Genomic DNA, 60,948 nt, shown 5'->3' on the forward strand with positions numbered 1-60,948 from the left:
ACTGGGTGTGGACTCTTTCAGCCCCAGCTCTTTCCAAATCCTTGGTCTTGGTTAGGGTAAATTTACACTTCTCCGAAGTAGAATCCTTTACAAAACCACTCCAAATCTCAGCAGTGTTAGTGAGGCTTACCAAAACATGCCCAGCTTTTCTTTAATTTGGTGGCACAGTTCCAGGCAAGGGACTGGATACAGGGCTGGATCACAATCTTCATTAGTGACCAGAGTTGGAGTTTCTATTCAAAAATAGCTATTTTTCTGCAGCTATTAGATTTCCAAAACTGATTTGATTCGATATACATTTTTAGCACCTACAAAGGATAATTTCAACAAAACTCCACTTCTATTTCCTCAACATCTGCATCATGAAGGGCAGCATCTCCGATACAATAAGATTAGCTAGGAAAGAACTTCTGTAGGGCCTGGGTTACAAAGGCTTTGGAACCAAATACATGGGCATTGTGCCTAGTTCAAAAATCACTTAGCATGGAATTTTCTCCCCAGAACATCTGGGACAATATTGACTTAAACAATTGAACTACACTGTGATCATATGCACTTCCTTCAGTTAGTTGGGGTTCTGCTGTTGTTCACCATTTCTGAGTAGAGATTTTAAATCACTGCTGTTTCTTTGTTAGCCTGTCCAGTAAATTGGAGAGTTCTCTAATGCTGACAGAACTGCACTTCAACCTTTCTCCATGACATTGTGCAGGGATGGGGAAAAGCAAAGCTGAAGTGAGAAATGATGACTTTAGCAAATAGTCATTTGTCTTAAATTCTCCAATAAATCTGCGCTACATCCTATCAAACTGAACTACTATCCAATTGAGTGACCAAACAGCCTTCAGGAAAGATAGAAACCCACATCGCAGAGAGCTAGAATACATGGCAATGAAAGTGTGAAGTGAAATTCCAGAGCAGGTTACATCTGATTATTCAGAATCAGGACAAGAGATTCTCCCATCACATTCTCCTCTGATCCATTCAAACATACTTCACTCAGCACTGTCTCAATAGCCAGTTATGTTATTTACAAAATTTTTAGTATCCAAGCATTGCTATAATTTGGGACAAAACCACTCACACCTTGCCAGAAGTGGCTTTACCAATAGATGGAACCTGCGATTTAAACTCCCAATGATCACACTGTGTTTGGGATCCATTTGAATTCCCTTCCAGGTCTTTAACACTTTCATCTCCAGTCATAGCAACTCTGATATAGGATTAAAGAAGTCAAAGCATCATCTCCAAGCACAGACAACTGAGAACTCTTCCTCACAGGACACTTTGAGAAGTGGATGGATAGAATGTGATGATGATAACCTCTGCATGGCTCAGACAAAAGGTAACAGTTCTGCAGTGATTGGGAAGGAGGGAATCTCTGAGTCTCCACATCTTCTTCCAGTGTCAGAGGCTGAAATTACGCCTTTTTTCCTGCCCCTGCTCCTCTTCATTTAAATATAATTTGAAAAATTCCCATTATATCTGCTCTTCAGCACAACCCAGAGCAACCTGAGAACAAGTGGCAATGATACAATCTGTATCACTGGTGACTAACAATAACTTTGAAATAGGAAGAATAGTATGAATGTGATGCTCCCTGGTTCCTGATAGGAAGGGCACACTAGAATTACTCATGGGATAATGGAGGTGATAGAAAGGACAAATGGGTCCACCTCAAAACAGGGCAAACTGCAAAAGGCAAAAATGGGCCCCTCATCTGGTCAAACTGAGGGATAACCATGCTGCAAACAGTTCAAACAGCTTTAAAAGTTACTATGTGGGAATCAGGAAAACTATTAGAGAAAAAAAAGTATTGATAGCCCTAGAGATGTTTATATTGTTGATCTTCCTTGCAGATTCTCTGATGACTAACATGGGCTAAGTGCCCACAGAAGGTTTTCCCGCACTCACTGCATTCATAGGGCCTCTCCCCTGTGTGGATTCTCTGATGTCTAATAAGGTCTGAGCTGCGATTGAATTTTCCCCCACATTCACTGCATTCATAGGGCCTCTTCCCTGTGTGGATTCTCTGATGCCTAATAAGGTGTGAACTGTGACTGAAGGTTTTCCCACACTCACTGCATTCATAGGGCCTCTCCCCTGTGTGGATTCTCTGATGGGCAAGAAGGTTTGAGCTGCGATTGAATTTTCCCCCACACTCACTGCATTCATAGGGCCTCTCCCCTGTGTGGATTCTCTGATGTTGAGAAAGGGCTGAGCTGTCAGTGAAGCATTTTCTACACTCACTGCATTCATAGGGCCTCTTCCCTGTGTGGATTCTCTGATGTTGATAAAGGCCTGAGCTGCTAGTGAAGCATTTTCCACACTCACTGCATTCATAGGGCCTCTCCCCTGTGTGGATTCTCTGATGTTGATAAAGGCCTGAGCTGCTAGTGAAGCATTTTCCACACTCACTGCATTCATAGGGCCTCTTCCCTGTGTGGATTCTCTGATGGGCAAGAAGGTTTGAGCTGTTAGTGAAGTTTTTGCCACATTCACTGCATTCATAGGGCCTCTCCCCTGTGTGGATTCTCTGATGTCTAATAAGGTCTGATCTGCTAGTGAAGCATTTTCCACACTCACTGCATTCATAGGGCCGCTTCCCTGTGTGGATTCTCTGATGTTGAGAAAGGGCTGAGCTGCTAGTGAAGCATTTTCCACATTCACTGCATTCATAGGGCCTCTCCCCTGTGTGGATTCTCTGATGTTTAGAAAGGGCTGAGCTGCTAGTGAAGCAATTTCCACACTCACTGCATTCATAGGGCCTCTCCCCTGTGTGGATTCTCTGATGAGTAAGAAGGTTTGAGCTGCAATTGAAGGTTTTCCCACACTCACTGCATTCATAGGGCCTCTCCTGTGTGGATTCTCTGATGTTTAGAAAGGGCTGAGCTGCTAGTGAAGCATTTTCCACACTCACTGCATTCATAGGGCCTCCCCTATGTGGATTCTCTGATGTTTAGAAAGGGCTGAGCTGCTAGTGAAGCATTTTCCACACTCACTGCATTCATAGGGCCTCTCCCCTGTGTGGATTCTCTGATGAGTAAGAAGGTTTGAGCTGCAATTGAAGGTTTTCCCACACTCACTGCATTCATAGGGCCTCTCCCCTGTGTGGATTCTCTGATGGGTAAGAAGGTCTGAGCTGCGATTGAATTTTCCCCCACACTCACTGCATTCATAGGGCCTCTTCCCTGTGTGGATTCTCTGATGCCTAATAAGGTGTGAACTGTGACTGAAGGTTTTCCCACACTCACTGCATTCATAGGGCCTCTCCCCTGTGTGGATTCTCTGATGTTGAGAAAGGGCTGAGCTGCTAGGGAAGCATTTTCCACACTCACTGCATTCATAGGGCCTCTTCCCTGTGTGGATTCTGTGATGCTTTATAAGGATGGAGTAATCACATACGTTTTCCCCAAACTCACTGCATGTATTTTTTCTCTTTCTGCTGAGGATTTCCTGTTGTGTTGTGGTTTCCTTGAGGTCCTTCTGAGTTTCCTGACAGGAAATACATTTACCCACTTTCTCCCCTGGCTGCTTTCCCTGCTCTCCTTCTGGTCTGTGCTGAATGTCATGGGATTTTTCCTGCTTATGACTCCAGGACACATTCCTTTTCGATCTTTGTGATAATGCTCTGTGTTTATCCACTTGCTCAACATTTTCCTGCTGAGAATTCTGCTCCTCTTTCTCACAAACCCTTGCGTCACCTGCTGTGATAGAGACAGAAACCTCAAACAGGGATGGAAAGGGGAAGGCCAAACCAATACAAGTACTGGAGAGAAGTCAAATAAAATCAGGAACTGATCTCCCCCAAGTTCTTCCCCAAACAGGAGAGAGAAGGGGATCAATTCAGGCTTCACATCCCATCCAAATTCACAGGGGGAAGGGAGGAAACTACTGCCTGGTGTCTGCTAGGGTCTACAGGAAGCCATGGTAACCCCTTGGGGCAGCCCTGGGCTCTGTTAATACAAATTCTACCAGACTCCAGGTAACAGACAGACCTCAGGGAAAGTGCTGGGGACTGGCAAGAAAGTGACTCTGCACAAACAGCCCCTCGTCATTTCTCCTCCCATTAGCAATTGCCAGAAGCAAATCCAGCCATGGGAGAGCAAAGTCCCCAGGAATGGGACTGTCCCAGCCAGAGGAGCAGGGAGAGAGGACAGGGGAAGGAGAGACTGAAAGGGGCAGTGGGAGAAATGAGTGGGCGGGGGAAGAGATTTCCAGCTCTCTAGTCCACCCAGACACATGTATTGCAGCATCCCTGGGCAGAACCACTTTCCAGTGAACAAGCAAAGGATTAGTCAGAGGAAAAGCCAGTTCCTGACTCTATATTCCCCCTGCTGGGGTGTGACTGCACGGGGGTCAGTGTCTGAGGGAATCCCCCACAGTGACTCCTTTGGTTCTGCTCTTTTCTAGCCTTGTGTTCAGAGACTTTGTTATGGGATGGAGGGAGGGAGGGAGAAGGAAGGTTAAAAATCTCTCTGTGGGTTTAGCCCGGCAGGAGGGGCCAGCTCCACGCTGTAATAAAGAGATTGAGCATTTTCCCAGGATGGCAGAATCTAGGATGTCTGCCTGCAGGGAAAGGGCCTGGGGGAATTGTCCTGTGAAATTAACTAAAGCCTGTTCTGTAACCCCCACAACTGCCCTTCTCACCCTCCCAGGCTGCAGAATGACGTCCAAGTTTCATTCCAGCTCATCCCATCCTGCCATGGGACAGGGGAGAGAAATGGCTGCAGAGGAGCCTGTTCAGGTAGGGATTGTCGGGGGGTTGCTGGTGGGTTCCTGCAGGAGGGAGAGGGACAGCGACAGCAAATACACTGGAGATGGGAAGATTTGCACAGTCTGGTTTGGAGCGGGGCAGGAAATGCACAAGGTGGGGAAGGGAGGAGGACAGCTTGTGACAAACCTGCTGGGGGGAGTTTAATGAATGGCCCAGATTCTAGTAACAGACCCATGAGATTAGGAGGTGGAAATACCCTAATTTGTGAAACAGAAAATAACCCTCCTACATGGGGCTAGGAAAACTGACCAGACTCCCAGTGCTGGAGCCTGACCTGACTAACCAGCGGCTGCTGTGAGATATGAAGGGGGCACCCACTAGTGAGGTTTAGGGGAGATTCCCCTCCCTTCATATCCAGCTCCTCACAATGAGGAGGGTGTTGGGCTTCCTACGAGGGAGCTCTCCCTGGTCCCTGCTAGGGGCTCCATCTCCTGTATCGGTCTGTGGCTAGTAGGCATGTGATGGATCTGCTGGGAGAGACAAGGGGCTCTGTATTCATCCCCTTAACCTGGTGTTTCCAGGATGCTCTGAGTGGGGTGGAGGTGGGATTCTGACTGTGATCCGCCCAGAGCTTGCATTTGATTGGCTCCTCTCCCCCACAAATAGTGGGAGTGGGGCATCAGGTACTGAGTGTTAGACCCTTGCTCCTTCAGGGGCCAGTGACCTTTGAGGAGGTGGTTGTGTATTTCTCCAGGGAAGAGTGGGCTCTGCTGGACCCTGCTCAGAGAGCCCTCTACAGAGACGTCATGCAGGAGAACTATGAGAATGTGACCTCGCTGGGTAAGGATTCCTGTCCTCAGTTCTTGGAAGGGGAAATGAAGAGATACGGTTCATGCCAGCCCCACAATGCTACCTCTGCTCTGCCCTGTCTCTGCATCACCCCAATATGCCAGTGACCCACACCATACATTGCTGTATCAGTTTGTGATCGGTTACTTCTTAACTGGTGTAAACATTCCAGTGCACCTTCGAGAGGGTCAGCCTGTCCTTTTGTTCTGATTTAATCAATTGTCCTCAGGGGTGCCAGCCTTGACCTCAGGGTCATCAATCTGCCCTTCATTATGGATGCGCGTTGTTGATTCTTTGATGTCCTTTAAGTCTCTTGACTCCTTCTTCCTTGACTCTGGCTATAACAATGGCCTTTACACCTTCTCTTTTCCTGATGCATACATCCTCATTCACACAAACCCACTGAGAATACAAACAGTAGTGTTTTATATCGAGCAAAAAAGCATTGCAAATGAAACCTTGCCTTCAATGTTTCTCTAATCTACTTAACATAGACACAATAGAGAATCCTGTCTCTTATTTACTAAACCTTAAAACAAAGACATGTAGATTTAACTAGAGTGCCTAATTTGTAATACATAGAGGAAACCATAGTAGACAGTGTAACTTATCCTAAAACAAAAGGTGACCATAATCAGTCAGAAGGATTGTTCTGGTCTGTCATTCCTTTCTGCTATTCAAACAGGGTGGCTGACAGGATGAAATCAAATCATACATTAAATTCTCCCAGTACATTATAAAATCCAGCTCCTACAGCCGTATTCGAGATGTGGGCGTACCATAGATTTGTATACAGGCAATATGATATTTTCTGTCTTTTCTATCCCTTGCTTAATGATTCCCAGCATTCCGTTCGCTTTTTGACTGCCGCTGCACATTGCGTGGATGTTTTCAGAGAACTATCCATGACTCCAAGATCTCTCTCTTGAGTGGAAACAGCTAATTTACACCTCATCATTTTATATGTCTAGTTGGGATTATGTTTTCCAATGGGCTGCACTATGTGCTATCCTGACATCCAGTACTGCTGAGATCCTGCATTCAGTACTATCCCTGCCCTTCCTGTTCCCTTTCTCTGCTGAACCCCACCAGCCCATGGTTACTGTCCCCAGCTTCCCCAGGACTCTCTCATTGTCTCTGGACCTCTCCGTCAGCAAGAAGCAGTGGCAGGGAGACTTGCCCTCTCTCTGGAGTCTTGGATTTCTGGGACATGGATTTACTTTCTCTGTGTTTTAGGAGCCTCTTTGAAATTGAGTGTCTGTGACATTAACCACAGTGCAATCTGGAGTGTTGAACAGCTGTGTCCCCTCAGTTCCCCAGGCTGGGGTGACTTTTACTCCGTTTTACTGTGAGAGCAGCCACTCCTGGGCAGTTAACACACAGTCTCCAGCATGTAACTCGCTCCCAGCTACACAGTATTTAGTGCTGCTAGTCAGCGACTCAGGAGTTACAGTGCAGCACAGGAAAACCCCAGAAAAGTCTCTGTTCCCAGACTTCCTCCAGAAATGTGCATCTTTCCCTGTCCAGCACACTACTGAGCAAGGCAAGCTCATATGACGTCTGTCATTTCATCAGTGGAAACTGACATGCACCAGCCTTGTTATCCCATGTAGATGAGTGGACTCATCCCTGCGGCACCCCCTGCTGCTGACTTCTGGGAATTAGCTCATTCCAGCTCCCGTGCACCCTCTGCAGGCTGGTGATCCGCCTGTCCTCTGGCCCCCCATGTCCCTCCCTGGACCTGGTGCCCCTTTTACCTGGGGTGCTGCCCTCTGGCAGTAACCCCTCAGTCTTAGGGTCTCCCCTCCCCAGGAAATTCCCATCCTCTATGTTTATGTATTGGACTGTAATATAAAATCCAATCAAACAGTCCCCCTTTTCCCTCTAGTTATTCAATAGCTGCCCAGCCCAGGTGATGACTTTCTGCAGCTGGTACTAGCCCCTTGGGGCAGCCCTGGGCCCCGTTAATACAAATTCTACCAGAGTCCAGGTAACTGAAAGACCTCTGAGAAAGTGCTGGGGACTGGCAAGAAAGTGACTCTACACAAACAGCCTCTCCTCCCATTAGCAATTGCTAGGAGCAAATCCAGCCGTGGGAGAGCAAAGCCCCCAGAAATGGGACTGTCCCAGCCAGAGGGGCAGGGAGAGTGGACAGGGGAAGGAGAGACTGAAAGGGGCAGTGGGAGAAATGAGTGGGGGGAGAGATTTCCAGCTCTCTAGTCCACCCAGACACATGTATTGCAGCATCCCTGGGCAGAACCACTTTCCAGTGAACAAGAAAAGGATCAGACAGAGGAAAAGCTGGTTCTTGACTCCATATTCCCCCTGCTGGGGTGTGACTGCCGAGGGGTCAGTGTCCGAGGGAATCCCCCACAGTGACTCCTTTGGTTCTGCTCTTTTCCAGCCTTGTGTTCAGAGACTTTGTTATCCAATTGGGGGAGGGAGAAGGAAGGTTAAAAATCTCTCTCTGGGCTTAGCCTGGCAGGAGGGGCCAGCTCCACACTGTAATAAAGAGATTGAGCATTTTCCCAGGATGGCAGAATCTAGGATGTCTGTCTGCAGGGAAAGGGCCTTGGAGAATCGTCCTGTGAAATTAACTAAAGCCTGTTCTGTAACCCCCACAACTGCCCTTCTCACCCTCCCAGGCTGCAGAATGACGTCCATGTTTCACTCCAGCTCATCCCATCCTGCCAAGGGACAGGGAAGAGAAATGGCTGCAGAGGAGCCTGTTCAGGTAGGGATTGTCGGGGGGTTGCTGGTGGGTTCCTGCAGGAGGGAGAGGGACAGCAAATACATCGGAGATGGGAAGATTTGCACAGTCTGGTTTGGAGCCGGGCAGGAAATGCACAAGGTGGGGAAGGGAGGAGGACAGCTTGTGACATTCCTGCTGGGGGGAGTTTAATGAATGCCCCAGATTCTAGGAACAGACCCATGAGATTAGGAGGTGGAAATACCCTAATTTGTGAAACAGAAAATAACCCTCCTACATGGGGCTAGGAAAACTGACCAGACTCCCAGTGCTGGAGCCTGACCTGACTAACTAGTGGCTGCTGTGAGATATGAAGGGGGCACCCACTAGTGAGGTTTAGGGGAGATTCCCCTCCTTTCGTATCCAGCTCTGCACAATGAGGAGGGTGTTGGGCTTCCTACCGGAGATCTCTCCCTGGTCCCTGCTAGGGGCTCCATCTCCTGTATCGGTCTGTGGCTAGTAGGAGTGTGATGGATCTGCTGGGAGAGAAAAGGGACTCTCTATTCGTCCCCTTAATCTGGTGTTTCCAGGATGCTCTGAGTGGGGTGGAGGTGGGACTCTGACTGTGATCCACCCAAAGCTTGCATTTGATTGGCTTCTCTCCCCCACAAATAGTGGGGCTGTGAGTGGGGCAGCAGGTACTGAGTGTTGGATTCTTGCTCTTTCAGATGCCAGTGACCTTTGAGGAGGTGGCTGTGTATTTCACCAGGGAAGAGTGGGCTCTGCTGGATTCTGCTCAGAGAGCCCTCTACAGAGACGTCATGCAGGAGAACTATGAGACTGTGACCTCGCTGGGTAAGGATTCCTGTCCCCTCAGTTCTTGGAAGGGGAAATGAAGAGATATGGTTCACGCCAGCCCCACAATGCCACCTCTGCTCTGTCCTGTCTCTGCATCACCCCAATATGCCAGTGACCCACACACTGCCACAGACACTCCCCTGCTGCAGAACACAGGAACAGTATTGCACAGTGTCAAATATCTCCTGTTTGCATAAGTAAACTTCTTTGAGATGGGGCAACCACATCTGCATGCAGTGTTATGCTCCTACAAAGCACACGGGATCTTTATAGAGGAAGGTAAATACACAGCATTTATTGAGAATATAACAGTTACCATATGCTTTTTACACACACACACACACACACACACACACACACACACACACACACACACACACTCTCTCTCTCTCTCTCTCTCTTCATAGTTACTGGTCTGTTGTAGATGAAGTCAATCTAATGGCCAATTACACTGAGCACGAGTGTGGGGCTGGGCTCTTGTCGGTCGCAATCCAATGCTCCGGGAGTGTGGCAAGATGAACCCAAAGTCCCATGGCCAAGCACCCTGGTTCTTATAGGGTTTTTTCCTTTGTTGAAGTCTATGGATTTTGCTGTATCAGTTTGTGATCGGTTACTTCTTAACTGGTGTAAACATTCCAGTGCACCTCCGAGAGGGTCAGCCTGTCCTTTGTTCTGATTTAATCAATTGTCCTCAGGGGTGCCAGCCTTGACCTCAGGGTCATCAATCTGCCCTTCGTTATGGATGCGCGTTGTTGATTCTTTGATGTCCTTTAAGTCTCTTGACTCCTTCTTCCTTGACTCTGGCTATAACAATGGCCTTTACACCTTCTTTTCCTGATGCATACATCCTCATTCACACAAACCCACTGAGAATACAAACAGTAGTGTTTTATATCGAGCAAAAAGGCATTGCAAATGAAACCGTGCCTTCAATGTTTCTCTAATCTACTTAACATAGACACAATAGTGAATCCTGTCTCTTACTTACTAAACCTTAAAACAAAGACATGTATATTTAACTAGAGTGCCTAATTTGTAATACATAGAGGAAACCATAGTAGACAGTGTAACTTATCCTAAAACAAAAGGTGACCATAATCAGTCAGAAGGATTGTTCTGGTCTGTCATTCCTTTCTGCTATTCAAACAGGGTGGCTGACAGGATGAAATCAAATCGTACATTAAATTCTCCCAGTACATTATAAAATCCAGCTCCTACAGCCGTATTCGAGATGTGGGTGCACCATAGATTTATATACAGGCAATATGATATTTTCTGTCTTTTCTATCCCTTGCTTAATGATTCCCAACATTCCGTTCGCTTTTTGACTGCCGCTGCACATTGAGTGGATGTTTTAAGAGAACTATCCATGACTCCAAGATCTCTCTCTTGAGTGGAAACAGCTAATTTACACCTCATCATTTTGTATGTCTAGTTGGGATTATGTTTTCCAATGAGCTGCACTATGTGCTATCCTGACATCTAGTACTGCTGACATCCTGCATTCAGTAATATCCCTGCCCTTCCTGTTCCCTTTCTTCACTGAACCCCACCAGCCCATGCTTCCTGTTCCCAGCTTCTCCAGGACTCTCTCATTGTCTCTGGACCTCTCCGTCAGCAAGAAGCAGTGGCAGGGAGACTTGCCCTCTCTCTGGAGTCTTGGATTTCTGGGACATGGATTTACTTTCTCTGTGTTTTGGGAGCCTCTTTGAAATGAGTGTCTGTGACATTAACTAAAGTGCAATCTGGAGTGTTGAACAGCTGTGTCCCCTCAGTTTCCCAAGCTGGGGTGACTTTTACTCCGTTTTACTGTGAGAGCAGCCGCTCCTGGGCAGTTATCACACAGTCTCCAGCATGTAACTCGCTCCCAGCTACAGTATTGAGTGCTGCTAGTCAGCGACTCATGAGTTACAGTGCAGCACAGGAAAACCCCAGAAAAGTCTCTGTTCCAAGACTTCCCCCAGAAATGTGCATCTTTCCCTGTCCAGCACACTACTGAACAAGGCAAGCTCATATGACGTCTGTCATTTCATCAGTGGAAAATGTCATGCACCAGCCTTGTTATCCCATGTAGATGAGTGGACTCACCCCTGCGGCACCCCCTGCTGCTGACTTCTGGGAATTAGCTCATTCCAGCTCCGGCGCACCCTCTGCAGGCCAGTGATCCGCCTGTCTTCTGGCCCCCCATGTCCCTCCCTGGACCTGGTGCCCCTTTTACCTGGGGTGCTGCCCTCTGGCAGTAACCCCTCAGTCTTGGGGTCTCCCCTCCCCAGGGAACTCCCACCCACTATTCCCGCCTCGGCTCAGTATAAGGCCAGTCATCGTCTAGCCCCACACCCTGGGGCAGGCTGCAGTATCAGCCACTCATCACTGGCAAGGAGGGTTTGGACCTGCTGCCTTTGCCTACCGCTGGGCTGCCCTCTGCAACCCCCCAGTACCTATTGCCTTCTGCTAGGCCTCGGCCTGGGGCTTTCCAGGCTGGAGCTCCCCAGCTCCTCTGCCTTTCCCCAGCCCTGCTTCACTCAGGTACCCTGTGTCCCGCTCCCTGCAGCTGGGCCCATCTCCCTCTACAAACAGAGAGAGACTCTATCTGCCCCTGGCTTCTGTGCCTTTATAGGGCAGCTGAGTCTGTTTGGGGCGTGGCCCCAGCTGCAACCACTTCCCCCAATCAGCCCAGCCTAAAAGCTGCTTTCTCCAGCCACAGCCCCCTCCCAGGGCTGTTTTTAACCCTTCAGAGCAGGAGCGGACGTCCACCCCGCTACATCCCAAATGCAGTTTCCAACACACTTTAATCCAAACACGCTAGTTGGATAAAACAATAAAACAAGATTGTTAATTACCAAAAAAAAAAGATTTTAAGTGACTACAGGTAACAAGTCATAAAAGTCAGAATTGTTTACAAAAGAAATGCAAGATAAACCACAAATAAATTTGTTAGTCTCTAAGGTGCCACAAGTACTCCTGTTCTTTTTACAAACTAACGTGTAAGTCAGGGGTGGGTAAACTACGGCCCGCAGGCCACATCCGGCCCCTGAGCTCCCGGCCGGGGAGGCTCCCCCGTCCCCTCCTCTCCCCTGCTGTCCCCTCGCCCCCGCTGTCCCCCTGCAGCCTCAACATGCCGCACCCTCAGCGCTCTGGCCCACCGCTCCCGGGCAGTGCTGCAGCGGTGGGACTGCAAGCTCCTACTGTTCTGAGCGGCATGGTAAGGGGGCTGGTCTGCGCGCTCCTGAGGGACCCCGTGTCTAGCTGCAGCAGGCCGCGTGGCTGTGGTAAGGGGGCCAGAGCCAGGGGGTTGGATAAGGGGCAGAGAGCCCTGGGGGGCAGTCAGGGGACAGGGAGCAGGGGACAGTTGGGCGGGCGGTCAGGGGATGGAGAACTGGGGGGTTGGATAGGCGTAGGAGTCCCGGGGTCTGTCAGGGGGCGGGGGTGTGGATATGGGTTCATATCCAGGACCCCACCCCCTACCCAACCCCGCTGCTACCTGTCCCTTGACTGCCCTGACCTCTATCCACCCCCCTGCCCACTGACAGACCCTTGGGACTCCCACACCTATCCAGCCCCCGTCCTCCCAGAACCTCCGCCCCATCCAACTGTCCCCTGACTGCCCCCTGGGACTCCCTGCCCCTTATCCAACGCCCCCACCTCCTTACCATGCCGCTCAGAGCAGCGTGTCTGGCAGCCACGTGGACCACGCAGAGCCAGACACATTGCCCTGCAGGAGCGCACAGCCCCGCCCCACCCCGCAGGAGCGCTGCCCGCACGGTGGTGTGGCTGCGGGGGAGGGGCTAGCCTCCCCAGCCAGGAGCTCAGGGACCAGGCAGGACGGTCCTGTGGGCTGGATGTGGCCCGTGGGCCGTAATTTGCCCATCCCTGATCAAGGGCATAAACCTATTGAGTCAGCAAGACATGCAGGGGTATGTCTGTGTGCTGAGACTTCCGAGGCTTTTCCATGCCCTGTGCTGTGAAGCTTGTGTTTGGGACACAGGAAGTACAAGCCACATGGCAAAGGGAATATAAAGGGCAGCTGCATCATCTCCATTTTGTCTTCAATCCCTCTTCCTACCTCTGGAGCAACTTCTCTACAAATTGAAGCCTGGAACCAAGGACTGAAAGACCCATCGAACTTGTGGATGTGTTCCAGACGGACTTTCAAGCCAGCAGCTCAACAATACTGCTAATAACCTGATATATAGATTTTGGAATGCATCTCACTGCTTTCCCATTTAACAACTTTTTTTGTGTCGTGTCCTGTCTTGTCTTTCCATGCTAAAGGATTGGCTGGCAGTGTGGTCTTTTGGGTAAGATCCAAACCTATAGTGATCTTGTAATGTGGTTGACCTTTTGGGGTCAGAAAAACATTTTGTATATGAGCAGAGTTTTAAAATAACCTCTCACTGTACTGGACCTAGGTGCTGATTGGAAGTCGGAGAACTGGAATGCAATAAAGGGGCCGTGTGATTTCTTTTTTCAGCTTCTCGATAACCCGTGTGTGGGATCAGAAGCACAGTTTGTGACTGGTCGGTGAGTTTAACTTCAGTGTTAACCACCAGTTTTGGGAGCATCTGCTCTCCCTTTTTCATCCTGCCCTGACCCTGGCATTTTCAGTGTGGACTGCCCCAGGCACACCCGTCACACTAAGCACTGAAGTTAAATTAATAGAATGTTTTTTATGACAAAGTTATGAAATCAAGTGACCTCCTTTGTTTTCTTTCATCTGAGCAGGGTTTCCAATTTCCCAACCTGATGTGATCTCCCAGCTGGAACAAGGGGAAGAGCCATGGGTCTCAGACCTCCAGGGTTCAGAGGAAAGAGAGACCCTGAGAGCTCCCCGCACAGGTGAGGAAATATTAAACCAACTCAGAATCTGTAAGTGCCTGAAGGAAACATCTGGGATGCCCTACAATGCCCTTGGAAGGTCTCTCAGTTCAGTATTGTCCCTAGCAGGGGTCGTATCCTGAGGGTAAATTAGATATGAAGGGGGCACCCACCAGTGAGGGTTAGGGGAGATTCCCCTCCCTTCATATCCAGCTCCTCACAATGAGGAGAGTGTTGGGCTTCCTACCACCGAACTCTCCCTGGTCCCTGCTAGAAGCTCCATCTGTATCAGTCTTTGGCTAGTAGGTGTGTGATGGATCTGCTGGGAGAGACAAGGGGCTCTTGCTTCATCCCCTCACCCTGGTGTTTCCAGGATTCTCTGAGTGGGGTGGGGGTGGGACTCTGTTGACTATCATCCACAGAGCTTCCATTTGATTGAAAGTGTGAGTGGTGCAGCAGGTACTGAGTGCTGGACCCTTGCTCTTTCAGGGGCCATTGACCTTCGAGGAGGTGGCTGTGTATTTCACCAGGGAAGAGGGGGCTCTGCTGGACCCCACTCAGAGAGCCCTCTACAGAGACGTCATGCAGGAGAACTCTGAGAATGTGACCTCATTGGGTAAGGATTCCCATCCCCTCGGTTCTTGGAAGGGGAAATGAAGAGAGATGGTTCATGCCACCCCCCAATGACATCCCTACTCTGCCCTGTTTCTGCATCACTGCAATATGCCAGTGACACACACACTGCCACAGACCGTCCCCTGCTGCAGAACACTTTGGGAACAGCACACAGGAGCCGTATCGCACAGTGTCAAATATCTCCTGTTTGCTCAAGTAAAACTGGGGTTTAGGTCCAGCATAACGTAAGAACATAAGAATGTCCGTACTGGGTCAGAGCAAAGGTCCATCTAGCCCAGTATCCTGTCCACTGACACTGGCCAACTCGAGGTGCCCTGGAGTGAGTGAACCCAACAGGCAATCACCAAGTGATCTCTCCCCTGCCATCCATCACCCTCCTCTGACAGACGGAGGCTAGGGACACCATTCCTTACCCGTCCTGGCTAATAGCTATTAATGGAGTTAACCTCCATGAATTTATCCAGTTCTCTTTTAAACCCTGTTATAGTCCTAGCCTTCACAACCTCCTCAGGCAAGGAGTTCCACAGGTTGACTGTGTGTTGTGTGAAGAAATACTTCCTTTTGTTTGTTCTAAACCTGCTGCCTATTAATTTCATTTGGTGATTCCTAGTCCTTGTGTTATGAGGCATAAATAACACTTATTCACTTTCTCCACACCAGTCATGACATATAGACCTCTCTCATATCCCCCCTTTGTCTCTTTTCCAAGCTGAAAAGTCCCAGTCTTTTAATCTCGCCTCATACAGAAGTTGTTCCATATCCCTAATCATGTTTTTGTCCTTTTCTGAACATTTTCTAATTCCAATATATCTTCTTTGAGATGGGGAGACCACAGCTGCATGCAGAATTCAAGATGTGGGCATACCATGGGTACATAGAGAAGTGATATGATATTTTCTGTCTTATTATCTATCCCTGTCTTAATGATTCCCAACTTTTTGTTTGCTTTTTGACAGCCGCTGCACGTTGAGTGGATGTGTTCAGAGAACTATCCACAGTGACTCCGAAATCTCTCTTGAGTGGAAACAGATAATTTAGACCACACCATTTTATATGTCTGGTTGGGATTATGTTTTCCAATGGGCTGCACTATGTGCTATCCTGACATCCAGTAGTCCTGAGATCCTGCATTCAGTGATCTCCCTGCCCTTCCTGTTCCCTTTCTCCACTGAACCCCACCAGCCCATGGTTACTGTCCCCAGCCTCCCCAGGACTCTCTCATTGTCTCTGGACCTCTCCGTCAGCAAGAAGCAGTGGCAGGGAGACTTGCCCTCTCTCTGGAGTCTTGGATTTCTGGGACATGGATTTACTTTCTCTGTGTTTTGGGAGCCTCTTTGAAATTGAGTGTCTGTGACATTAACCACAGTGCAATCTGGAGTGTTGAACAGCTGTGTCCCCTCAGTTCCCCAGGCTGGGGTGCCTTTTACACTGCTCTACTGTGAGAGCAGCCACTCCTGGGCAGGTAACACGCAGTCTCCAGTATGTAACTCGCTCCCAGCTACACAGTATTCAGTGCTGCTAGTCAGTGACTCACGAATTAGAGTACCCCATTGGAGAACCCCAGAACATTCTCTGTTCCCAGACTTCCCCCAGAAATGTGCATCTTGTCCTGTCCAGCACACTACAGAACAACGCAAGCTCATATGAAGTCTGTTATTTCATCAGTGGAAAATGACACGTGCCAACCTTGTCATTCCAAATGGAGTTTCCAACACACTTGAATCCAAACACACTGGTTAGGTAAAACAATAAAACAAAATTGTTAACTGCCGGAAAAAAATCTTTTCAGTGACTATGGGTAATGAGGCATAAAAGTCAGAATTGTTTACAAAAGAAATGCAAAGATAAAACACAAACTAACACCTAAGTTAACAAGCTAAAATGGATTCAAAGCAAATGTTCTCTCACCACGTGCTGAGACAGGCTGGTTTTCCTTTCAGCCAGGACTCCCCCTAACCTGCCCCTGCTGCCCAAGTTCAGTTCTTCAGGATTTGTCATGGGCAGAGGGAAAGGGGAGAGAGAGAGAGAGAGAGAGAGAGATATTTTCCTCACTTCTTTTTATAATTCAGTCCTTTCTATTAGAAACAACTTCAGTTCTCAGCTGAATCATGGTGCCAGGCTGTCTTCTCGTAGATATGAGTTTCAAGTGTCCCTGTGATGGAATGTAAATGTCTTCTTCACACCTTCCCCCTGCCAGCGAATGGCTGTTTGACCAGCGGTTTGCCTTGCTGTCTCTGAGGAACTGGTCTGTGGGTGTTCCCCAGAATTGTAACTTTTTGTAATATCATACAGTAAAATCTCATAACTTTACATACAGTGTTACACATTTTAACAGGAGGATAATATTCAGTAGATTATGCAATTTCAAGTGATAGTTCACAAACCATACTGTGTACAAAATTGATCATAATTTTCCAGAAGAGTGAACATAGGATTACAGACTGACACAGGGCCTGTCTGTGTGTGTTCCCAGCAGATATGTGGCTATTTCAATCCCTCCTAAGCAGAGTGTTCTGCATCTTCAAGGACCTGGGCAGCTGGTTCTGGGAATTCACTGGTTTACTAAGTGTGACACTGTCTGGAACTGTGCGACACTTTATATTATTATTACTTTATTATTCCAATCTGATAAAATTGCAATGAATTGTGCTAGATATGCCATGTTAGGTGTCAGGGAAAATGTTATAATTTTCCAAGTATGATCATTTTGTTTGTATCACCTTTGTAGTATGAGCTATAGATACGTAGGGTATATCTGTATTCCAGACTGTGGACTGTGATTCTGGGTGACACACCCAGATCTATTGGCATCAGCACTGCCTACCCTGTTTGATGGTCCATCCAGGGTCATCAGCTGTACAATGAACCCACTGAAAGGATCAAGGGGATACACCTATTGACTCAGCAAGACATGCAGGGATATGCCTGTGTACTGAGACCACCAAGGCTTTTCCATGCCATGTGCTGTGAAGCTTGTGTTTGGGACACAGGAAGTACAAGCCACATGGCAAAGGGAATATAAAGGGCAGCTGCATCATCTCCATTTTGTCTTCAATCCCTCTTCCTGCCTCTGGAGCAACTTCTCTACAAACCGACATAGACCCCGACTCTGGGGGTGCTCTGCACCCACCAGGGAGCTCAGCTGTTGGCAACTGCCAATCCCCTATTTAGCATGCTCAGCAGCCCTCAGCAGCTCTTTGGCTGGCTGTGGCCAATCAGCTGTTTGGCGCCAACGCCCGCCTATCAGCTGTTTTCCCTGCAGCTGCTGTAGCTCCCAGCTCCACTGCAGCCGTGTGTGTGAGTCCTTTTAATTTTCAGGGCTTGGCAGCTTCTGGGCTAGGGGTGGGGTGGGCAGCCTCACGGCAGAGGGCTGGGGGGAGACGGCTGGGCAGCTTCTCGGCTTGCCCCAGGGGGCTGATGGGAGCAGTACGGACTGGGGGGGAGTTTCTCAAGGAGTGAGCCAGCCATTCTCAGCCCACCCTGGTGTCTCCCCCAGGACCTGTGCTTCCCCCTCCAGCCAGGAGAAACCAGCGGTGGGCCCCCTTAGTGCTGGGCAGGGGGACAAACCAAAAGACATTGCTCCTTTAAGAAAAGCTTGCCCTGGTGTCTGATGAGTGAACTTGGCCTGAGGCCAGCTGCTCGCCCCCTCCCCGTGCTCCAGCCAGCCGGGTGCACCCAGCCATGGCCAAAGGGGAGAGGGGCTTCACTGCAGCCCTAGCCCCAGGTGCAGATGAGCAGCCCCCCTTCCCCGCCCGGACCCTGCCTGTGCCCAGACTCCTCCCATGGGGGCTCTGGGAGCTCCCAGCCCCTACGGCTCTGACCCAGGTCCCAGGGCTCTGCATCCATTCCCCCATGTGTGGGGGGACAAGAGGGGCCAACACACCACCAGTGCTTCTAGCCGCATCCTCCCCGTGGGCTCTTCTCCATGGCCGGCTCTCATGCCTGGGAAAGTAACGCTTGCTCCCGTCAAAGCCGTCTCCCCCTCCCCTGCCCAGAGCAAGCTTGGCTGAGGGGCTTTTCCTCCCCGAGAGGAAGTTTATCCCTTCCCGCACTGACCAGCATCTGCATCAGGAAAGATTGATTTCCTTCCCCTGGATCCATCCACCCCCCATCTCCTCTTCCCTGGGAGCTGCATTCACCCCCCTGTATGAGCTTCAAGGCAGGAGACACGGCCCTGCTTCACCTTGGGATGCCTGAGCTTGTCTTCCTTCGGGGTGCTGGGCTGCTGCAGCCCGGGGGAGGAAGCAACCCCTCCCCCTGCCTTTGGCCATGATCCCACCAGGGCTCCCCGCCCACAACGTTGCAGAGCGGGTGAGGGAGTCAGCGAGCGAGCTTCAAAGTGGGGGTGGGCTGCAGCCTGGGGCACTGGGAGGAGCTGGAGTGACACAGCAGCCCATACAGCCGGATGAATAAATGGGCCATTTCTATGCTGGGCTGTTGAATTAAATTTCTCTCTCTGGCTCAGGGTGGGCAGTTCCTGGGCTGGCCACAGTGGGTGGGGCTTGGGGAAGACAGAGCTGCTTTGAGTGCGTGGGTGGGAGCGGGCACTAAACAGGCACCAGGAGGTGGGGAGCAGAAAGAGAGAGATGGGAAAAGGGTCCCAGGTAGAGAACAAGAACTGAGAAACATCAGGAAGGGGAGATACCAGTTATAGACACACTTTCAATGAGTACACTGGAAGTGTATAAATATGCTGAAAATAGCCTCCCCTCAAAACTGGCAGAGCCCCCCTCCAGCACAAGAACCCTCGCCCTTACGGCAGGAAGGGGTGCAAAGGAGGGAGCGGTAGGTGGGAGGCATTTAGGGCAGGGGGTCGGTAAGGAGGCGGCATTCAGGAGAGTCTAGGGAGATGGGGCAGGAAGAAGTACAGTGGGGGCGGGACTTTGGAGAAGGGGGCGAAGCCAGGATGGGGCACCCACCGGCAAAACCAAAAGTCAGCACCTGTGCAAACTGAAGCCTTGAACAAAGGACTGGATGACCCATCCAAGCTGTGGCTGTGTTCCAAACAGACTTTCAAGCCGGCAACTTACCAATACTGCTAAGAACCTGATATATAGATTTCTGAATGTATCTGACTCCTTTCCCATTTAACAACTTTCTTTCTGTTTCTGGTTCCTTTCTCTTTCTTATCTAAACTTTTAGTTTAGATGCTAAAGTATTGTCTGGCATCATGGTATTTTTGGTAAGATCCAAACCCATACTGACTTGGTAACGTGGCTGACCCTTTGGGGTCAAAAGAACATTTTGTTTATGTGCGCAGAGTTTTTAAATAACCTCTCACTGTACCGGACCTAGGTGCTGATTGGGAGTCAGAGAAGTGCAATGCAATAAAGGGGGCCGTGTGATTTCTTTTTTCAGCTTCTCAATAACCCGTGTGGGGGATCAGAAGCACAGTTTGTGTCTGGTCAGTGAGTTTAACTTCAGTGTTAACCACCAGTTTGGGGAGCATCTGCTCCCCTTTTGCAACCTGCCCTGACCCAGGCACACCAGGTCACACTAAGCACTGAAGATAAATTAATAGAATGTTTTTTATGACCAAGTCTTCAGAAATCCACTGAACTCCTTTTGTTTTCTTTTATCTGAGCAGGGTTTCCAGTTTCCCAACCTGATGTGATCTCCCAGCTGGAACAAGGGGAAGAGCCATGGGTCCCAGACCTCCAGGGTTCAGAGGAAATAGAGATCCTGAGAGCTCCCTGCACAGGTGAGGAAACATTAAAGCAACTCAGAATCTGTAAGTGCCTGAAGGAAACATCTGGGATGTCCTACAATGCCCTTGGAAGGTCTCTCAGTTCATTATTGTCCCTAGCAGGGGTCGTATCCTCAGGGTAAATATAGCTCATGGCTTCCTGTAGATCCTAGCAGACACCAGACAGTAGCTTCCTCCCTTCCCCCGTGAATTTGGATGGGATGTGGAGGCTGAATTGATCCCCTCCTCTCTCCTGTTTGGGGGAAGAGTTTGGGGGAGTTCAGTTCTTGATTTTTATTTGACTTCCCTTCCGCACTTGTTTTGGTTTGGCCTTCCCCTTTCCATCCCTGTCTGAGGTTTCTGTCTCTATCGCAGCAGGTGACGCAATGGTATGTGAGAAAGAGGAGCAGAATTCTCAGCAGGAAAATGTTGAGCAAGTGGATAAACACAGAGAATTATCGCAAAGATCGAAAAGAAATCTGTCGAAGAGTCATGAGCAGGGAAGATCCTGTGAGATTCAGCACACACCAGAAAGAGAGCAGGGAAACCAGCCAGGAGAGAAAATGGGTAAATTTATTTCCTGTCGGGGAACTCAGAAGAGCATCAAGGAAACCACAACACAGCAGGAAATCCTCATGGGAAAGAGGGAAAATACATGCACTGAGTGTGGGAAAAACTTCACTCGAAGATCAACCCTTTCTGCTCATCAGAGAATCCACACAGGGGAGCGGCCCTATAAATGCCATGAGTGTGGAAAATGCTTCACTGTAAGATCAGCACTTTCTGATCATCAGAGAATTCACACAGGAGAGAGACCCTATGAATGCAGTGAGTGTGGGAAGAACTTCACTCGCAGCTCAAACCTTATTGCCCATCAAAGAATCCACACTGGGGAGCGGCCCTATAAATGCTGTGAGTGTGGGAAAACCTTCTATTGCCACTCAAAGCTTATTGCCCATCAGAGAATCCACACAGAGGAGTGGCCCTATAAATGCAGTGAGTGTGGGAAATACTTCACTGAGAGCTCAGCCCTTTCTGCACATCAGAGAATCCACATGGGGAAGACGCCCTTTGAATGCCATGAGTGTGGGAAAATCTTCAGTCGCAGCTCACACCTCATTAGACATCAGACAGTCCACACAGGGCAGAGGCCCTATGAATGCAGTGAGTGTGGGAAAACCTTCAGTCGCAGTTCACACCTTATTAGACATCAGACAGTCCACACAGGGGAGAGGCCCTATGAATGCAGTGAGTGTGGGAAAACTTTCAGTTTCAGCTCACATCTTATTAGGCATCAGATAGTCCACACAGCGGAGAGCCCCTATGAATGCAGTGAGTGTGGGAAAACCTTCAATCGCAGCTTGCACCTTATTAGGCATCAGAGATTCCACACGGGAGAGCCCCTTTGAATGCAGTGAGTGTGGGAAAACCTTCAGTTGCAGCTGGAACCTTATTAGGCATCAGAAAATCCACACAAGTGAGAGAACCTATGAAAGTGAGTGTGGGAAAACCTTAGGGCCCAAAGAAATTTTGTCCAACTCCACTTCCTAGTTCAGTGTGTCTCATTACCGTTCCAGAGGATACCAGGGTTAGATTGAGAACAATCATCCTTCACCGTGTGGATGCAATGAGAGTGCTTCATAGGACAGTCCTTCCTGTGGATCCCAAACTGGCTGCCTGAGTGGGTAACAAGGACTTTCAGGCTGTAGAAATGATGGTAACCAATGAGGCAACAAATGTGTCAAGCTCCAATTTCAGACTTCTGGATACTCACATGCTGAGTCCTGATTCTAAGGTTTTGTGTCTGACGCTCTGGCTACACAATAAAGCTGATGTTGGTGCAGCTGTAGCACTGCTATTACAGAGGCTCTCCACCAATGGGAGAAATCTCTTCCCTAGGACTTTATTAGTCCAGCCCCCACAAGTGGCGGTGGCTATGTTGGCAGGCAAAGCTCTCCTGCTGATGTAGTGTTATTTCACAGGGGAGGAGGGTTTTGTAACTACATTTCTCACCTGTGTGTATTTTTCACACCCCTGAGAAATATAGTTACACCAATAAATGTCTTTAGTGTAGACTAGACCTTAGTTTTCTCTTGTTTTATGTATTTACATCACTTCTCTTTGAAAGATTAAAAAGTGTGACAAGAGAGTTATTTTTCCCCATGATGCAAACATTCCTATATAAGAAACCCCTTCCACCAACACACATGGCAAAAGAGCCAGGGATATATGAACTCACATGTAGTGTAAGGAGTTCTGGTAGAAAACCTCCCTCCAAAGGCTGAGATGGGAGAATGTGTGTGAGAAAGAGTGTATGAGAATATTGGCCCAGTATAGATTTAAATTTTTTGTATTTCAGATAAACTTTGAAGCTAAGCAAAATACGTTCTATTTCTATTAAAAGGAAAACTACTCGAGGAGACAAGTTGTATAACTTTTACCCACTTAGCCTGTAAGGGTCACTGAGTTCCCCACGTCTCTAATTTGCAAAGGAAAGGCCTGACATCTGTCATAGGATGTGTCTAACAGGTAGGAAAGCTGCAATTGTCAACCATCAATATCAAGGAAAAGGCTGGACTCCACTGCCTTTCATGTCTAAAAGCCGGCTAGAGGCTGATCTACAATGAAAAGCTATGTTGACATAGCCACATCTCTCAGGGGTGTGAAAAATCTACTCCACAGAGAAGTAGTTAATGTGAGCCCCAGTGTAGACAGGCTTGGGTTGGGTTGTCAGAAGAATACTTCCAGTGTTTGAAATGTAGACATAACCTTAGGGCTGGTCTACAGTATGTGGTTATTTTGGAATTAGCCGAGTTAATTCAAAATAAAACTGATTCCGTCTATATGCCCAAATCTTTTTTTTTTTTTAATTTAAAGGGCTCTTTAATCCGGTTTCTGTACTCCACCTCAGCAAGTGGAGTAGTGCTAAAATCGAGATTGCAGTTCCGAATTAGAGGTACTGTGGACACAATTTGACATTATTGGCATCCGGGAGCTATCCCAGAATGCTTCCTTGTGACCACTCTGGACAACACTCTCAACTCCGATGTACTTGCCAGGTAGGCAGTAAAAGCCCCGGGAACTTTTGAATTTCATTTCTTGTTTGGCCACTGTGGTGAGCTCATCAGCACAGGTGACCATCAGGACAATCCACCATCACAGGCGACCATGCATCATGAGAGCCCACGCAGTCCTGGATTCACAGATGAGCTCCAGCATGGTCTGAATGGGAGGTACTGGATCTCATCGCATGTTGGGGAGACTCATCTCTTATGGGAAACACAAAAAAAGAAACACAAATACACCTCTACCCTGATATAACGCTGACCTCGGAGCCAAAAATCTTACTGTGTTATTGGTGAAACTGCGTTATATTGAACGTGCTTTGATCCACGGTCGCAGCCCCGCACCCCACCCACCCCCGTTATATCTGAATTCATGTTATATTGGGTTGCATTATATTGGGTAGAGGTATATGTACGCTAAATTCTCCAGGGTCATGAGGGAAAGAGGCTACTCCAGGGACACAGAGCAGTGTCATGTAAAAATCAAGGAGCTCAAGCAAGCGTATCAAAAAGCTAGGGAGGCGAATGGGCTCTCTGGGTCACAGCCCCATACATGCTGCTTCTACCGTGAACTGCATGCAATTATGGGGGGTGATGCCACCACTACCCCACCACTGTCCATGGACACATGCAAGTTGGGAGTGTTGTACTCAAAGTACTATACAGGATCTTTTCAGGGGGATTAAGGCAAAACGCCACATTTATTAGTAATACAGGTATCAATTAATACTCTGATATGCATATGAGATATCTCACAGTCATGCATTCACACACACACACAGACACAAACACACTCCGTCTTGCTGCTGTTACCAACTAGTTGCTCCTTAACTGCACTGGCGAGGTGAGTTAGATGGGGAGGATGGAGCCGGGCTTCTGCCGATCCGGATCGATGCTCCGATGGTGACAAGACGAGACCCGGGGTCCTTCTGCAAGACACCTCACATTTATAGCAGCTTCCCTCTTATGCAAATCTAGACCAGATTCAAAATCTGGATCTGTGTCCGTTGGTCTGTGTCCGTTGGTCTTTGTGCTGCTTTTCTCTGGGTGTTGTCCCAATGCTGCTCAAAGAGGGTGTTTTCTAAAGAAGGTGCTGGCTTCTAATCCCTGAAGCCGTCAATATGTCTGCTCTTCTTTGTTGGGCCCACTTGACAAGCTGTATTGTCCTTTGCTCCGGCTCCCATTCCCTCTGCAACTGTTGTAGCTGTCTGGAGGTGGGGGTCTTCCAAGCCTCACTCATTCACACCTCATTCAGTCAATAGGGCAATTGATTACAGAGTGGGGGGAAGATCTTATTCTACTTCTAGCAAAAAGGCACATGTTTCTTTTACTGTAACTATACTATGCTTAGGGGCTATAACATTTGATACAAAGTTTTCTACCAATTTTCTATATAGGGATCTAATACAAAGTTGTATGAAAACAGAGAGGCACAATGCCAAGTCATATGATATACAAAATAACATCATGCAAGATGCAATGTCATAAAGATACTTAATACAAAATAACACAATGCAACGTCATAAAGATTTATAGAGATTGTTAATACAGAGATTTCTCTACAGGAGTTGCAGGGAGAATGACTTTTTGGAGGATGAAGAGGAGAAGGAGGAGGACAGTGCACAAGCGACAAGTGGGGAATCCGTTTTCCCCTATCAAGGTTCCCTCCCCACTCTGAACTTTAGGGTACAGATGTGGGGACCTGAATGAAAGACCCCCTAAGTTTATTTACCAGCTTAGGTTAACAGTAAGGTGCCACCACCAAGTGTATTCCAAATCTTAGGAGAGCCACTTGGAACTCTGCCTTTCCCAAATATCTCCCAAGTCCCTCACCTGTCCTTCCCTGGACAGCCTTGAGACTAATCCCCCCCCCCCAAGTCCCTACACCCCTTTTCCTGGGTAGGCTTGAGAGTATACCCTCACCAATTAGTCCTGGCAAACCTGGTGGCTGAACTTGGTGACTTTGTCCTCACCCATAACTATTTCACAGTTGGGGACAATATATACCTTCATGTCAGCGGCACTGCTATGGGTACTCGCATGGCCCCACAGTATGCCAACATTTTTATGGGTGACTTAGAACAACGCGTCCTCAGCTCTTGTCCCGTAATGCCCCATCTCTACTTGCTCTGCACTGATGACATCTTCATCATCTGGACCCATGGAAGAGAAGCCCTTGAGGAATTCCACCAGGATTTCAACAATTTCCATCCCACCATCAACCTCAGCCTGGACCAATCCACACAAGAGCAGTATCAACAGGAAAGGGAAGCTGAGAGACTCTATGCACTGCAGCTTGCTGTGAATGGAGAGCTGGCTGCTAGAAGGGGGTGGCAGCGTGAATGGGGAACAAGTGTGCCCAAGGAGTAGAAAGCTTTGGCTCAGATAGCACCCTCAGAAGACTTCCCCAGACTGGTTTAGGGATGCCGGTGTGACCTCTCTTGGCAGCCCCCAAAGAAGGAACTGGGTGGACTAAATGGACAGTGCCCCTCTCTATCTGAAGCCTAGCAAGGGAGGTACGTGAATCCCACCAGAAGTTAAAATGGTAAGTAAGGGAGGGGAGGCTCTACTAGAGGGCCTGGGCAGCTTCAGATACAGCACAGGAGGATTTCCACTTCTGAGCCATGAAAATAGAAATTGACTTTTCCTTTCCAGATTTATCTAATATTCAGAAAGAGAATCTAGCACCTGCCTTCCAGATTTGAACACCCTCACAATTCAGGAGTGCTCAAGCTCAATTTGGGCAACTGTTATTTCATTTCTCCCAAATCAAATATGCTGATCCACTGTCATTTGCTGTAGAAAAAGTAGGATACAATTGAGCAACAAATGCTGGGGTCTTCCCAGTGCTAACTAGGGCTGGAATTGCTATTTTCAACAGCCATTACCATTTTTTTTGTTTTGTTTGTTTAAAAGGAAGACAGTGATATTGCACTGGCAAATTCCCCATAGAAACAAAGAATGGAACAAAAGAATAATAAAGGCACCTCAACTTTTCCTCATTTAGGTAGGACAGTCTTATAAGCTGGATCCAAACATCTTCCAAACACACAAGCTGAAAATTGTTCCACTTTACTGCAGTTCTGTAACCATGCGGGAACCAGTCCTGTCTGTGTTCTGTGCACATCCAAAATCCCTACTGAATGCAGAAGTGCCCTGCTTTTGTGAACATCCCACCTGATATGTTCAGCCCTTGTGAGCGAAGCAGGTTCTCATTTAGTAATTGGATGGGAAGTCTCTCAGAAAGCGTTAAGTGCTGTAGGAGGTGTTGCTTATTCACTAGGTGAAGTGAGACCTTCCTGTTACACTAGTAAACCAGTGCTGCACAGAATGCACTTTGCTCCTAGAGTCTAGAATGGGCCCTTTGCTTCTATACACAGCCCATTAAAGACAATGAAAAGACTCCCACTCACTTCAACAGGCTTTGGCCAGAACTGGTTATACACAGGGTAACTCCACTGTCTGCACAGGGTCCTGGTCCCACAGCGGAGGGGCTTGTGAGCTTGTTGCAGAGCTGCTGCTCAGGGATGGGAACCTCCTGGCACCCCAGCCTCCAAAATCACTCAGGCTGCACTTTCTGCATGACTAGGTGCTGGCTGAGGGGGGCGTGGGAATTGGTGGCCTCTGCTGCAGTGATGGGCAGCTCAGGTACTTAAAGCCATGGCCTAGAGGAGGGAAGTGCCTAACTCCAGAGTCTGCAGCTGCCTAGGGCCAGGGCTGAGGATTTAGAGTCCCTAGTGCTGCCGTTGCAAGGTTCAAGCATGCTCAGCCCTGGCATTGCCATCCCTCCTGCGGCTGGTAGCTGCAGCTGGCTAAGGCTGGCCTCTAGTAATTGGCCCCATGGCTGTAGCCAGAGAAGCTACAAGTGGCTCTGTGACTACTGGGGCCATTAAGCTAGAGCAGCTAAAGACACTGGAGTTAACCTCAAGGAACAGAGGTCACCAGTAGGACAGGAATGTCAGGGGGAGCAGGGAAAGAGGGAGCAGGTCAGGCTTGCAGAGGGAGCTTCCAGCTGGGTGGGAGCATGTCCAAAGTAGAAAGGAAACAAGCCTGGGGAGAGGTGGTGGTGACCAGGTAGCAGACTAGTATGTAGACGGGAGCAGAGGGAGAGAGGCTGGTGACTTCAGATTCCCAAGGGCTGTCCTGACTTTGGGGAGATGGTGTTTGCAGGTGGCTGGCTCACATGGCAGGATGGGGGCTGAGGGAGGGATCTGTCAGAACTGATCAGGTATCTGCTGGCTTTAGAACTCTGAGCTGAGACTAGGACCACATGCCGTGGCTGGTGACATAGGGGGTACTGGAGACATGGCTAGAGAGGGTCTAAATGAGGAAGGAGATACATCTGGGAAGTTTCCTTGGTCACTGTGAAAGTTCTACTCACTGTGGACACTGGTAAACCCATGTGGGTGTACAGCTCAATGAGAAAACCCGGGGGCTGAGGGAGCTGTGTATTGCAATGCATATAGTCATGTAGGGGTGTGATCAAAATGAAAAATGTCTCTGAGGTTCAGTACTGGCTATACTATGGCACCAATGGCACTGCCCCACCAGGTCCACACTCGGAGCCCACAGTGACTACATAGGGGCCCATAAATATGTTTAGCGCCAGGGCTCAAAAAAGGTTAATCCAGCCCTGACTGCCCGAGCACTATTTCAGCCCCACATTTTTGGGTGGACCTGCCACAGTGGGAGCTGCAGAGCACTCCCCCCACCACCACACACACACATACACACCACCCCCCTCCTGGTGTTGGGAGGGGAACAGGAGAAAGGACAAAAGAAGCAAGAGAAGAAGAGAAAGGAGGAAGGGAGGGATGGATGGAGGAAAAGGTGAAACGAAAAGGACAAACCCTAATGTCCCCAGTGATTCTAGGGGACAAAATTCCAGGTGCAGAATAAAATTCAGCCTCCTTAAGCTCATGTTTTCCATGCCTAGAATTCAACTGTCACCTGATGGATCAGACTGAACAGGTTTCAAACCTTGAGGAGGCTCTTACCTTCTAAACAGGGACATCTGTTTTCCAGTAAAATCAGGAAAAGGGAAGGAGAAAACTCGAAAGAGGTTCCTCCTGGCGCTCACGTCCGTGAACCCGAATACTCTCTCAGTCCTCAAAGAGAGACCTGGAGAAGGAGACTTGCTGAAGCAAAGCCACAGGGTCTCTGAGGTTTCCCTGACCCCTCGCCCCTGTCCTGCCTGGTTGATGTCAGCATCTCTCTGTGAGGTCACCACCTCCCCACCATCTTTGACCAATAGTCTGAGGTCCTGCAAAAGGCCTTTGTGATGTCACTGCCACACCCCCTCCCTTGCTGGGCCAATGTCCTGCCCCAGGCCAGGCACTTTGGAGGTTTGAGCTACTCCCTGTGGATCACCCCACTCAAGGAGCGTTCGTTCTAGGAAGCAAGCCGGCTAGACAGGAAAACATCAGATGCTGCTCCCAATGCTACACTCAGTTTTTCAGAAATTAGTCGACTTTATGGCCAGAAGAGACCATTAGAGCATCTAATCTGACCCCCTGCATATCACAGGCCTCCTGTATGACACAATAGCTACTTTTGGGACAAACACATTCCAGAAAGGCAGCAAGTCTTCATTAAATGACATCAAGAGCTGGAGAATCCACCACTTTCCTTGGTAGCTTGTTCCTGTGGTGAATCATCCTCGCTGTTGAATATTTGTGCCTTAGTTGTAATATGAATTTGTCTCTTTTCACGTTCCAGCCATTGGGTCTTGTTATGCCTTTCTCTGCTCGATTAAAGAGCCCTTTCATACCCAATCTTTTCTCTCCATTAAGGCACTTCAGCACTTCAATGAAATCACCTTTCAATCTTCTTTTGATAAGCTAAACAGGTTGAGCTCGTTCAATAGCTCACTAGAAGGCATTTTTCTCCAGCCCTCAGAACATTTGGTGGCTCTTTGCTGCCCCAGCTCCAATTTCACAACATCTTTTTCAAATGAGGACACCAAAACTGGAGGCAGTATTCCAGTATCAATCTCACTGATGCCGTGTCACCTCCTGTGACGTTATTGACATAATCTGTAACTATAGCTCACTGTTGCAACCACTCATATATTTGCAGCCAATATTGTAGAAAGATTGTCGTGTAAGGGGTCTATGGAGAGGTTCTGATTGGCTGATTATAATGATACTATCTCTAGATGTGCATCTTTTTTGTAGTTGATGTTATGAATTTTGGCTCTATGCTGCCCGTATTTCAAACTTGTGCAATGCTTCTGGGGAACACCCCAGCCAGACAAGTTGGTGTCAGTTCTGCCTAGCCTGCTTGATGGCTCATTAAGGACCATGAGTTATACAACTGACCCACTGAGAGAAGGCAGATACTCCTTGTCACTCAGCAAGGTATGCAGGAACCTGCCTATGGACAGAACTTTAAGGTTTTTTTCTATGTCATGTGCTGGATAGAGTGTCCTTAGGACAAAGAAAGCAAAGACCACATGGCAAGAGACTATAAAAGGCTTATGCCTCGTCTCCATCTTGTCTTCAATCCTGCTTCATTCCTCTGGAGGGACTTTGCTACAAACTGAAGCTCTCTACAAAGGACTGAATGACCCATCCCAGGTGTGGATGTACTCCAGAGACTTCATTTCAACCTGCAGTTTATTCCATCACTGCTACAAGCCTGACCCAAGAACTTTGCCATTACTGGATGTGAAGGGTTAAAATCCATGTGCATTTTATATAACAACCCGGTTTATTTTGCCAGCTCTTTTCCAGAGCCAAAGTCCAGAGTATGGTCAAGGGACCAGAGGCCTAGCAAATCGTGATCAGCTAAGAGAAAGCTGGGTAAACAGAAAGCCTTGCTTGCTAAGATAGGCCTGGTCAGCAAATTGCCAGGTGTTGGAGCTAAGAACTAAAGAATTGTGTTTTATTCAGAGTTGCAGATTGAACAAAGAATCCCTGTTCCTATTGTGTTAGTCTCTTCTGTAGGGAGACGTTCTTCCCACAGATACAACCTTGAGTTTACGAGAAGTTGGCACATGTCAGTATAAGATATGGCATCCTTCCACCTCCCTTCCCAGGGACCAATGCCTGCCTTAAAACACACAAAAAACAATCTTTATTGCCATATACTTTCATTGTTTCTTTGCTTTAACCCCTAGGAATGTACCTGTTGGACAATCAAAGGAGTTGCTCCATTCCTATGGACCCCAAATCAGAATTCAAGATTCATATTTTATGCTAATAATATTTTATCAAAGTATTGTTAACTTGCTAACTTGAGACCATGGGCGGAGACATTATGTAACCTGTTAACAATTGGCTACTGTGCTATCTTGTCTTGCTGCAAAACCTGTCCCGGGGTGTGGAACTGCCTTCCCCATCACTTTCCCCCACCCATGGAAAACCTATATATTCTATTGTAATCAATTGACTGACAGTGCCTCTGAGCCTAATAAGCCAGGTGACACTCCGCCAGCGCTGTGTGTAATAAACTCCTCTGCTTGACCTCTACACGTTGTGGATTTACGTCCTTCAGAGAACAAAGAGAGAGGTGGAGGCCAGGTGACCAATTTGCCTGGGAAACAGAACAAAGGCCAGAAGAGGGACAAATGTATCCACCTCAAAACAGGGCAAACTGCAAAAGGCAAAAATGGGCCACTCATCTGGTCAGACTGAGGGATAACGGTGCTGCAAACAATTCAAACAGCTTCAAAAGTTACTGTCTGGGAATCAGGAAAAAATATTAAAGAAAAAAAGTCTGGCGAGCCCTAGAGGTGTTTATGGTGTTGGTCTCCCTGGCAGATTCTCTGATGGCTCACAGGGGCTGAGTGACAAGAGAAGCTTTTCACACAGGGCATTCACAGGGCCACTCCCTCTATGGATTCTCTGATGTTTAGTAAGCGCTGAGGTGTTAGTGAAGCATTTTCCACACTCACTCATCCCTTTCTGAACATCAGAGAATCCGCACATGGCAGAGGCCCTTTGAATGAGGTGTGTGGGGTCATGTCCCCACCTGGGTTAGGTATCGCCTGCTACATCATGTGGTGCTGCCAGCACAGCAAGGAGGTGCCTGGGGCAGCCAACGGAGAGGGGAGGCACGTCCAGCTATTCAGCGGCAATTTGGCCCACTCAGTCCCTCTCGGAGGGAAAGACTTGCTGCCGAAAAAAGTAGAGCTGCCATCGATTGTGGACTCTTCTTTTTTTTTTTTTTTTGATGCTTGGGGCAGGAAAAACGCTGGATCTGGCCCTGTTCCGTGGAAAACAAGTTGTTAAATCCCAGATGAGTGGAGTTATATCAGTTCTCAGCCTGAGTCCTTAGGTCTTAATCCTGAGGTTATGTCGGGTTCCTCCGGTGGGGGTGTGGAGCAGCTGTTCGTTTTCCTGTTCGCACTCCTCTGCGGTGTGAAAATCGGGGAGGGGAGGCAGAAGCCCCACTTCCCTCCCGAAATGACACCCAGTGGGGGAAGCCAGGACAACAGGGTGGGGCGGCAAGTGGTGGCCAGACTCTCACCGCCAGGGTCTAGTCTAGCTCAGGGTGCAGCTCAACTTCCTCCCCGCGCCTCTGCCCCCCAGTTCCCTTCCACCACCAGGTCAACCCGGGCACTAGGGCAGGAACGGGGTGAGGCAGCAAGTCAAGCTGAGCAAGGCAGGCCAAAGTGAGTCTTGTCTTCATGGGCCGCTCCCAATGACGTCCTTTTTGTGTGCAACTGCTGCAAAAACATCCCAGGCAGAGAAGCAAGAGGCCAAAAGACTACTACAAAGTAGCTCAGTTGGGAGAGTGTTAGACTGATGATTTGAAGGTCCCTAGTTCAATCCCAGGCTTTGGCAGGCCCTTTCATCCCTCTTTATGCAGGGGTGGCTTGTTTTCTGGGAGCCCAGTGGTGCCTGCACCAAGGGTGAGTTCCTGAGCTTGGGCTCTGCAGTAGGAAAAGATACTGTGGGCTTCTGCTCCTAGTTGGCTGCCTGACCTTTAACAATGAGGGACAGGAACTGTCTCTCCTACATGAGTTATTGGTGGACCCAATATGGCAGGAAATGAGTGACGGAGGCTGGCCCTCATGGGGCCCCTGCAGGGCCTGGGACAAATTGCCCCACTTGCCCCCCCTCTGGGTGGCACTGAAGGTGAGTCTCTGATCTTTGCTCTGCAGTAGGAAAACACAGAAGGGGCTTCTGCCCCTAGTTGGCCCATCTGACCTTTAACAAGGAGAGATGGGAGCTGTCTTTCCCAACATGGCAGGAAGAGAGCAAGGCAGGGTGACCCTCAGGAATGGTGCCAGAGGGCTGCTAGGCAGTGACAGGCAGGGACTGGGGGATGGAAACTCCTCTGTGCGGCTGAGCGAGGGCAGTGCCAGGGAAGAGTCATCTGTGAAAATGGCCATGTGGAAGGTGGAACGGATTTGGGGGCCCAGGAGGCAGCACTTGATGTTCATTGCCTTGGAGTAGCTGGACTTAGACAGGGTGGGTGTTCATAAAATGCACATTAACAACTCTAGGGTAGCTTGATGGTGATTGGTGGAAGGGCCCATCTCTCTGGTCCTCCAGGCCAGTGAAGAATGATGGGGTTGGAGTCTTGTTCTTCACATTCATGGTGCGAGTACAGAAAGGGCTGGAGCTCCAACCAGGGGGGGCATTACTGGTGGGCGATGTGCTCTGTAGCACTGGTTATGGCTATATTAGTGTGTATGGTCCCCAGTTAAGGCGTGAAAGGAAAGTTCTATGGAAGGAAATGGCTCCCTTCCTCTGGACCGCACGGTGTTTGGTGTCAGGGGGGATTTCAATTGTTGCACCGGACTGAGGACTGCTGGTCCTGTTTTCCCAACTGTCAGAGGAAACTCTTCTATGATGAGCACTACCTGGCGCAGGTCTGTAGTGAGGTCGGCTTAGAGGACGTGTTTCTGCACAGTGGAATCAGTGGAGGGCGGGCGGTAGCCTCCTATTCCTCTGACCCGAGCTCACACCAGCCGCAGAGGGGATACACCTTTCTGCAGGGACAGACCAGGAGTTGCATTGACTGGATTTACGTGAAGGAGAGCACGTCGACAGCCCAGTGCAGAGTGGTGCCAATGGACTGTTCGGATCACACACCTCTCACTGTGTGCTCAATGTGGGCAATTCCCTGACCCAGGGCAGAGGATATTGGAAGCTGAACATCCAGACCTTGCAAGATAAAGGAGCAGGGGGGTGAGGCCTGTCAGTGTTGGCAGAACAGGAAAGCATCAGAGGGTTCTATGGCAACCAGGGGGATTGATGGGAGTCGGTGAGAGAGGAGTTGGGGGCTTTGTTCCGGTGGCCGGGGAAACACCACAACATTAAAGAAACCAACAGAGCCAAGTCCTGCAGTGTCACCTGTGGGATTTCCACAAGAGCATCCAGGCAGGGGAGCCAGTCAGCGTGTGACTGTACAATCGGATCAAGCGACAGCTGCCCGAGTTCCATGAGATGAGGCTGCAGCTGGCCGATATGAGCGGGAGCACCGAGTGAAGGGAATGGAGACAAAGCAGGGGGATGCAGGGACTCAGGGCAGGACCCGTGGATCCGGTAGTGCAGGACCACAGTCACTGGAGGAGGAGAGAGAGTCCCACGAGAGGAAGCTGCTGGTGGGAAGCAATAAGTGCAGAGTGCAAACCAGCCAGCTGAGAGTCACAGGGGTCTAGAAAATGAAACAGCAGCAGGTCCCATGGTGTAATGGGCAACACTCAGGACTCTGAATCCTCAAATCTGAGTTCAAATCTCAGTGGGACCTCCTGGAAATATGCAATTTTGCTGCAAAGCCCTGGAGCTCAATGTGCTTGGCTACCCTCTCTCAGGGTGAACTAGAGTGAGTTTTTTCCCTCCCACTGGAGATAGGTCTTTGGTCTGGCTGGTTCAATGGGCTGGCGGCTATAGGTTGGGGTCCTAGAACTTAACAGTCTGGCTAGAGAGTCCTGTGGGTTCACCATATGGTTGTTTCTCGCTGCTTCACCTGATGCCCACAACTTTGGTCCCTGCAGCTGCCACACTCTTCCTCTTGCCCACATGGCATTTAAAGGAAGGAGGGCCAGGGCCAGGCTTCACAGTCAGGGCTAGGCAGGAGGGAGGCAGAGTCCCAGGCTGGAGCCCAGCACCTCTCCTCCTCTGGGCACCTAGAGCAGAGGCGGCTGGTGCTGACAGCTCCAAGGGAAGGCTTAAAAGCCACAGAGCAACCAAGGGCAGGGCAAGAGGAGGGGAGAACCATGCCTATGTGTGGCCAGCAGATAGCCACAAAGACACCTGGCCAGCCTGCTCCCTGCTCCCTGGCATGCCGAACCCCCATTGAAGGCCACCCACAGACCAGCATTCATTCTGCAGCAGCATCACAAGGTGGTTGGAAAGCAGGACCAGCCCCCGAGTGGAGCCTCTGTCCGTTCCCACTCCAGGGGCTCCTTTTGGCAGTGGGGCAGGAGACATTTCCCCCAAGAGGCTTTTTTCCAGCTGCTGAGAAGCACAGAAGTACCCGGTCTTTGCTCTTGTGGTAAAAGGGGTTAATACATTTAGGCGGCCTGGCTAGCTCAGCTGGCAGCACCTCTGGCTCTTACTCTGAAGGTTGAAGTTACAATTCCCTGTTTGGGTGCTTGGGGCTCCTCCTCAACAATGCAACACACAATCTGCCTAAGCCCCCCACCCAGTAACCTGGGGAAACTAACCCTGGCCACTGGGTGCCTCCAAGAGGCGATACTTTCCCCACTCACAACCACTGAGTGCAGAAAAGAAACTTTAATAAAAAGGAGGAAAATCACCTTGTATTAACTTGGGAAAACACCACAATGAGGATTCATAAAACAACACTATGAGCAAAACACCCCCCCACAGTGCGCTGGGCAGTGGCCTTTTGCCTCGGGCTCCTAAATCCAGACACCAGAAGCTCTTTGGATGTGCCCCTCCCTTCACTGCACCTCACCCATAGCTGCTGGCCTGGGTCAGTGAAAACCCAGAGTTCACCTCTCACCTCCCGGGGGGAAAGCCCCTTTCTCCCTCCGCTGTCTGGCCACACTGCCAGTCACTTGCTGTTCCACCCTGTCACCGCTCTGCTGGCCACCCTCTCTGCTCTGGGACGTCTTGTGGTCCCACCAGAAGCAGGGCAGGCTCCCTAAAAGCAGGGCTGCCCAGAGGATTCGGGGGCCTGGGGCAAAGCAGGAGAGCGGACATAAAAAGGTGCCACCCGCTGCGATGCTTCTACTCACTGGGCAGCGGCCGAGTCTTCAGTGGCAGCGGGTCCTTCACTCGCTCCGCGTCTTTGGCAGCACTGAAGGACCCTCTGCGGAAGTGCATCCAAAGACCCGGACCGCTGCCGGGTGAGTAAAAATTAAAAAGGCGCCTCTAGCCAGGGAAGGGATTCTCGGCCAGGGCTTGTGGGGCCCCTGTGGGGTCAGGGCCTGGGGAAAATTGTCCCATCTGCCTCACCAGGATGGCCCTGCCTAAAAGTGGTGGCCACCAGAGCCCAAACAGTAGCCCCATCCCTTCCATTTAAGCCCACACCCCTGCACCACCCCACTTCCCAAGGCCCCACTCCTACACTGCCTCTTCCCCAATGATCCCACCTCCCTCTCACCGCTCTCCATCCCTTCCCCCCATCATAATTAACAGGTGCTCCAGTGGCACAATTGGTTAGCGCACAGTACTTATAGGGCAGTGCTGAGAGGAGCTATGCTGAGGTTGTGAGTTCAAGCCTCACCTGGAGCACTGGTTTTCATTGACCACAGGGCATCACCCCCTCATTTGGCCTGTGGAATGTAGAATTCCAGCCAGGGGGACACTGAGGAGGATTCAAAAATGCCCCCTTCACTTATTACCTCCTCTTCAGAGCACAGGTCAGACTCTACAATCCTTTCTACTCCCAGCCCCTGTGCCAGGATCCCTCAAGCAGAGCCTGGAGTCCTGCCCCTGGCGTCTGTACTATTGACAAACACTAAGTGACAGGGACAAAACACTCAAATCCCGCCTGGTGTGGGGAGCCAGGTTTGCTCTTCAAATTCTGTCGTTGGTACATTTCCAGGTCTGGGAATGTCCCACAACAGCATTTAATGGGAAGCTGCCTGCAGAACAGTTACACTGCACAGAGCTCCTGTGGAGGAGGGGTGGGAATTAGTAACATTTTGAGGATCATTTGGGAAATGAGCCTTTGCTGACAAGGTTTGTCTCTGTTCATATTTTGCCTTCAGGTGTTATGCTGAGGGATCTTTAGTATATTTTTGGGAAGTTAATAACTATCTCCTCAACTTTATTTACTCAACTTAAAAATTGGTGTCACTTGATTTTAGCATCTCCCTGTGAAACTACAACTGACACGTGCAGCTTTCTACAGGGGGTCATGATGTTATAGTTGGGAAACTCAGTCTCTGTACTTCTGGGGGGGGTGTTGCTTTTTTACAGCTGCCTCACGGCCAGGCACACCGGGCTGTTAGCTGCACGCACGGTCCTTGCCAGGGGCCCCTGCTGAACCCTGGGTGGCTGCACTGCAGGGCTGGGGTGACTCTGCAAGTGGAGAAGCTGCTGTGGAGCAATGTAGAGCAGATGCAGGAAGGAGACGAGGTCACTATTCACATTCTGAACTGCACAATTTTCAAAATTTGGGTAAAGATTAATAGATTCATAGACTTAAGGTCAGAAGGGACCATTATGATCATCTAGTCTGACCTCCTGCACAATGCAGGCCACAGAATCTCACCCACCCACTCCTGTAACAAACCCCTGCCCTATGTCTAAGTTATTGAAGTCCTCAAATCGTGGCTTAAAGACCTCAAGGTGCAGGGAATCCTCCAGCAAGTGACCCGAGCCCCATGCTGCAGAGGAAGGCAAATGTCCAAGAACAAGTCTAAGGGGAAGGTTAATGCAGAGCAATGACACTGGAGATGCCCAGACCTCCAATGGGGGCAGCGTGGAAATTAATAATGGGAAGATCATTTGCAAAATTAGTCGTCACTGACAAGCTTTGTCTCTGTTCCTATTTCACGCTGTAGTGTTAGTTAGAGGAATCAGGACATATTTTTACTATATTAATTAAACACTTAATTTTATTTAACCAAGCCGAAAACTTAATGTCACTTACTTTTTCGCTGTCCTAGCAAGAATGAATAGAATTTTGTGACTTTCTGGAAAGTGCAGCGAGATTAAATGTGGGGAATTCAGTCTCTGTGTTTGTGAGCTGATGTTTTCCTCTCACAGGTCAGTGCCTGCATTGAAATACCAAGAGGGATCTAAGGGCTGGTGTACGCTGGGCACTGAACTGGCAGCGCAACGTCTCTTAGAGTGTGAAACCCACCCCAAACACATAGAGTTAAGGTGACCTAAGCCCTGGTTAGATAGTGCTAAAGAAAAGGAAGAATTGTTCTGTTCATGTAGCTATTACAGGGATGGGAAAACCCTTCCAGTCATCTGCCTGCTCACTCCAGTGGCTGCCGGGCCCTCCCGCATGGCAGGGCAGGGTGGATCTGTGCCTCCACGCGCTGCCCGTCCCGAGCCCCTGCAGCCAATGGGACGCTGTGGGGGTGATGCCTGGGGGCAGCAGCATGCAGAGGACCCCCAGCCCACCCTGCCTTGGAGCCCCAGGTAAGTGCCACACCCTGACCCCTTCCTGAGCCTGCACCCCCACCCCTTCCCACACCCCTCCCGCCTACCCCCAATCTTCCTCCCACAGCCCTCAACCCCACCCTTACTCCTGTTCCCCCTTCCTCCTGCCCCAGCCCAGAGCCTGCACCAGCACCCAAACTCCATCCCAGAGCCTGCAGCCCAGACCCCCTCCCCAACCCAAACTCCCTCCCAGATCCCAGCCTCTCACCCCTTCTGCACCCAAACTCCCTCCAGAGCCTGCACCCCAATCCCCAGCCCCAGCCCAGGGCCTGCACCCTAGACTTACTCCCCCCCCCCAAACACCCTCCCAGAGCCCAACCTCTGACCCCCTCCCCAACCCAAACTCCCTCCCAGATCCCAGCCTCTCACCCCTTCTGCACCCAAACTCCCTCCAGAGCCTGCACCCCAATCCCCAGCCCCAGCCCAGGGCCTGCACCCTAGACCTCCTCCCCCCACCCAAACTCCCTCCCAGAGCCTTAGACAGGTGAGGGGCAGAGTTTTGGGGGGCGGGTTCTGGGCAGTATGAGTGACATTATTGGCCACTGGGAGGACTGGAGGACTGGCACCGGCCCTAAGGTAACTTGTGGTTGAGACCCTGCTTTAAGGGATTGGAGCAACGCTGGAGAGACTGACGGGCAGGGAGCTGGGGAGCTGTGTGTGCCCCAAGGAGAGTTGTTGTTGTGCTCTGGTGACACAGAGCGGGGGTGGGGAGTTTGTAAGCTGTGGTGTTTGTATAAAGTTTACTAACCCCCAGGTTAAATAATGTTCTTGCTCTGGGCTATACATGACACTCTTTGTTGAGAGTAGAGCTCAGTGGGTGAATGTTTCCCTGCAGGGTAATGGGTTCCTAGTTCCAATCCAAGTGATTCCCTTTAAAAACTTTTTTGAATGAAAATCGATTTCCAGACCCATCTCCAGTATGTTCAGGAGTTCGCTGAATGGGGGCGGGGGCTTGAAATGAATTTAAACACTCAGCATTTTCCTGTACAAATGAATAAAGACCTGGCAGAGTTGTCCAGCAGCTGAAATCAGTTCCAGTCCTCCGCGTCTCTAAGAGGGACACTCCGTAGCTGAGGCATGTGGGACACCTCTGTGGTGAGGACAGGTGAAAAAATGCTGGATTCAATGAAAGCTGAGCCCATAGGAGGGGAAGGTGAACGGCAGCACCACACAGGGTCATAACACTCAGACACGGGGCTCCACTGTCACTGCCCCTGTGTTTTCCATTATTTCTATCCTAAGGAATGCACCCTCCCCCTCCCCCACACACTGTCACACACAACCTTCTCCCCTTGAGCCCCATCCCACCCCTACCCCTCTCCCCCACACACGCCATGGGACACAGCCTCTCGGTGACTCACCCAGATGGGGGCTTGTCTCTGCATCTCCCCAACAGGGGAGCAGAGAGCCGAAAGGGCCACAGGAGACCAATGGAGCTAGGCAGGCATAGAAAATACTTCCCCTCCCTTCCCAAGAGTCCCATTAATCTCACCCATGGGACGTTCCAGCACCGGGTGGGCTCAAAGCACCAACCTTCCCCTGAGCAACGGAAGGGGCAATCAGCTCTATCACATGGAAGGAGGCTCCCCACCTCTGCTGCTGCCATCCTGCAGCCTTTAATATGGATTTGTTTTAGCTAATGCAATCCCTCCACTTTGCTAATCCATCCATGAAACATGGAGATAAGCTCCTGAAAACAGGGCCCAGTGGTGCAATGGGTTAGTGCCCAATAATTATAGAACAGTGCTGAGTAGAATCATGCTGAGGTTGAGAGTTCAAACCTCACCTACAGCACTAGTTTCTTTTAAGCAAATGGCTTCTGCCAATCATTTTGCCCTGCAGAAAATACAATTGCAGCTCAGAAGACACCGAGGTCCCCTTGCTTTACAGAGAGCAGGGCAGATTCCACAGATCTACCAGGCTCTGCTCTCCACCAGCCGCCTGTGTCAGGAGGGGTCGAGTAGAGCCCAGAGCACTGCCCCCAACTCCCCCTCAGTCTTTGCTCCCCAAACCACCTGTGTGCTCACCCTCTTCGCTGTGAGACTCAAACCCTACCTGGCTTTCTGTATGTTGGTGTAGTTTTCATCTGTTGTGTTGATGTGCATGTGGGTCCTGTGTGATTTTGGTGGATGCCTTGCATAGTTTTGTGTGCATGGGTGTGTGTATGATTTTTGCATGAATATTGTTTTTTGCTAAGTATTCTTTTGGTATGTGGGTTTTGTGCTTTCTTGTTGTGGGCTTTTGCTGTATTTTTTGGTGTGGATTTGTTCTTTCTATATTTTGTGTGGCTTTCCCTTATGGGTATATGGCTCTATGTGCTGTGTGGGTTTGGTTTTTGTTTATGTCTGTGTGGGCCTGTGCAGTCTGTGATGTTCTCTTTCTCTCTGTTTGTATCTTCATGTGTAAATTCACTGGAACTTTTGAAACTCTCCACAGCTTTGCCAATTTTCACCAGGAATTTTACTCATTAACGAATTTTCACTTGTTCCCTACCAGTTGGTGGTCATTGCCCCAGGGGCCTGTCAGTCTCAGGGTCCTGCTTTCCCATTGGCCCTTCCCCCTTCTATTGGGACTGGGAACTAGCCAACCAAAAAAACCCCACTTAGTTTTAGTAAAGGGCCAACAGTCCCTTACACAAGCTGGGCCTGTGAGGGAGGGAGAGCTCAGTGGTTTGAGTATTGGCCGGCTAAATCCAGGTGTGTGAGCTCAGTCCTTGAGAGGGCCATTTAGGGATCTGGGATAAAAATCTGTCTGTGGATAGGCCCTGCTTTGAGCAGGGGGTTGGACTAGATGACCTGCTGAGGTCCCTTCCAACCCTGGTATTCTATGATAGGGTCACCAATGTTTAGAAAAACTAGCACAAGCTGGTCCCATGGTGTAATGGTTGGCATGCTGAAATCTGAGTTCAAATCTCAGTGGGACCTTGTGGTAAATCCCTGGAGATCCAAGTGCTTTCCTGTCTCCAGCTGTATAAGAATGAGTTGTTTACCTTTTGCTGAGTGACTCATACCCACTGGAGCCAGGTCTTTGGTTGGAATGGGGTCTAGAAGTGGCTATGGTTGGACTGGGTGTTTGGGATTTCTGATGCCCACAAGTTTGGCCCTTGTGCTTTCTACCACACTTTTCCTCTTGCCCACATGGCGCTTGAAGAAAGGAGTGTCAGGGCCAGGTTTCATAGTCAGGGCTAGGCAGGCGGGAGGAAGAGTCCCAGGCTGGAGCCCAACACACTTCTCCTCCTCTGGGCACCTAGGACAGAGGCGGCTGGTGCTGACAGCTCCAAGGGAAGGCTTAAAAGCCACAGTACATCCAAGGGCAGGGCAAGAGGAGGGGAGAACCATGCCTATGCGTGGCCAGCAGACAGCCACAGAGACCCAGCCAGGCTGCTCCCTGCTCCCTGCCATGCCGAACACGCACTGAAAACCACCCACAGCCAGCTGCTGATGCTTTGTGGCCAACATCAGAAGATGGTAGGAAAGCAGGGCCAGCCCCCCTGGTGGGGCCTCTGACCGTTCCCACTCCAGGTGCTCACTTTGGCAGTGGGGCAGGAGATTTTACCCCAAGAGGCTTTTCCCCAGCTGGCGAGAAGCAGAGAAACACCCAGGCTCCCAAGGTGCTATGTAGCAACCCCCTCCAGCACAGGGACAGGCGCACACTTGGAAGAGGGAAACTGCTCCACACACTAGCCCGGGCAGCTGCCCATTTTCTTTGGCAAGTCAGGAAGGGCAAAGGTGAGACTGGAAGCACCTGGGGCTCATGCCCCAGCCTTTGTGACACCCAACCCCCAACTCCTTCCCGGGGCTCTAGCTGAAGCCAGAGCATTGGCTTGAGCGGCCAAGAAGAGGTTCTAGCCCTGAAGGGAGCAGGACGTTCAGCACAAAGGTAAAACTGCACCAACACAACCATGAAGGGACTTGAACCCTCAATTGCCTGATTCAAAGTCAGACGCCTTATCCATTAGGCCACATGGTCACAGGACCAAAACCTTTCCAAGCACTGATTTGGAACAGGCAGACACTGTGTTTCTCAGGTCCTCTACTGAGTGGGGCCAAGACTGTCTGGGCACAAGTAGTCGAGTTCCCAGTGAGATGTGAGACAATTCTCTGGAGCCAGGTACAGGACTTTGGCAGGGAGGCTCTGGCATGAGGGATTGGGGTGCAGCGGACAGACCGGCTGTCTAGGTGCTTAGATTTGGTCTCACTGAGGAGAAGGAGGAATCCTGCTGACAGGCAGTGGCTGTGGAGAAAAAGAGGGATCTCCAGGCTGCTCAGGTCTCCTTCTTCCAGCTCCTCATCTGGCTGAGCTGCTCCACCGGCCTGGACAAGTCCTCTGCATGCTCAGCAAATAGCCCAAGAGCCATTGCTGCCCAAACCTGTGCTGGGGGGTGAGCGTCTGTCTTCCCTGTCCCATCTGCGCTAGAGCAGACCTAGAGATCGAGAGAGACAGTCAACAACGATTAAGGCTCAGATTATATAAAGGGGGTCACAGAAACTGTGACTTTCAGAGATCTCAGTGACATTTTCCTCCTCAGCCCTGGGGCAGCAAGACTGGAGCTGTCGGCTGGTGGGGGCCCCACAGCTATCAGCCACCAGTGTCGGAAGGGGCTCCCACAGGCCCATGGCACCACAGATGGACCCCACAGCTCCCAGCTACTGTGAGCAGCGGGAGGCCCCCAGAGCTCCCAGCTGTTGTGGGTGGATCCCAGAGCTCCCAGGTACCACATGGGACAGGGGGACCCTGGAGCTCCCAGTCGGGTGACTGGGTTATAAAGTCCGGTCAGCGGTGCTGCGGGGCTCAGGCAGGCTGGTCCCTACGTGTCCTAGGGCACCGCACTGCGCCCTGGAAGTGGCCAGTAGGTCCCCCCTGCTGCACCGCTGACCAGGAGCCGCCCGAGGTAAGTCTGCACCCCAACCCCCTACCCCAGCCCTGAACCCCCCCAAACCCAGAGCCCCCTCTTGCACCCCAGAGCCCTCACCCCTCTGCATTTCAACCTCCTGCCCCAGCCCAGAGCTTCCTCCCACACCTGGAACCCATCATCCCTGCCCCCACCCCAGAGCCATCACCCCGGCCTGGACCCCAACCCCCTGCCTCAACCCACAGCCCCCTCCTGCACTCTGAATCCCTCAGCCCCACCCTGCAGCCTGGAGCCCCCTCCTCCAGCCCAAACCCCTCATCTCCCCACAGCTCCCACAGGCAGACCCTGGAGCTCCCAGCAGCCATGGGTGGCCGGGGAGCCCCCCCAGCCCCACCCCACTGCGTATGGACCCTGCAGCTCCTACGAGCGGACCCCAGAGCTCCCAGCTGCTGCGGATGGACCCAGGATTTCCCAACAGGCCTTGATGGCGGGAGGACCCTGCAGCCCCATGTCATTGCTAATAGACCCTGCAGCTCCGAAGCCCCTGGAGCTCCCAGCCGCCACAGGCAGCCCTCAGCCGCCACAGGCAAGAGAGGGAGCCACCAGCTCTCAGACACTGTAGGCAGAGCCTGGCATTCCCAGTCACGGAGGGGGTGAGGAGAAGCCGCAGCCCCCGGCTATTGCAGATGGCCCCGTAGGTCCCAGACGCTGCAGGTGGATGCCAGAGCCCCCAGCTGCCATCGGGACCCCGCGGCCCCCGGCCGCCCCGGGCAGGAACCGTCACCCCGCGACCGGCAGAAAACAGCCGCGCGCGGAAGCCCTTCGCACCCTGTGACCCCCCCGGTGCTGCACCTTCTCGCCAGGCAGGAGGCGGCGCCCAGTAGTTTCCCCAGGAATTGAAATTAGGGGGGGTGTTTGAATTTACAGGGGGGGTGTCAGGGCCAATGAGATATATAAAAGAGATGTGAATAAAGTAAATGTTTTGTTAGAATAATGCAAATTTAACTTAAGGATAATGCAAGTTACACATAACAGGTCTAAATTTCTAAAAATATATATAATTTAAAAAAAAATGTATTTAATTTAAATTGACTTTTGAAAAGTAAGCCATCATGGGATAAGAGGGAAGTCCTCTCATGGATCAGTAACTGGTTAAAATCTTGGAAACAAAGGGTAGGAATAAATTATCAGTTTTCAGAATGGAGAGAGATAAATAGTGGTATCCCAGAGGGGTCAGTACTGGGACCATTACTGTTCAACATACTCATAAATGATCTGGAAAAATGCGTAAACAGTGAGGTGACAAAATTTGCAGATGATACAAAACTGTTCAAGATAGTTAAGTCCCAGGCAGACTGCGAAGAGTTACAAAGGGATCTCACAAAACTGGGTGATTGGGCAACAAAATGGCAGATGAAATTCAATGTTGATAAATGGCTTCATCGGATGCATAGAATGGAACATATAGTGAGGATATATGTATAAGCACACACACATACAAACAGAGAACATGAAAAGGTGGGAGTTGCCCAACCAACTCTAAGAGGCTAATTAATTAAGATGAGCTATTCTCAGCAGGAGAAAAAAAACTTTTGTAGTGATAATCAAGATGACCCATTTAAGATAGTTTGACAAGAAGGTGTGAGGATACTTGACATGGGGAAATGGATTCAATGTGTGTAATGGCTCAGCCATTTCCAGTCTCTATTTAAGCCTAAATTGATTGTATCTAGTTTGCATATTAATTCAAGTTCAGCAGTTTCTCGTTGGAGTCTGTTTTTGAAGCTTTCTATTGCAAAATTGCCATCTTTAAATCTGTTACTGAACGGCCAGAGGTTGAAGTGTTCTCCTATTGGTGTTTGAATCTTATAATTCTTGACGTCTGCTTTACATCCCATTTATTTTTTTGCACAGAGACTGTCTGGTTTGGCCAATGTACATGGCAGAGGGGCATTGCTGGCACATAATGACATATATCACATTGGTAGATATGGAGGTGAACGAACCCCTGATGGCATGGCTGATGTGAGTAGGTCGTATTATGGTGTCACTTGAATAGATAAGTGGACAGAGTTGGCATCGGGTTTTGTTGCAAGGATAGATTCCTGGGTTAGTGTTGTTGTTCTGTGGTTGCTGGTGAGGATTTGCTTCAGGTTTGGGGGTTGTCTGTAAGCAAGGACTGGCCTGTCTCCCAAGATCTGGGAGCGTGAGGGATCATCTTTCAGGATAGGTTGTAGATCTTTGATGATTCGCTAGAGAGGTTTTAATTGGGGGGATGAACGTAAAGGCCAGTGGTGTTCTGTTATTTTCTATGTTGGGCCTGTCTTGTAGTAGGTGACTTCTGGGTACTCTTCTGGCTCGGTCAACCTGTTTTTTCACTTCAGCAGGTGGGTAATGTAGTTTTAAGAATGCTTGATAGAGATCTTGTAGGTGTTTATCTCTGTCTGAGGGATTGGAGCAAATACGGTTGTATCTTAGAGCTTGGCTATAGACAATGGATCATGTGGGGTGTCCTGGATGGAAGCTGGAGGCATGTAGGTAAGTATAGCGGTCAGTGGGTTTCCGGTAAAGGGTTGTGTTTATGTGACCATCTCTTATCAGCACAGTACTGTCAAGGAACTGAACCTCTTGAGTGAATTGATCTAGGCCGAGGTAGATGGAGGGATGGAAATTGTTAAAATTATGGTGGAATTCCTCAAGGGCTTCTTTTCCATGAGTCCTGATGATGAAGATGTCTTCAGTGTAGCGCAAGTACAGTAGGGGCATTAGGAGACGAGAGCTAAGGAAGCGTTATTTTAAGTCAGCCATAAAAATGTTGGCATACTGTGGGGCCATTTGGGTACCCATAGCAGTGCCGCTGACTTGAAGATATATATTGTCCTCAAATGTGAAATAGTTGTGGGTGAGGACAAAGTCGCGAAGTTCAGCAACCAGGTTTGGCATGTAACTAGTTCACAAAACTGCAGGGGGGTGTTGGGAAATCAGTGCTCATGCCCCTGGCCAGCCTATTTCCCTTCGCCGCTCTGAAACGTGCCCCCACGTGCAGGCCCCGAAGCTGGGCCCGGGGGCGGAAGGCCAGGGAGAGGCTTTGGCTAGGGCCAGCGTGTCCTTGTGAGGTAATTGTCTCTCTGGAGGTGAAAGTCATCAGTTCGGGGTGCGAAGGGAAGTGGCCATTGAAGGAGAATGCAAGGCATAGGGTGGGCAGGCCAAAGATTTTTTTGTTCCCCCCCTTGAAAAGGGGTCACCCTCCCCATCAGGGAATCGAACCCCAGTCTCCCGCGTGACAGGCGGGGATACTCACCACTATACTAACGAGGAAAGGGGCAGAGGGAGGGGCCCCAGCTCCCACAGACCGTACACCTACACTGTCGCATGGGCCCCAGCAGGCAACAGCACCCCTGGCTCTCTTCTGCTTCCCAAAGGCTTTGGCCGCAGCAACAGCCCTGGGAAAAGCCCTGGCCCTCCTCACCTGCCCTTGCCCAGCACGATGCCTTTCCGGGCCTACACAGCTCCTCACACAACACCCGCCTGGGACCTTGCCCTCACCTACCAGCTCAGCAGCACCTTTTTTCCTCTCAAAACCTCCTCTTGCCACCCTCCCCCTTCCACACTTCAGACTCATAGAATCATAGAATCTCAGGGTTGGAAGGGACCTCAGGAGGTATCTAGTCCAACCCCCTGCTCAAAGCAGGACCAAACCCAACTAAATCATCCCAGCCAGGGCTTTGTCAAGCCTGACCTTAAAAACCTCTAAGGAAGGAGATTCCACCACCTCCCTAGGTAACCCATTCCAGTTCTTCACCACCCTACTAGTGAAAAAGTTTTTCCTAATATCCAACCTAAACCTCCCCCTCTGCAACTTGAGACCATTACTCCTTGTTCTGTCATCTTCTACCACTGAGAACAGTCTAGATCCATCCTCTTTGGAACCCCTTTCAGGTAGTTGAAAGCAGCAATCAAATCCCCTCATTCTTCTCTTCTGCAGACTAAACAATCCCAGTTCCCTCAGCCTCTCCTCATAAGTCATGTGCTCCAGCCCCCTAATCATTTTTGTTGCCCTCCACTGGACTCTCTCCAACTTATCCACATCCTTCTTGTAGTGTGGGGCCCAAAACTGGACACAGTACTCCAAATGAGGCCTCACCAGTGCTGAATAGAGGGGAATGATCACATCCCTCGATCTGCTGGAAATGCCCCTACTTATACAACCCAAAATGCCATTAGCCTTCTTGGCAACAAGGGCACACTGTTGACTCATATTCAGCTTTTCGTCCACCATAACCCCTAGGTCCTTTTCTGCAGAACTGCTGCCCAGCCATTCGGTCCCTAGTCTGTAGCAGTGCATGGGATTCTTCCGTCCTAAGTGCAGGACTCTGCACTTGTCCTTGTTGAACCTCATCATCTTTCTTTTGGCCCAATCCTCTAATTTGTCTAGGTCCCTCTGTATCCTATCCCTACCCTCCAGCATATCAACCACTCCTCCCAGTTTAGTGTCATCTGCAAACTTGCTAAGGGTGCAGTCCACACCATCCTCCAGATTGTTAATGAAGATATTGAACAAAACCGGCCCCAGCACCGACCCTTGGGGCACTCCACTTGATACCGGCTGACAACTACACATGGAACCATTGATCACTACCCGTTGAGCCCGACCATCTAGCCAGTTTTCTATCCACCTCATCACAAACTCACCCACGGCCCCTTTGGCTTCTCAAGCGCCTCTGGAGGGACGCAGCTTCCCAGGCACACAGATCCTTCCCTTCAACGCGCACTGGATGGACATTCGAAACACAGCCCTTTCCAGGAGGGAATGCACTGCTTTTGGACCCTGGCGCACAGCAAGAAGTCCTGGGACTCTTTTTCTGATGGATGGACCCCACTGACTTGCCTTTACCAAGCAGAGACTAAGGACCGGCCGATGGCTCTCTTTGCAAACGGACGCCATCAGACTGAGCCACGAGGCGTGCTGCAGGATAGCTCCTCCCCACCAAAAATTAATGCCATGACCCAGATTTGAACCGAGATTGCTGTGGCCACAGCGCAGAGTACTAACCACTCTACGATCACGGCCAGGCGCTGTGCGAGCAGGCACCAGCCCAGCGCAAAATGCTCAGGTCTGCGCTCTCGGGGCGGCCACCTACATCGCCGGCGGCCACGGGTATTTCTCAAGTCTGCCCATTACAGTCACAGGTAAAATGCTGAGCAAAGGAAAAAATAGAGGAAGCCAATCCCATGCCTGTCCCTTTTTCTGTCTTCCTCCACCCCTGGACCAAGTCCCTCCTGGTTTGTCTGGGCCATTGTCCTCATGCCCCTGGCCAGCCTATTTCCCTTTGCCGCTCTGAAACGTGCCCCCACGTGCAGGACCCGAAGCTGGGCCCGGGGGCGGAAGGCCAGGGAGAGGCTTTGGCTAGGGCCAGCGTGTCCTTGCGAGGAATTGTCTCTCTGGAGGAGAAAGTCATCAGTTCGGGGTGCGAAGGGAAGTGGCCATTGAAGGAGAATGCAAGGCATGGGGTGGGCAGGCCAGGGATTTCTTTGTTCCCCCCTTGAAAAGAGGTCACCCTCCTCATCGGGGAATTAAACCCCAGTCTCCCGCATGACAAGCGGGGACACTCACCACTATACTAACGAGGAAAGGGGCATAGGGAGGGGCCCCAGCTCCCACAGACCAGCTATGGTCAGCGTACACCTACACCATCGCATGGGCCCCAGCAGGCAACAGCACCCCTGGCCCTCTTCTGCTTCCCAAAGGCCTTGGCCGCAGCAACAGCCCTGGGAAAAGCCCTGGCCCTCCTCACCTGCCCTTGCCCAGCACGACGCCTTTCCGGGCCCACACAGCTCCTCACACAACACCCGCCTGGGACCTTGCCCTCCCCTACCAGCTCAGCAGCACCTTTTTTCCTCTCAAAACCTCCTCTTGCCACCCTCCCCCTTCCACACTTCACACTCACCTCATCACAAACTCACCCACGGCCCCTTTGGCTTCTCAAGCGCCTCTGGAGGGACGCAGCTTCCCTGGCACGCAGATCCTTCCCTTCAACGCGCACTGGACGGACATTCGAAACACAGCCCTTTCCAGGAGGGAATGTGCTGCTTTTGGACCCTGGCGCCCAGCAAGAAGTCCTGGGACTCTTTTTCTGACCGATGGACCCCACTGACTTGCCTTTACCAAGCAGAAACTAAGGACCGGCTGATGGCTCTCTCGCTGGCACTGCTGCTGCGGTCTCTGTTCCTCCGCCAGGCAGCGGGACCCGGGCCCGCGCGGCCTCGCGCCGCTTTTCGTGGGCGGGCGCTGAGCTCTGAGCGCACAAGGCCCTGGCGGCTCCGCCCCGCATCGCTGTCAGACAACGTCACCAATGGGAGCTGAGCCTGTCAGAAACGTCAATTGGGGAGGGGCCAATGGGAGACCAGGTTTCAGAGACCCGCCCTGCCTGAAGGCCAATGGGAGTTCAGCTGTCAGAAAACACTAGACAGGCCAGCACCAGCCAACCAGGAACTGCCCCTCTTCTCAAGCACACAGACAGCACCCCCCCATCCTACCCCACCCAGCAGCAGTCTGCCCCAGATGGCTCAGGTCAGGCCCCCCAGCAACCCGCAAAACACAAGTCTCAACTCCCCTTGTCCCCCCACTGCTGTTTTTTATTTACACAACAAGAACTCCACCCAGACACCAAAAATGGGGGAATCCTTTCCGGTTTTCCACAGCCACCCTTACCCCTAACCCAGCCCCTTCCCCATATCTGGCAACACGCTCCCAGCTCAGGGTGACCACACACCCCGTCGGGGCAGGCTCTGCTCAGCCCGGCTCCCCACAGCCTGCACTAAACATGTGGGGCCCAACCCCAAAACTTATTCCTATTTTACCCCAATGGCCCCAAACTGCTGCTTTTAATATATGCAAATAAGGTGCTGCCACAATCAGGCCACGCCCCAGCTCTCCAGTGGAGCCACCCGGCAGAGAAAAAGGTGATATTTAAATTAGCCAGGACGTCACTCAGTCATTGCCCTCTGCTCCCAGCAGGTGGCGCCGGAGAGCTCCGAGCTCACTCACTTCCCTTTCTCGCGTCGGCTTCAGCCCCCGGGTTACAAACGCACCAACCGGGGAGCAGGAGTGCGGGGCTGCTCCAGGGTGACCAGATGTCCCGTTTTTAAAGGTTTGGCTGGACTTTTTCTTATATAGGAGCCTATTACCCCCCACGCCCTGTCCCATTTTCCAGTTTCTTTAAGGTCACCCTATGGGGCAGCTCTGCGGGGACGGACTTGCACACTTGGGATGTTAGTGCAAAAAACTCCTCCTGGGCTGAGTAAAGGGCAGAGACCTGCCCTTAGCCTGCCCTGAGTGGGGGTCACCCAAACCGACCCTCACTCGCCAGGCAGGTGTCACCTTTCAGCCTGGGGAAAAGGCAACACGCCCCCACTCCCCAGCTCTGCGTGGGCGGAGAGCCAATGAGAACTTCTATTAAAAGAGAAAGAGAATCAAGCCTGAGTTTGGGAAAACCCCACAACCACATTCAAATCTATGCTCATCAGCAACCCCCCACCCCAGAGTACACTGGGCAGTGCTGTGCCTCAGTTTCTCACCTTGCGGTGTGACAGGCCAATCCAATGTTCCTTTAAGAGACCCCTCCGCTCTCCTTCCCCCAACCCCCACTCCTCTTGGGCAGCAAAGCCCCAGGGGTGGGGGAGGGAGGGGAAGGCATCAAAAGACACCTCAGCTTCTGCTTCTGACACTCCTTCAACTGGCTCTCGGTTTGCCCTGTTCACTCTGCGTCGCTGCCGCTCCACGGCATTGTCCTTCACCCTGCTGCTGAGAGCTCCTGTGTCGCCACTTCCCCTGCTGCCACCTGCCTGTCTCCTGCAGCCTCTGCGCGGCCACGTAGTGGGGGAACCTCGCTACAAGTGCAGCCTGGGCAGCCGCTGTCATTGCAACACCATGGGCAGGGCGTGAACCGCCAGCTGGGGGAGACTAAAGCCCTGCCCCGCCCCTTCCACCTGAGGCCCTGCCCCTTCTGCGAACACCCCTGTGCCCAGCGTACACCAGCCCTTAGATCCCTCTTGGTATTTCAATGCAGGCACTGACCTGTGAGAGGAAAACATCAGCTCCAAACACAGGGACTGAATTCCCCACATTTAATCTCGCTGCACTTTCCAGAAAGTCACAACATTCATTTAGTTCTTGCTAGGACAGAGAAAAAATAAGTGACACTAAGTTTTTGGCTTGGTTAAATAAAATTACCTGTTTAATTAATACAGTAAAACTATGTCTTGATTCTGCTAAACAACACCACAATGTGAAATGAGAACAGAGACAAATCTTGTCAGTGACGACTAATTTCGCAAATGATCTTCCCATTATTAATTTCCACACCGCCCCCATTGGAGGTCTGGGCATCTCCAGTGTCACTGCTCTGCATTCACCTTCCCCTTAGAATTGTTCTCGGACATTCCCAAATTTGGAAAATTGTGCAGTTCAGAATGTGAATAGTGACCCTGGCTCCTTCCTGCACCTGCTCTACATTGCTCCACAGCAGCTTCTCCCCCCTGCAGAGTCACCCCAGCACTGCAGTGCAGCCGCCCAGGGCTTTGCAAAAATTAATAATACAGAGTTTGGAGGAAAGTAAACATTTGGGAGTTGTGGAAATAGCAAAAGGCAACAGTTGTGGTGTTACAAGAAGGGCAGTTTTTGGTTTAATAATAAAACCCAGTTATATAAATGTAACTGTATGTGCAGCTCTGTGCACTCACGTTGGATGGAAGCTTAGTAATTAAATTATACAAGAGGGTCAGGTAAAGTTTTGTCCTGAGAAGCCTTCACAGCCATTCTGAGGGGAAATGGGCCCTTTGTCCACAGAAATGGTCTATAGGGGACGGCTGCAGGCAGCAGGCGGAGAGATAATCTCATCAAAATGATTTGACTCCTGGGTAATGTTAGCAAAATCACTAAAGGAATGTCCGGGGTTTCTATTGGCACTTAACGTGCCTGCCCCTGGCTGTCTCTGGTTGTACAAGATGGACGTGTAATTGGGGTACAGTTGTGTAAAAAAAAATTATTGCAGTGCAAGGGATGTTAGACAAAACAAAATGTTGTGTGTAATTGTGTAAGGTTTTAAAAACCTAAAGTGAGACTTATGTTTTGTAACATAATGTTATGAAGGTTAAACTATGGAAGGAATGTGCCAGGACCTGTGCAGTGTATATTGGAGAAGGGGTAAAAGAAATGCAACCAAAACATGGTACTTAATTCAAACCCTATTAGGGCTCCAAAGGGAGCCACAATAGGTTGTGGTTTCTTTTTCAGATCTGTATGTTTTGAAGCAGAAGATGAAAGTGGAAAGTAATCAGAACTCCGGTGGAAGTTGTTTGTGTGCCTTTTAAGATAGTCTCTGAGCTGCTGATGGCTTTGGATCCAAAAGCCAAGCCCGAAAGCCGGGGTGAATGCAAATGACCTAGCTGATGGGGGAAGGAGAGAACTGCCCATCAGTGGCAGCACAAAGGAGCTGCAAATAATAAATACATCTGGTCAGCAAACAAGCTACTGGAAGACTCAGATTGTGGCCCTCCAGGAAAGGGAGGTGAAAAAACAAGTCAAGCCTGAAAATAAGGGGGACAGTTAACCCTAAGGAGTGTGTGTGTGTATGTACAGTGCTAAAGCTAAATCTAAAGCTGTCTCTCAGCTATTACCTGAGGATAAACGTAAAGCTTGGTACAGCAGAGAAACTATTGCAAACTGGGTCTGTTGTGCAAGAGGGGAAACTGAGGCACACCACTTCATGAGTTTCATAAAGGAACAGCGAGTGGGGTAATTCACTATCTGACTATAGAACAAAATAAGGACAGCCTGTAGGTAATTCTTCTGTTTTTCCTGCAATTAGCAAGGAAATTTGTAAAAGGAAGTGGTATTATTATTATTAAGCACTAATCTGTCCCCACCGGGGGTGTGTGTGGAAATTGTTTCTTTTGTTTTTCAGACACTCTACAAGCAAGCTGGTGCCAGCAAAAGACTAACCCATAATACCATGAATCTATGTTTTGTGTTGTTTGTCTGTGGTATTTGTCTTGTTGTTAGCATTGTTGTGTTTCAATGAACAGAAAACCTCATGACGTGGGTGGGGGTGGCTTCAAAAGGCTGACCTGAGGGAAGATGTGTGTGGACATTCAAAATGCTCAACTAGGAGGCCAGCACCTGTGTAATAGCTACCGTGGTATCTGGAAGTGAATCGGCAGCTAAGGTGGGCCCCACATGCCCTATGGGAATAATGAGAAGGGGATTTGCTCACTGGGAATCAATGGAGGGTGTAAAATGGTGTAAATCCAGAGAAGATGTTTGAATGTGCCCCTCCCTGATGGCCGTGGAGGAGCACACCCAATGGCCCATGGCAAGGGGTGGACAATTGGGTGTACTGTGTATGAGGTGTTTTGCTGGAAATGTACATATTACTGGGGGCACAATTACACCAGCCCCTAACCAAATTCCACACTACACGCTGCTCTCTGGGCTTTGGCGCACAGATAGATCTGTGACTCTTACTGCTGTGAATAATCGAACCAGCGCATACAGCCTGATTCCACACCACGTGGTTAAGTTGGTTTGGACAATAACCCATTTCTCTGTGGACATTCAATGGACTTATGATATGGACAAAAGCACGTAAAACCTGCAGCGGCAGCGTATTGCAACTGCCAGCGACTGGACATGTTAAGAGCTTGACCCCGTCGAAGGAGGAGAGGAGGTGTTTCGGTGGTGGCCGGGATGTTGGACCATGCTGCAGTGCTCAGGTCTCTCGGTGTTGCTGTGGATTATTACAGTGGCTGGTGTATTGCTAAGTATACTTGTGTTACGTTGCCTATGGAAATAACCGAGAAGTAATGGAGTAAGCCCCTCCCCCCTGTACTAGACAACCTGGACCCAACCTTCCTGGGCCCACTATAGTGGGAAGTCTGGAACACTAATTGGAACAGGTGTGACACACCCGTATGAGAGAAGGTGCAGGCACTGTACTACGCACGGGGCAGTGGGACAAATGGAATATCAGCACCTTCCACCTTGATGCCTGGCCCTATCAGGAAATGTGTCACCATATGTCCTATGTTTTGCTAAGGGGGAGAATGGGAACAGGGACACAGGCAAGGCTCTGTGGCGTCAGGGCTGGGATGGGGACACCGAGGAAGGAAACTGGAATCATTGCTTGCTGGAAGTTCAATCCAATAAACATCTCATTGTTTGCACCTTCGGACTTTGGGTATTGCTGCTCTGTGTGTACGCAAGAAGGACCCGGTAATGGGAGGGTGAAGGGATAAACCCTCTAACACTAACTAACATCTAACACACATTTCAACCTCTTCTTTTCACACCGTTGCTCATTCTCAGGGGCTGCTTTGTCTCCAGACAGATCCATTCTCTTTCAGGACGGCCTTGCTCTTTCCGTCTGTTTCACTCACTGAGGTGTGGGAGTAAACACTCCCCTTCCCTCTAGTCTCAGACAAACACTAGCATTAATTGTTTGCTACTGATGGGTTTAGAAAGCATTTGTCAAGATGCCATTTCTGGGACATTTTTCCCAAGATCCAATATTTTGCGTTCAAACATCTCCCAGCTTTCTTGGTGAAAATAAGGCTAAGGTTTCCTTGCAATATAGAGGCAGTTTTTCACCCCCGATGGGACTTGAACCCACAATCTCTGACTTAAAAAGCCATTGCCTTGTCCATTAGGCCACTGGGGCCCTGTGAAAAAAAGGAAATTCCATCTCCTAAATGCATATTTCTCATATTAACTTGGAAGCCAAATACCCTCTTTCTGCACCTTACAGAAATGTCTGCATCCCCTGGCAGCGAGGCTACTGGGCAGGTCGCTGACAGAGCTGAGCACCACCTTTCTGCCAGCCATCTTTAGAGAAGAAGGGTCTTTCCCCTGACAGCCACACAGCGCTGCCTAGCATCCCGAGAGCCTCCCTCGTGTTCTCCCGCAGCAGCCGCCTGCCGGTGTGGGTGGGAAAAGGGGACCAGGAAGCACTGCAGCCTCATTCCGGGACAGGAGGCCCTCGCCACGCCCAGGTCTGCCTCTTGCCTTCAGCCCAGGCAGCCAGAGGTGCCGGGGAGCTCCCTGGCAGGCCGCCACCTCACCCAGGAAATAAGGAAAAGGCGATGAATGAAGAAGTCAGGAAATAACAAGGAAATGAAGAGGTTTGTCGAACGGGTTTCTGCCCGATTTACCATCTTCTCAGCTACCGCTCAAAGTTAAAGACCTAAAGTCGACCTATCGGCATAAGTACAGATGGTTGGATGGGAATTAAAAGGAGCTGCTGTCACAAGTGTTAGGTGCCTGCAAGCAGCATGCAGACTGTTTAAAAACACTGCAATTAGAGGCTCAGATGAAACGTTTGCCCTAAATCAGAAACGACAATAGGACGACCAGCAGAACGCCACTCTAGGTACATGGCCGAGTAATGGAGGCTGTTAGAGGCAAAAAGTCATTCCTCAAAATTTGGAAATCAGATCCTAGTGAGGATAATAGGAAGGTGCACAAACTCTGGCCTGTTAAGTGTCAAAGTGTAACAAGTCAGGCCAAGAAAGAATCTGAGGAGCAACATGCTAAAGACACAAAAGCTAAGTATAAATCCGGTCAATGCAAGTCCTGATCTGTCCCCGCAGAAAGGTGAACCCCCTCTGTGGCTGGAGTGAGCTCCTCTAAGCCGACCTCACTACAGACCTGCGCCAGGTAGTGCTCATTGTAAAAATGTTTCCTCTGAAGGTTGGGAAAACGGGACCAGCGGAGCTCAGGCCGGCTGACACAATTAAAATCCTCCCCAACAACAAACATCATGCAGTACAGAGGAAGGGAGCCTTTGATCTTCCCTCTCATGCCTTAACTGGGGACCATACACACTAATATAGCAGTAACCAGTGCCACAGAGCACAAAGCCCACCAGTAATGCCCTCCCTGGTCGGAGCTCCACCACCTTCTGTACTCGCACCGCCAATGTGAAGAACAAAACTCCAGCCCCATCATTCTTCCCTGGCCAGGAGGCCCTTCCACCAATCATCCTCTGCCCATTGAGCTACCCTAGAGTTGTTAATGTGCATTTCCTGAACACCCACCATGTCGAAGTCCAGCTGCTCCAAGGCACTGAACATCAAGCGCCTCCTCCTGGGCCCCCAAATCCCTGCCACCTTCCACAGGGCCACTTTTACAGATGCCCCTTCCCTGGTACTGCCCTTGCTCAGCTGCACAGAGGAGTTTTCACCCCCAATCCCTGCCTGTCACTGCCCAGCAGCCCTCTGGCACCATTCCTGAGGGTCAACCTGCCTCGCTCTCTTCCTGCCATGTTGGGAAAGACAGCTCCCATCTCTCCTTGTTAAAGGTCAGGTGGGCCAACTAGGGGCAGAAGCCCATTCTATGTTTTCCTACTGCAGAGATCCAAGATCAGGGACTCACCTTCAGTGCCACCCACAGGGGAGGCAAGTAGGGCAATTTGTCCCGGGCCCCACAGGGGCCCCATGAGAATACAGCATTGCAACTTTTTTTTAATGGAAGGGGCCCCCAAAATTGCTTTGTTCCAGACCCCCTAGGGCAGCCCTGCTCATCTTGGGTGCAAACACCACTGTGTTCCCAGAGAACAAGCCACCACTGCACAAAGAGGGATGAAAGGACCTGCCAAAGCCAGAGATTAGAACCAGGGATCTTTAGATCTTCAGTCTAATGCTCTCCCAACTGAGCTACTTTGGCAGCTCTATAGAAGCATCTTGGCCTGTTGCTTCTCTGTCCGGGATGTTTTTGCAGCAGTTGCACACAAAAAGGACGTCATTGGGAGCGGCCCATGAAGACAAGACTCGCTTTTGCCTGCCTTGCTCAGCTTGACTTGCTGCCTCACCCGGTTCCTGCCCTAGTGCCCGGGTTGACCTGGTGGTGGAAGGGGACTGGGGGCCAGTGGTGCGTGGAGGAAGTTGAGCTGGACCCTGAGCTAGGCTAGACCCTGGCGGTGAGAGTCTGGCCACCACTTGCCGCCCCACCCTGTTGTCCTGGCTTCCCCCACTGGGTGTCATGTCGGGAGGGAAGTGGGGCTTCTGCCTCCCCTCCCCGATTTTCACACCGCAGAGGAGTGCGAACAGGAAAACGAACGGCTGCTCCACACCCCCACCGGAGGAACCCGGCACCCTTAGCTGTGGGGAGTAAGAAGTGGCTGTTGGCTGACAGGGCCTGTCCCCGAGGAGCTGGAACAGCAGCTGCCGCCTCCCCCTCGGCTCCAGGCTGTGGGAAATGCTCATTGCCTGGCTGCATGGGCGGCTCCTGCTCCGTGCTCTGGAGAGCGTCTGTATTGCTCTGTCAACCCCCCGTCTTCACTGAGCCGGTCTGGTAAGGTCCCAAGTGCCCCCTCCGGCCTGGCAGCTGAGAGTCTGTGCAGACATCAGCCCCCCTGCCAGCCCCACAGGCAGCAGCAGCGCCAGCCCCCCAGCACCACAGAGGCACTCAATGCACTTCCTGTGGGGAAATGGCTCCTTGGCATCCAGCTGCTAGAGTGAGAGCCAGGGGAGAGTAGTGTCTGGCTCACCGTGGGGGAGAGAAGAGACCTGGTGAGTGCGGATCTCCCTCAGCCTCCCCCGCAATGCTGGTCAATTGTATTGTCACTGTTATAGTCGGTGCTTCTCTTCAGGGCCGGCCCTAGAGGGGTCTGTGATAAATCCCCCCCTGTCCTCCCCAGGCCCGGCCCCCACTCCCCCCCCTCCCCCAAGCCCCCACCCCTGTCCCATCTCTTCCCGCCCTGCACCTTCCTGCCCCATTCCTCTCCCTCCCCCACCTCTTCCCGTCCCTGCTCCTCCCCCTCCCCACTCAGCTCCTCCTGCACCCCACTGAACAGCTGGTCACTGGCAGGTGGGAGGTGCTGAAGGGGAAGAGGAGGAGCTTGTCGGCAAGGCCTGTAGTGGGCAGGGGCGGCTCTAGACCCCAGCGTGCCAAGCAGGCGCTTGGGGCGGCCGTTTCCCGGGGGGGCGGCATGTGGCTCCGGTTGAGCTCCCGCCGGCATGCCAGCGGCAGGTCCACTGGAGCCCGGGACGAGCGGACCTGCCTCAGGCATGACTGCGGCGGGTCCCGTCTTCCCATGGCTCCGGTTGAGCTCCCGCAGGCATGACTGCGGCAGGTCCGCTGGTCCCGGGCTCCGGTGGACCTGCCGCAGGCATGCCGGCAGGAGCTCAACCGGAGCTGCGGGAAGAGGGGACCCGCCGCGGGACCGGGGAAGGGCGGCACAGCGCTCCGCGCTGCTTGGGGCAGCCTACTTTCTAGAGCCGCCCCTGGTAGTGGGGGTGGGAGGAGCTGGCTGCCAGTGGGCCCTGAGCAGCTATTTTTTCTCTGTTGTTTCTGCAGCCCCGTAGCTCCCATGGATTCACTGACTTGGCTCCTTTCACACGCTAGAGAGAGGAGCAGAACCAGGGCTATGGCTGATCTATGGGGCACTAGGTGAGTGGCAGAGGCTTCAGGTGCTGAGAGTTTGCCTGACCCCTCAGGGACACAGTGTGAGGGGGTGTCCCAGGGATCTCTCTGAAAGGAGCAGAACAGGATTTACTTGGGGTGGGGAGAGGGTGAGAGTGTCTCAGGGGTTGTACAGAGCAGGGCCGCCCAGAGGATTCCGGGGCCCGGGGTCTTCGGCGGCGGGGGGCCCTTCCGGTCAGGGACCCGCCGCCGAAGTGCCCGCAGACCCGCGGCGGGGGCCCCCCCGCTGCCGAATTACCGCTGGAGTGGGACCCGCCGCCGAAGCACAGCCCGGTCTTCGGCGGTAATTCGGCGGGGGGGGGGCCCCGCTGCGGGTCTTCGGGTCACGTCGGCGGCGGGTCCCGGAACGGAAGGGCCCCCGCCGCCATTACCGCCAAGACCGAGCTGAACGGCGGCGGGTCCTCTCCGTCTTCGGGGTAATTCGCCGGCGGGGTCCTTCGCTCCGGGCGGAAGGACCCACCCCGCCGGCGAAGACCGGGAGCAGAAGAAGCTCCTGCGCCCGGCCCCGCAAGAGTTTTCCGGGCCCCCCCGGAGCGAGTGAGGGACCCCGCTCCAGGGGCCCCAAAAAACTCTCGTGGGGGCCCCTGTGGAGCTCGGGGCCTGGGGCAAATTGCCCCTCTTGCCCCACCCTCTGGGCGGCCCTGGTACAGAGGTGTTGCCCTGGTGAGAGACTGGCTAAAACACAGGCCTCGCTGTGAGCAGGATTCGAACCTGCGCAGAGGAACCCTAATGGATTTCAACTCCAACGCCTTAACCACTCGGCCATCACACCTGTGACAGCAAAACTGCCCCAATGCCAGAGAAACTGGTAAAGACTCACAATGCCCAGGCGTGAAATCATCTGAACTACAGGATTCCCACCACAAACCTGGCTCCCAAAGCACAGGTGGGATTGGGGGTTTGTTCTCTTTGCTTAGCCGTGTGCAGTCGCACAGAGAGCGCGTTTAACAGTCTCCCCTCCCACAGAGCGGGAATGGCAAATGATTCTCAACTTGAAGCCTGATGTAGGGTGACCAGACGTCCCGATTTTATCCGGACTGTCCCAATATTTGCTTGTTGGTCCCACGTCCCGTCCGATGTTTGGTCGGGACACTGGACAAACAAACAATTTTGCCCTCTGCTCCGGCACACAGGCAGAGCCCGGAGGGACACTCGCCCTCCCGCCCCCGCCCCCTCCTTCCTCCATTGGATCCCTCCCCAAATCCCCGCCCTGGCCCTGCCACCAGCCCCACCCCCTCACTGCCCCATTGCATGTCTCCCCAAATCCTCACCCTGGCCCTGCCCCCAGCCCCACCCCCTCACTGCCCCATTAGATCTCTCCCCAAATTCAGCCCTGGAGCCTATGGGGCAGCGCAGTGCCTAGAGCTGCAGGTAGAAACCCTGATAGAGAATAGACGGGGGTTTGAGAGGCTGATGGAGCAATGGCAAGCAGTACCTGAAGGGGAACGCCCAGGGGCACAGGGGGGAGCAGGGGCTGAGGCCAAGGAAGGGGGACCACCAGAGGAGGAAGATGGGCAGTGGAAGCATGTGACCGTGAGAAGCAGGCCGAGGAAAAGGAGAGCCAGTGAGGGGGAAATTGAGCTAAGGAACAGATTTGAAGGTTTGGAGAATGAGGAAGGGGTACAGCAAGTGGTAGCTGACAGTGGGAGGCCTAAGAAAAAGAGGCGAGCGGCCAGTCCCATAGAAAAAGGGGAGGAGTCAATGGAAGTAGCACCAAGTTTGGGCCCAGGGAGGATACAGGATGGCTTAAGGGGAACCGCAAGGGATGATAGGAATGGAAGGAGCTTGCAACCAGGGGGAACGGGGGATAGGTTAGAGGACCGTGCTGTCCCCAGGCGAAGGCAGGTCTACGTGATTGGGGATTCCATACTGCGAAGGTTGGACAGGCCTGTGACCAGGGCCGATCCGGAGAACAGAAGGGTGTGCTGTCTACCGGGTGCTAAAATACGGGATGTGGACATGAGGTTGAAAAGGATCCTAAGAGGAGCGGGTAAGAACCCTTTGATCATCCTTCCTGTAGGAACGAATGACACAGCTAGATTCTCGCTAGAGAGGATCAAGGGAGACTATGCCAGGTTGGGTAAGACGCTCAAGGAAATTGAGGCTCAGGTGATCTTCAGTGGGATTCTACCTGTTCCTAGGGAAGGGCGCCAAAGGGGTGAGAGGATCGTGACGATTAATAGTTGGCTGAGGGAGTGGTGTTACAAGGAGGGCTTTGGGATGTATGGGCACTGGGAGGCTTTTGGGGACAGACAACTGTTCTCAAGGGATGGGCTCCACCTAAGTAGGGAAGGAAGTAGACTTCTAGGAGGGAGGCTGGCTCATCTGATTAAAAGAGCTTTAAACTAGACACTGGGGGGAGACGGTCGGGAGAGGTCCTAGTGCTCTCCACGCCAAATTTTCACATTGGGAGTGAGGACAACAAGATAACAGCAGATATAGCCAGAGGGGGGCGGTTACGTGTAAGGAAGAGGGGGGGGGACAGATACTAGATCTACAAGTCATACTGGAAGTACTGTGTCCCTACCGAGTTGGGTGAAAAGAGTGAGAGGAGCCCAACAGGAAAAATTAGGATGTTTGTTCACCAATGCGAGAAGCTTAGGTAACAAAATGGAGGAACTGGAGCTCCTGGTCCGGGAATTGAAACCGGATATCGTAGGAATAACAGAAACATGGTGGAACGGTAGCCATGACTGGAGTACAGGTATGGAAGGTTATGTGCTGTTTAGGAAAGACCGATGCAAAGGTAAAGGTGGGGGA

At 51.0% G+C, this 60,948-nt stretch overlaps 3 non-coding genes across 3 annotated transcripts; 1 reads left to right on the forward strand and 2 right to left on the reverse strand.

The window, feature by feature from the left end:
- Positions 1-35,877: 35,877 nt before the first annotated feature.
- Positions 35,878-35,971, forward strand: TRNAI-UAU. Its single transcript has 2 exons — positions 35,878-35,915; positions 35,936-35,971. It is a non-coding gene; the product is annotated as a tRNA-Ile (tRNA).
- Positions 35,972-45,956: 9,985 nt separating this feature from the next.
- Positions 45,957-46,028, reverse strand: TRNAD-GUC. The gene has a single exon. It is a non-coding gene; the product is annotated as a tRNA-Asp (tRNA).
- A 12,850-nt stretch (positions 46,029-58,878) lies between these two features.
- Positions 58,879-58,960, reverse strand: TRNAS-UGA. The gene has a single exon. It is a non-coding gene; the product is annotated as a tRNA-Ser (tRNA).
- Between the last annotated feature and the right edge of the window lie 1,988 nt (positions 58,961-60,948).

This window comes from Mauremys reevesii, unplaced genomic scaffold (assembly GCF_016161935.1).
Source record: "Mauremys reevesii isolate NIE-2019 unplaced genomic scaffold, ASM1616193v1 Contig51, whole genome shotgun sequence".
NCBI classification, from domain to species: domain Eukaryota; kingdom Metazoa; phylum Chordata; order Testudines; family Geoemydidae; genus Mauremys; species Mauremys reevesii.